This window comes from Seriola aureovittata, chromosome 20 (assembly GCF_021018895.1).
Source record: "Seriola aureovittata isolate HTS-2021-v1 ecotype China chromosome 20, ASM2101889v1, whole genome shotgun sequence".
In the NCBI taxonomy this organism is placed as follows: Eukaryota; Metazoa; Chordata; class Actinopteri; order Carangiformes; family Carangidae; genus Seriola; species Seriola aureovittata.
Genome location: NC_079383.1, coordinates 12,398,965 through 12,465,082, shown reverse-complemented (window position 1 = coordinate 12,465,082; position 66,118 = coordinate 12,398,965). Strand labels below are relative to the sequence as shown.

At 41.2% G+C, this 66,118-nt stretch overlaps 2 protein-coding genes across 2 annotated transcripts; both read left to right on the top strand.

Moving 5' to 3' along the window:
- The first annotated feature begins 32,824 nt into the window (after positions 1-32,824).
- On the top strand, positions 32,825-38,904 carry pi15a (peptidase inhibitor 15a). Its single transcript, XM_056363729.1, has 6 exons — positions 32,825-33,375; positions 33,503-33,844; positions 34,825-34,943; positions 36,227-36,359; positions 36,445-36,560; positions 37,127-38,904. The coding sequence occupies exons 2-6, from the start codon at positions 33,569-33,571 to the stop codon at positions 37,260-37,262; spliced, it is 780 nt and encodes a 259-aa protein (XP_056219704.1). The 5' UTR covers positions 32,825-33,375; positions 33,503-33,568; the 3' UTR covers positions 37,263-38,904.
- A 10,714-nt stretch (positions 38,905-49,618) lies between these two features.
- crispld1a (cysteine-rich secretory protein LCCL domain containing 1a) lies at positions 49,619-65,741 on the top strand. Its single transcript, XM_056363730.1, has 15 exons — positions 49,619-49,928; positions 50,498-50,852; positions 57,213-57,331; positions 58,802-58,934; positions 59,061-59,176; positions 59,372-59,472; positions 59,566-59,757; positions 60,467-60,527; positions 60,617-60,683; positions 60,843-60,973; positions 61,113-61,156; positions 61,277-61,349; positions 61,455-61,530; positions 61,643-61,776; positions 64,620-65,741. The coding sequence occupies exons 2-15, from the start codon at positions 50,592-50,594 to the stop codon at positions 64,669-64,671; spliced, it is 1,560 nt and encodes a 519-aa protein (XP_056219705.1). The 5' UTR covers positions 49,619-49,928; positions 50,498-50,591; the 3' UTR covers positions 64,672-65,741.
- The last annotated feature ends 377 nt before the right edge of the window (positions 65,742-66,118 follow it).

The window sequence follows — 66,118 nt, the reverse complement described above, 5'->3', positions numbered from 1 at the left end:
TCAGTTGTTTAAAATACAACAGGTGGTTCAGAATAATTGGGCAAAGTTCTCTTCACTCATGCTGCAAAGCAATGGTGATTTCTTTTCTTTGAGGCATAGTCAATAATATTCGAATAAGCTGTCAGCATATGAATGTATCATTAAACAGTCCTCTATACCTTGGCCAGACACAAAAAAATATATGAGCCGCTGACAGGCTTGATGAATTAGCAGAGACATTAAAAGGACATGTTTCCAATATTTATGATAGATGCTCAACCGGATCACAGACCTCACCAAATTCTACCAAATCCATAACTATGAGACATTTTGGAGAAACCTTTCAGTTTCTTCGTTGAACCTGAACTATTGATCATCTTAATTCACCTGCCAAAAGAAGGTTTATGGATGTTTGAATTGCGGCATTTGCAAATTGCAATGTGCAGAATTTGAGATCAGTTTAGATCTGGGGCTCGGCACCTCTGTCAAGTATTTTTAGTGTGATATTACTAAAATGATGTAATCAAATGCAGCCCCTTCATTTCGCCTTGTGTGAAGCATGCTGTGCCTTTAATTGTCTGGTGGCCACCTTATGATTGGGGGCTGAATTAAGTGAAGGTTGAGCTCTGGTTGTGAGTTGGAGTTTGGCAGCTTCCAGATGGATGTATAGCAACTCCAACAGACCCCCAAAGGTTTTCTGCCTGTACCTACATGATGCTTACAAAGCCAGGTTTAAGCAGTGTCAAAGATTCTACAGTAAATGCTACTGTGTGAACAGTGAGACCATGGAGTAGCTGACTCCTTGATGATGTGGCATTGGATTTGAGTCACCTCTGTATCAAAGCTTCCGTTGTACTATAATACGTAGTCCATCTGGTGGATTATTTGTATTCCCATTTAGAGCGTCTTTAAACCCCCCCTGGTGTACGTTAGAGATGGTGACTGGCTTCAGGTCAGACCACTAACAGAGCCTTACGCAGTCTCTTTGCTGCCATTCAAATAAACAGATTAAACTCAAGGCATCAACGACTCACACTATTTCTTTCTCTCTCTCTTTAACTACCTTTCCTGTGAACACAGTTCCTCTCTTTTGCTTTTCCCAGTGGGGAGTGTCTACGTCAGAGGGGATGGGTGGGGTAGTGCAGGTGTCTGTTTTGGAATTGCATGGAAACCCCCAGCAGACATGCATGGCCTCAGACAGACAAACAGAAAGTGTAAGAGGAGATGGATGTTTGTGGGAGAGTGTGTATGGATGGCTGGGAGTGATGGATGGAAATATGCATGGTGATGCAACGGAGAGGGGAGGGGTCAAGAACAAAACTGACCTAAAAGAGACCGAGTTGAAAGGATTTGGATACAAGAGAGAGCTACTAGGTGAGATGATTGCTGCAATGCAAGTGAAACATCTCAGAGTGGGACTATTACAATCCTAAATGGTAAAATAAATCTTTGAGAAGGATAAGATTTAGCATTACAACCTCTACATGCTAACGATAGCTAATGGTCATTACTATTCAACGCAATTTCTTTCTGGTTAGAGTAATAATCATTTTACCAGAGCAGGGATTCCTTCTTCTGCACTGACACTCTCTGTTTGCAGTGAGCGAGGCAGGTGGACAGTGGCGTGATGATGTGTGAGCTGTGTTGGACGTCCACAGACAGACAGGCTGGGTAAACAGAAAACCCACGCAGCAGTAGCTGATATCTAAGCCCACCTGATGCGGCTCTTGCCTCTGTGACTGAGTGAGTGGGAGCACGGAAACTTCCACAGACACTTCTTGCAATCAGAGGGGGTTGTGGGCTGCATGGCTAGCAGCACATTTGAAGAAAGATGGGAGACTGTAGGGAGTGTCATGAGCAGAGGGGAAACTGCAATATAAATCAGAGGAACAATGAAGCAATCAGGAAAGAGGAACAATGTTTAAGTGGTGCATAAGCTAATATTCTCCATCACATCTGCAGAAGTAGGCATTTCTTCTCGCCCTCTGACCGGTCAAGACAAATGGAAAAGATGTTGGAGAGGATGATGATCTTCATTTGTTCCTTTTGACTACAGTGACATTACATAATGACACTGTAGACATAGGAATTCCATGGTGAGATGAACTACCTCAGTGAATGGAGAAGCAGCTGTTTCGCTCTTTGTACAGTTCTGTCATGATTGTCCAATGAGAACTGTTGTTGCATCAGACGTCAATCCTGCTCTCTCGTATCTCCCTCTGTTATTTTTCCCCTTATGGTTACTTTGGACACACTACTCAGAATCAAAAAGGGAAGATGTCCAAAGCCTGTTGGCACCATCAAAGGTGTTCTGAGAAAACCACTGGGCCTTTCCAGAAAGCAGCCGTCTCCGCCTTTCAGAGCGTCTGCAATATACTGTTTGCTGAGTCGACAGAGGCGGGATCTGATGATGTTGACACTACTGTTAAAATGACCCCCCGCCGACTCACCCTTCACAGCTTTATGATGAAATCCTGTGCCACCATTCATCCCCACATGTGCTCCTCAAATATTTAAACCCGGCCTACATAAACACTGCTGCGCAGGAGAGATGATACCCAATGCTCTTTGGAGCAGACCTGCTGCAATATAAATCTCTCTTCAATTGGCCAGATGTGGCCAAGTCAAACACACCGTCAGGTTTTTATTGTGTTAATGATTTTTCTGTGTATAATAGGTATGCCATTTCCATGCAAATGAACCATAGTGATCCCAGCAGGGGTCTGAGGCGATGGGAGGAATTGTTTTTCCAACTTTTTAAGATCTTCTGTTTCTGCATGGCAAGTGTACAGATTTGAGAGGTGGCATTAAATTCCGGTCGATTAAGGAGATACTGAACAGTTTCAGGATGACAGAGCCACTTGTGACCTGAGTAACTGCAGAGAAGAGAAAGAAGAATGTAGACAAAAAAAAGGAGACCACAAGCACGGAATAGAGTGTGTGTCTGAGCATGTGTATCATTGTATCCATGCGTCAGTTTGACAGATTAATGTCACTGTTGCTATAACGTATGGTCTGTCTTGTTCCAGAGGTCAGTGAAGGTCGCTCCACCTGCTGTGTGTGTCACAGTGAAGAAACCATGTGAGGGCCTATAGACGGATATCCTAATGTAAATACTGAGTCCACCTCTCCCGTCGTGAACACTTCCTCTCCCATGACCACCCCAGGCAATAAGGCCTGACCTTCTATGCGGGGAATCAAAAATGTTGTGTAATACCTGTCATCTGCTAAAACAAGGCAAAGCTATGAAAAATATCACTGACAGGAAGTAAACAAAGAAAAGGGAATTGATCAAGAATGTGAGCTGTGCTTGAACAGGCAGATAATTGGCTCACATAATACCAGACTGTGTGTATCTTTGGGACCACTGAGGTACATTAAGTATTTTTTGATGATTTAAAGCACATATTTGTACTTATCAGTGTTGGGCAAGTTATGTAATCTGCGTGATGAATTACTGATTACATATTATGCATTAAAAATGTACAAGAAAATTACATTAAAATTCAAATTACACTTTCATCACTTAGCCCAACTCTGTGAAAGGTGCCTTTAAGCAGCTTCTGTGTTTGATAAGTGTAAACGAGATGTTATGGTGCAACATGCAGCCAGTCTGTAGTTTAAAGATATTTACTGACCATCAACAGCTAGCTTAGCTCAGCTGGCTAAACGCAGTAGCACTTCAGAAATCCAACAAGACAAAGGGTTCACATGCTCAAATTAGGTGATTACAAATGCGGGTTTACAAGTGGCTAACGTTAGCAAGCCAGCTAAGTAAACACATTACATACAGTAAATAAGACAATGCATGTGTCTTTAGGAAGAGTTGGATTCCTCTTGTTTTGGTAAAAGTGCCTCACTACACCTCCAGCTCTTGCACTAAGCTAACACTTCTGGACCAGTCTCAATCAAATTCAGCAAACAAGATGAATTAATGGGGCGTTTTAAAAAAGTGAAGTTCAAATAAATTCAAACTAACACTTAATTTGAACAGAACTCATAGAGTTCACATCCGAGCGGCTGATGCCATCTGTTTTATATTTTCCTGTGCTGTGTCATACAACTGCCGGTGCCTCCGCTGCCTCTTGTGTGGCAAGCTTGTTTCATTGTTGAGTAAGAATCACAGCTTTGCTCTCAAGTGTCCTCCTCCATTGTTATGTATTTTCATAGGTGACTGACACATCATAAGGGAATCTGATATCTAAGATCACTAGTTCAAATGGTCTGTTGTGGTTATAGACTGTATATTTTGAATTCAAACAGGTCATTACAGTTAGAATATGGCAGACATAGTGAATAGGGTCACTGATTGGGGACGATTAGGGGAAAACACATTTGCACCACTACAGAGACCTGGGTTTAATCAATCACCTGCTGCGTGTGGTTGGTGAGGGAGGACGTTCTTGCCTTGTCACTACTGTTTGATTGAGGCCCCAGTGTGGAAGGGTAGCACTGAACCTCCATTCACATTATGCTGTCCTTGTAAAGCACCTTGCTGGCAAGTGGAAAGAGACAACTTGTTTCTCTAATTAATTGGAGGATACAAGGTCAACAGGCAGAAGGGAGAGTTAGCAGCAACTATCTAGCTTGTCCCTGTGTTTTGGCACAGGCTTGGTAGTAGCGCAGGGACATAAAGCAAAGCAGAAATGATTACCCCAGGTGTTTTTTTTTTTTTTTTTTTTTTTTTATTGTTGGCAGACAGAGGAAACATAAGCAATATGTTCCAACTTCCTATGAGATATCCAGTACACTGAACTCTCAGTGAATAGTCTCTCTAAAGGAGTATTGCTTTAGAATTTGACTTTGTCACTAAGAACATGCAGTGACATATAAAAAACACCATTATATAATTAGATAGAGATGATCTAAATGCTTGTTTCTTACACATTACTATTAATATAAATTTCAACATGCCCTCTTATAAGCATATAATAAGATTTTCATGCACACAGCTCAAGTACCAAAATAGCACTCATTATGGTTTGAAAAATGTCAGACATCTGCAGTAATCGGTGTCAGTGAAGTCACTGCTGACAATACATTTCTGGTGAAACCATGCAGAGTTTTGGTTTTTATTTCTTAGAAAGAGGCTGTATTGCCAATTAGTGGAGGAAAAACATGAAATCTGGGCTCGTGTAATTACAAGTGGTGAAGTTAAGTGGTTTAAATGCAACAAGGTCAATCTGATACACCACTGCTGAATGTGCAATATGGACACAAACATAGTTAAAAAAAAAAAATGATTGGTTGATTTGTTTCGGAGTTTTTGCTCTGCACAAGAAGAAAATCTCCTCAGTCACAAAATCATGAGGTAAAGCAATCATGACATCTGCTGCTTGAACTCTCTCTGGAGTGTTCCCTTTCGTTATAATGCTACTCATAGATGTTATTTTCGAATGTCATTGTTCCCTTCTTTAATTATCAAAAGTAAACGCATTAAAACTTTGTGCAAATTTGAAAATTCAACATCAAGACAGCAAAGAAAACTAAGCTCAGGCACTGAATTGATTAAAATCAGCTGAATCATCCACTACACAGCTTGTCCGCCCTGACCTTTTAAAAGCAATGACTCAACACAACAATACAATCTGACTATTGTTAGTTGCAAAAATGTTTTCCTGAGGGGGAATTTTCTGTGACAATGTGAAGATTCAAAAACAAATCCTCTTTGAGGAGGGTAGTAAATTATGTGTGTTTGTGTGTGAGTGTTTGCGTGTGTGACGATCCGATTCTCAATCGGGATTGATGGCTATGCAGCCTGTGCGAGTCATTTTTTTTTTTGAGTGTGTAACCTCTGAACTGGTGGTATAGTTCTTTAAATGTCCACTTATCTTCAAAGAGACATTCCACTTACAGAGATGGGTCAAAGCTGGAATACTCGCATCAGTGTGTCACAAATTCCACGTCTCTGTTACAAACCAACATGTTATTTTCAAGATGGCTGCCAGACAAAAAAAAAAAAGGCTTCACAGGGAGCAGAGCATTCAACATTAAAGCTGAATAAATTTCAAACCGGAATTCAAGCTCACAATGAATGCACACCCTGCTGCTCCAGTTATTACTGTTGTGCAGAGCAAATGGAGCTTTTCTGGCTTTATAAACTCATAAAATGTGATTATTAGATTAATTTAGATGCTTCATTATTGTTAATTCCTTATTTTTCAGCATTTTAGCATTCTACTTGATGATTTATGCACGCCTCCACTTGCTCCAAAGTGCAACGTAAGGTCAGATGGTTTCTGCAGTACTACCAACAAATCACTGAGGTCACCGAAGACAAACCAGAAGGCTCAGAGGATTATGCTCTGAATCTGAACATTAAAAAAACAACAGCAAAAAGAACGCTTTGGAATCAGCATTGAAATTAAATTAACTATACATGCACAAAGTGCTTTGTTTCGCAGGATATCAGCCATAACATACTTCTAAAAGCTTAACAAAGACATGGAAACACGCTGACTGTGTGGATTATCTCTGAGAATTGAGCAGGATAACAGGTGAAACTATATATGGTATTCTAAGCAGGCACTGGAAAGCAGATTTTGCATTGGCAGGATTTTCATGGTCTCCTTGCCAAGCACAATACTCGACATAATGAGAAACACTTGTTTCGAAATGAACAATCCACCAAGCCACACAGCATTCAAAAGCAACCAAGGGAGCTACTATTTTACTGTATATCATTAACATTGATTTTGTTTGGTGGCTTTGGCTTCGAGCCATTGAAATATTCCCATTCAACACCTCCCATAAAGATTTAAGGCCTGTTTACTTTACAGATGCCTGAGAGGTGTAGATCATATGAGAACAGGAGGTGTGCAGTGCAGTATCCTGAGGAGAAAACAAAGCATTGCAAATGAAATGAGAGACTGCAATACAAGTCACATTCATAACTGCTTCTCAGGAAACCTGCCTTTCTCTTCACTGCTGTCTTATTGTGTGCACTCCGTTTTCTGGGCCCCTCTGTAGTCCAGCAGACATTCCCAAAATGTCATACTGTTGTGGAAAGAACAAACGAATAAACAATAAGTTTCTGTATGACCGAATATCGTCCAAGAACAAATAAAACATAAATCAGCAGAAATAGCAAAATCACAACTGCATCTCCCTGAACCTAATGTCCTCTGCATGTTCAGTATGGAGGCGAAACGATAAATGGAAGAAATGGCGTAGGCACAATCGCTCTATCAATGGGTTTGTGTGACGCCAAGGGTCAATTCTATGCTTACCATCTCTAAAGCAGGGCTTTCAAAGTTAATGCATCTGTGGGAAAGAGACAAGGAAAATTGCATGGTAATATCCCTTCGACCAGAAACAAAGAGATCCATACACAGCCCTTCTGTGTTTGTTTATTTGATGCCCATTTCAATTCTGTTGACTTGTTAAAAAAAAAGAAAAAAAAAAAAAAGCTAGAAATGCTGCCTCAACTTAAAATAAAATGGGCTTTTAAAGTTTCTCGTTTGGCTGTGTATCTCAGCAGTATTTCACTGTTACAAAGAGAGGTATTAAATGGCAGAGGGTTTTATTGACACGGCTGTATCCATGGAGGATTAGAGAGGTCTGTTTTCTCTGAGTAGCCTGAACCCATTAACACCAGCCAAGTGGAGAGAGACATTTTTTTCCACTGCTTGGAGTTCTCGATCTTGAGACCACAGCCAAGGAAATGAAGTGCTAACTGTGACTGTGCGAGGGCAAGGGAAGTGATAGTAACGATTTTGCAGTGAAATTCTTCCTGTAAAGTGTTTTCAGGTGCATTGTTGCATTTTATAGCCACTCAGTCGCCTTTAGTTTATCTACAACACATGCAAGATATGAGTCTCCTTATTTATTGAACTTGAGAGAAAACACAAGTGTTAGCATGAGCTCACACAATATTGCCAGGTTGTAGTTAGTGGTAGTAACCGTTGTAGTTATTGGCCAAACTCTAGGTTGAGAGTGCAGGAGCCAACTTACATGGTGGTTGGGTCTGGATTGCAGCCTGCTGATTCTGATTCCAGCCACAGAAACTGACGTGCATTTAAACACGTTTGCTTGGTCGACCACCGCCGAGTCCTCGAGAGAGCATGCTACTTTGGGCTGTCAAGCTGACATCATCACGTTCTCATTTATAATGGAGGAGTGACGTGCTGACAAACATCGCACTTGCCTCTCATTTTGCACATCCCCTGGCTCCAAAAGGCAGGCGAGAATTTTGAACTTTAGTAAAATCAGTGAACGCCACACCGCAAGCTCATTTTCTGCAACCAAGCTACTGCTTAATACCAAAGGATTTTACCAGCTTGATAAAGTGACATAATATTGAGGCCGCGTCTTCCTGCAGGGAGCAACTGCTGCTGTGTAGGAATAGATCCAGATCAAATAATATGTGGTGGAAAACTGCAACTATACTGCCCTCCATTGGCTGAAACTTGTAAGCATGTTGCACTTTGGTCACACCCCAGCTGGTGAATGTCACAGGCTAACAGCAGGTGTTTTCCATCAGTCATCATCGTCAAAAAATGGGGTGATGGCAATGTTTAAACTGAATGTGAAAAAAATAATATCAACTCACTTTCAACTGCATGTCGCAGTCCGGGTTGTAACCCGTTTTGTGTCAAAGATGGATCTTTGGTGTTGGATGTGATACCTTGAGTTTTCTATAGGCGTTCTCCTGACTCCTGGCCTGACCTGGACCCCTTCAGTCCTGTTGTGACTTGTTTGGTCCGGTCTTCAGAGACAGTTTGTATGGGCTGAACAAAAGCACAACTCGGCAGTCAGTAGGTAAAGTAACAGTCTTTACTTAGAAATATATTTGTAACCAAATATGTAGAGGAAAGGCTGGAACTCAACACAAATGGACAAGAAGAACTGGCACAGAGTGAAGGGAACTCTGAGACTAAATATACTGGGGCACAGGGAGACAATGACAAACAGGTGTAAGACATTAGGGCAGGGTCAAGTAATCACACGAGTGGGAAGCACAGGAGGGCAGGAAGTGCAGGGACCTGGAATGAGATAAGAGGTGAGTATCAAAATAAAACAGGAAGGAGCTGACAGTCCTATTTTTACTTTGCTGCACTGATGCACAAATCTACTTGAGGGTGTGTCAGTACACTGTGACATCACTGTTGGGTGTGAGCACATATCACTATTGCTGTTTGTACTCAGAGAGGAAACTTCCATACAGGAGGAGCAAAAATCTTTTTTTGCATTATTTTATGAAAAAGGAATAGTTGGAAGCAAGAAAAGAAAATGATGTGTGATATATGTCCCTAGGGGGTCATGGTCACATGGGACTCACCTTATCCATCAGAGACAGCAGCACAGTAGCCGCACAAAGTACTTTTAATAGTCCCATTCATCATATACGGTATTAGACGTTGTGAATAATGACACTCTCACATTAAACTCCTTATAGATCTTCCACTCTATATTACTCTCCTTTGTACTCCTCCAGAGAAAAGGAGCTGAGCTGAGCTGAGCTGTGTCTCCTCTCCACTCTTATCTGACAGAAGGAAGCATGGGATACCAGACGCTGTACATGGAGGCGTAGAGCAGATGGAAAGGATGAGTGGGTGATGGGAAGCCTGTGCAAGGAGCGCGGACAGGTGTGTGTCACATGGCTTTTAAACTGATAGAACATAAATGATCAGACATGAACTGTGGGTTCAACTGCAGCCCTGGAAAGAAAGAGCTGCAGTGTTTCCAGCCTCCCGTTGAACCAGACTGTTGAGCTCAGGCCTTGGAATGAACAGAGAGCAGATTAAAAAGTTAAAATGACAGTTTAATGTCTCACACAAATCAGTGGGATATGGGATGCCCTGTTGAGAATTAGCTATGTTTTCCTCTGTTTTTATTGCCATGGCATTCAAGGTGAGCAATACAAGGCTGCATAACGGACTCTATGCTTTTGGAGGGTTGGTGTGAGGGCTCCATTTCTGGATGGCAGCACTGTACTAACAAACATTTGCACTGATATGGAATTGCACTCAAACTAACAAAATGTAAATAGTGCGTTTCAGTCCTCTGAGTCAGACCTCTTTGAAAATGATACACTGCTGCCATCGTTGTCATTCCTACACACTGTTGTATTATTCCCTGTGCATTTGGCGAGATCAACTGGACCTAAACAATGGTGGAAATTGAAACTCGCTCTGAGATGTTATTTAGAAAATGTAATGCACTGGGATTCCTGTGGTTAATCAACCAGAACACAGCTGTTACGAGTAAATGGGAGAGAAGCAATTTGTGTTGTCCTTCAACAACACACGTTCAAGCCTACGTAATGCTGCAATGTGTGTGTTCAAGTAGGAATGTGCGAGTCCATGTTGCCTAGTCTTGAGAAGTAACAGGATTAAGGTCAGATGGGACTAAACACAAACACTCTGTCATTCTTCTCATCCATCATCCCTCTCTCTACACACTCACCTTTGTGGCAGAAGCCAAGAGGAAAGGCAAAGAAAATGAGAAGTAATTAAAGGAAAGGTGAAGAGGACGCAGGGAAATATCAGAAACCGACCATGGACAACAAGTCATCTAAGCAGTCCTCTCCTTCATCAATCCCAGAATCCATCTCATTTGATTGTGCATGATAAAAAATGGAGTAGGCGATACTTTGGGATACGACTACTCTTTTTTATAAATACCTGCTCCACTATTGTACACTATTGTTTGAGACGGATGCTTTTCAACACAACATATAAGTATCAAAGTTATGTGATGTGGTCTCCAGATGGGCTATAAACAGAGACTGTCCTGTAAAAAACATTTGCCCATATGTCAGTTGTGCAACAGGTTATTATGACCCATAGTTACGTTTTGTTGTAAGGCGACATCTAGTGGCCGGAGTATTTATGACAGGAGCAAAGCGAGAAGCAAAGTGATGTAGTATATAAAGCGACAAAGTCCACGTTTGAGGGAGCTTGGGTGGGTATGTTGTTTCTATTATCCATGACCGTTCGACAAAGTTAACCAATGGTATTATTGTAACCATGACAACAAAGATCGTCTAATGTTGAGGAGGTACTTATTTTAACCCAAATCACAATCTTTTCCTAAACCTAACCAAGTAGTTTTTGTAACCAAGACACAACCGTTATTATAGTAACCACGGCGACGAAGGTAGGTACGCAGATCTTGATACAGTCGGTGTGTTAATTATTATAATTATACGACCTATATGGTTGTTCAGGTTTGAGGACTTGTTGGATAAACAAGCTGCTTCACTTGCCTAAACCTCACTCTAACCTTAACCTTATTATTAACTGTAACTAATAAGCTGAACTTTGATAAAAGAGATTTTTCAGTGAATCAAAGCAGACATACAAGAAATAGGGATTGTCCACCATAATGCCATTCTCACCCACACCTCACACTCTAACTTTTAAGATCAGACACGCAGACAGATTCAGTGTTTGACCACTGCTTGTCCCAGCCCTGCCCTGCCCTGCCCTGCTCTGTCCATCCCCGGCCAACCCAACATCGGTTGTGACCGCTGTGCCAGACACCGCAGGTCCCATGTCCTGCAGCTCACCTATAGTCAGCAGTGACAGGCTAACCAGCAGAACAAGTTTTGGTCATAGCAGTGGCTCAGGGCACAAGCCAAACAAGCAAAATAAATATCATCATGAACCGAATGAGGTGAAACTCAAATGCTCATATAAACAAAAGGAAACACCTACACAGTTGGACAGTATTTCTGTCTAAGAGGGGGAGTCCGCATCTTATTGAGGAAAGAAAAACTGAACATCCGAGGGGTAAAATGAGGTAAAGGAGGGATTGTATATCAGGCAATTAAATTTGTGTTTGTCTTTATTTGGCCTAAAATGTGGGTAACCAATATTTGGATTTTGGGTTGGATGGTGTATTGTGCTGGATAATTTTATTTCCATTCCACTCGAACATACTGGCTTAGTGAATGGATTATTACAATACAAATATAACCATGTCCTCAGCATCAACCTGCGTCCTGGGTTTCATTTTCTTTCAAGGAACAGATCATACTACCATTGCAAAGGTCATCAGGGTCACACTTTATAAAAAGGCTTCTAAATTACTTCAAATTATTATGGGTTCCACTGAAAACTTTTTGACACATGAATAAAAGCAGAAGAATTGACCAAATCCACCCCCCACCCCCCCCATATTGAACTGTAAACAGGATCATGCGGTCTCTTGAAATAATTTTGGTTAACACACTAAAGAGACTTTTGAAACAAGAAATTATTCTGCCAATTGAAGTACTCCAAATAATGAGTCATATGACAAAGTGTAGGCAAAAAATGAGTCGGAAATAATCACACTCGCTTGTAAAAGTGTTAATGTTGTGTGTCTGAATGATTTAAGATACATATCAGTAGCAAGCAACTCTTTATTTATAGGGCACAAGTTACAACATGTTTTACAGGAAGAAAAAAAAAAGGGAATGATGGAGACAGTTAAAACAAAACCATTAATCCACTGATTCATGACATAGAATTAGTTAAACATGCACAGTAGTCTGTACATTTGCACACACGCATACACCTATCCATCTGACTTGTAATTCACTTTCTGACTCCTTCTGCTTGAGGGAGTTCTGCCAACTATCCCCACAGGCCTCTTTAACAAACTCTCTCTGCCACTGTACATAATGTACCCTGGTGTGTGTGTGTGTGTGTATGTGAACTCCTCTGTGAATTGCATGTATTTTACTACACCAGCCTTTGTGCCAGGCTGCGTCATCTCTCTAATGGCTCTTTGCAATAACACTGGCAGAATTACGTCAGTTACATCTACGGGGAATCACAGAGATTCAGGAAAAGAACCACTCATGGACACACAGTTGGGTTCAACAAAAGCCCACTCACTCGACATTGTGCAACAGTTGTTATAGTCAACATTCATGCAAAAAAAACACATATCAGCTTTCAAAATATTTTTCTCACGGCAAATGACAAAAAACGAAATGATAGTCATGATTATGTGTGTTATTTTGTCCTGTTGACCAGTGAAACTATGTGATGCTGTTTACTGGAAAGAAACGTGACAGCGAGCTGAGGTGAGCACAGTTTAACCCCCCGTGACGTCCATCCTGTTTAGTTCCTCTGAGCCGTTTCCCTGAAGCAGATGCAGAGACATGAGAGCCGCCAACACAACTAACACAGAACAAACTCAACAGAAAAGATACAGATCTTGAGCACTAATATTCTTCACATGGCAACTAACCCAAACATGCTTAAATCTCCTTTTATTGCCATTTAAAAAGTACTTGCAAATATTTTATGCTTAAACTGCCAACTCAAGTGTCCAACCTGAGAGGCTGGGAGGAGAGGGGAAGCAGAGAAGAAGGGAATATTGTTTTAGGGGTCTTAATAGTATGGTCTTTGAGCGTGTTTTACGTCACTACCACCCACTGCTTTTCCTCCACATATGGTTGAGTTCCAGGAATGTGTTTCCTTAGCCTGGTCTTGATGACATGGGTCACGTCACTGACACTGCACATGCCGGCGAGAGATGGGCCGACAACTCATGGCTTAGAGGACGTAAAGGATGGATATTGGGTTCAGTGTTGTTGGGTGATAACCTTGAATTTCAATTTTTTTTCTTTTCTTTTCTTTTCTTTTTTTTTTTTTTCTAAAAGCGAAATGAGAAAATTGATACAAATTTTCTGTTGTCTGTTAAATAGGCAGCAGAAGGCTAGCTTAGCTTAGCGTAAAGTCTGGAAACAAGGGTAAACAGCCAGCCAGGCTTTGTCTAAAATGAGTCCAATGCTCACTAATTAACACATTATACAAAAACATAATTATGGGTCGGAGTCTTGCTTTCATCTCAGGGCAGGGACGCGACAGTAGCAGACTAGTAGTTCCTGTGTTGAAACAAGATTTACAATTGAAGCTTTTTTTCATGACAGTTCAATAAAAGCGAGTGATGGACAAAGACCAAGGATTACTAACTTTACTTTTTTTGGCTAGATGTCTAATTTTTCTTCTCTTCATATGATGAATATGCTACACTGACTGAAAATCACTAAAGATCCCAGAATGAGCAACACTAACACAATAAAACACAAATTTCAGAAGGTTGGAAATCCCCAATTTAGTGTACTTTAAACCAAATCCAAACACTTCATTAGACAAAAATCTGACTCTTTCCCATACCATAGCATTATCCCTGAGCCTGACAAGATCTGGCTAGAGAGCATATGCAAAGTAAAGAAATCTTTATTAAATAATCCATTTCACACCCGGTGAGGCTTGGTGTAAAAACTGCCTCTGTGTCCAGCTGGAGGGGATTTGAGACAAATCTGGAGCTCAAAGTCTTCCAGTTAAAACAAAATGCGGCAGCCTGTGGATTCCCACTTAGATGCCACTTGGATGCAGCTGAATGCTAAATTGAGATATTTATGTACAGTTGGTCTGTGTTTACATTCTGTGGTGTCTACGCGTTCCAGATTTTATACCACATTTGTAGGATCAACTAATATGAGGAGTGAGAGTTCAAAAAATAACTTTTTACTGGTAGCAAGCAGACAATTTGGAAAATGCCTTTACACTGATATAAAACTGTATCGCCGAACTGCTGAGGGAACAGTGCGAACCATGAAGTCATCATACAGTGATTTAGGGTGGGTTTAAAGAATTTCATTCAAAAAATAAGATCAGTATATAAAAGTTTTCCAAACAGAGGATCGGTGTTTCTCAGTTCATTAGTTTCCATTTTTACCCACGCCAGCAGTAAAGCTGTAAAATGATAATGTTGCTCAGTCTGTCTGGATGGTCTGTCTGGTTGGGTTGGTCGTTCCACCACTTGGCTCAAAACTGAAATATCTCAACAAACTCTGTATGGATTACTGTGAATTTTTGTACAGACATTTACGGTCCCCAGAGGATGACTCCTGATCACTTTGGTGATCGCTTGACCTTTCTTCTGGTGCTACAATGAAAACTATTGCTTTTTTTTGAGATATGTCTCAACTAAATTGACGTTAGAATTGCTACAGATATCTATACTGCTCAGTGGATGAATCCTAAGTGACTTAAGTGACTTTCATCCAGTGCCACCAGCAAGTCAAACCTTTCATTTATCTTGTGCAATATCATGGTGGCTAGTTGGATTGGCACGAAATATACGAAATACCATCACGTTGACATTAGTCAGATCGTGCTGTCACCTGGTCATAGTTTCCATTTGTCCTCTGAAATTGCAGATTGATATAATCAGGAGGAAATTCATGTTGGCCGAAAAATGAGAAAAGGGGGATAACCAAGAAAAAAAAGTAACAAAATTTGTCTAGCAACCCCTCTAAAGGTCACCAATTAACATGTTGTGTCTCATTTTTCTAATCCATACATGAAGCCAAGTGTAAAAAAATTACATGCTGTGGTTTTGCAGGCCAAGCTAAGCTAACTGGCTGCTGGCTATAGCTTCTTATGTGCCATACAGACATGAGCGTTCCATCGATTTGTTCACCAAACACTTGGCAAGAAAGCAAATAAGCATATATAATGATTCCTAGAGGGGCCTGCAACCTTTTCAACTTTTACCTCAAATATATACCCAATCCCCCTGACTCAGCCCGCCCAGAAGCGAAAACTAATCCAGCTGGTGGCTTATTCATGGAAATGTTGGTGACTCAGAGTCTTACCGTGCATTAAGAAAAGCCATTGAAAAAGAGAGGGATATTTTGCCAGCTGATCTCATAGTAGAATTCTAAGGGTTAGGTAGTATTACATAATTTGGTGAGCATATGCGACCTCACAGCAGATGGCACCTCCTGGTTCCTGCATCCAAGAAAAGATCACCTTTTCCCAGTGATTTCTCCAGCCAAACATGCACACACGCATAATGAGAAAGAGAAGAAGAAGAAGAAGTGACTGCTCCAGACTGACTGATCACCGTTGAGACTGTTATTTGTTTTTTACGGTGACTAATGCCTTTATGGAAATGTTTCTTCCTCCAAACGGTCACAAGGCTTGGGACCACCTCTGTCTCATAGCGTCCACAGTCATGGCAGCTGAAATGTATCCTGACATGTGAACGGAGTGCATTTGAGAGCGCACCTGTTTTTCTTATTGATGGGCTTGTTTATGCCATTAGCGTATTCACACGTGTTGCACTGGATTTTGAGGAAAGTTCACAGACTGCGTTATTGGCGCAGGGGAAATGTTACTGGGTGAGAAGTCATTTGATAGTGCGGACTCACTACCCTTCTGTCCTCAACACACACTGCATTGCACATCGACTGGAATGACTTTCACAGAAGCTATAAAGCTTTGAGAGAGGAGAAGAAAATCCAGCTCTTTTACATATAACACCTGGTTCTGTTTTAGGCAATGGGTTTGATTGCCTGTAAGTTTGCATGCTGTTAAAAGCACGTTTGGCCATAACGCTGAAATAATATTCGTCACTTCTACGGTCACTGGTTTGACTGGGATTGGTCAATCTTGGAATGTGTTTGAAACCCGAAATTGTGGCGATGACGCTCAAACAGCGACGCGTTTCCTACCACAGACTCCCTCCATCTGGAATCACTCTGCTACTGTGTGTCTGGGGACTGAGCTCTGTGGGTCAGAGGGCAGAGAAAGGTTTGTCATTACAACAGTGCTGAGAAATACCTCTGAAGGACACTGCTTCTCCGCTGAACCGTGGTCTGTCCAATAATAACAATAGACATAGAGGATGAGGTGTAATGGTAGCTGATGGGAATGGCAGTCACTTGTGAACAATGTGCTCAAATAAAAACATGGCAGCAGATTAAAAAAAATGAGAGAATTTTTTCCCACCATGTGAAAAAGACAAAAACAAGAGATAGATGAATAGCATATTCGCTTTCAACTCCAGTTTATATTGAGATTTATACTGTGAGTTAGTTAGCACTGTTGAACTTAATTCAACAAGTCTTCATAATTATGAAAAAATACATTGTTTGTTCATAACCTCTAGAACAATCATGTGCATCTTTCACGTTAAAATCTGATGTCATGCTGATTCATCCATCCCGACTTCCTCCTTTGCTCCTTTCATAATTGCCCCGCCCGGTGGAGGGTTTTGTTACCCAAACATAAACAGAAGTAGCTTTGGGGCAGTTGCTGAAACAGCTGATGGCATCGTTCCTCTTGGGACGACAGTCTATAATTACAACATTTAACAAAGTTAGTTGCCTAAATTTGATTGATGCCATGCTATTGGAATTATAGAGGACATTTCACCTGAATTTCAAGAGATTATTAATAGCCCAGCATCAGATACATATTTCTGTGGGCTCAACTAGAGCTGAAATATAAGCTGTACATTTGGTGGGAAAATGCAATTTACAAAAATAAAATAAAATAAATAAAATATACAACAGTTATATTTCAAGGAACAAATAGATAAATTAGTAATGTTGTAAACCCAGCTCCAAAAATGGTTGACCCTTCACATTTGACCAAGTCTAAAGTGCCAGGTGTTATAGGGGTTAGAGGAAAGGGTCAGTGCACTGGGAAGCTTGCAGGATGTGCTGTGTGAGGTTTCGGACAGAACGCCTGGAGTCAGGGGCAGGGAAACTTGAATTATAGAGGAGGGCTCTTCCAGGCACAGAGAAAGGAGCGGAGCAGAGTCTGACAAAGGAGGTGCCAGGGGTCAAGCACCAGAACTCACTATCCTCACATGTATACTTTATGACAGGTGGTATCCTGAGGTGATTATCTGTCGTATCCGGGATTATAGGATCCATATAAAGAATGGCCTTAGTCAAGTACCATATAATCTTATGGGGACCTATGGGGATACTATGACATATTCACTAAATTTAAGTATTGCTTACAAGCATCTGACTAGGCCTGAACAACAACCTAACTAAGCCTGACCTAAGCCTAAACTTCATTCATGCATTATCAAGGCTGTGTTTATAGGATAGCGCTATTGCCTCAGGATTTTCTGGGGCTAATGAGAATAAGATGCTGAGAAGTGCTATATGCAAGTTCTTTTTTCCTCCGTCAGCAAGATGTTACAAAGCCCAGTGAAAGCAGCTACTTAACACACAACAAGAAAGCACAACTGAATAAAGTTACCCTGTGTATAGAAGCACCATTTGCCCACGCTAGCATTGCTGTGATATGCTCCACAGCAACGCTGAGCTACCGATAGACATTTGCCGAACAAATTTGTAGTATCGGTAACAGCGGTTGGCAAATATTATCATGCCATCTGTAGCTGGTCTCTACTGAAAACAGAAACATTTTGACATTATGTAGCTATCAAGTTATTTACACATCGAGAAAAGCCAGCTCCAATTCTCCATTTCGGTAAAGCAGGACCAGTATTGGCTCCACAGCTGGACTGAGAAAGAAATTCAGCCTTGGACTTATCCACTGGGACCACACGAATGACACTGATGGAGCCGCTAAAAACTTAAAAAACCTTAATGCATCTGTTACGCCTCACCTTTAAGTGACCCTAAGGGACGCTCAAGACTCCACCAGTGACCCAACAACAACTCATAAGACTCCTCTTAATAAAATATATATAATAAAATAATAAAGGGTTTATTTAACATAAAAGTGCAAAAGGATCAGGACACTAAATTAAGACACCAAAAGACACAAGAGAACATGACAAAAATCTCAGACTGAGAAGCAGGAAAACCAGCCGTCCCAATGCCGAAAGCCTCTGCACCTCTCTTGCTGGGACCAGAGTTTTTTAAGCCTTCTTTCCCAGGTCGGGTGCATCTCAAGAAGTAATCAGGGTGGGCCTGGGCGGAGCTATAGGGGGAGACAGTACAGGAAAAGGACAAAAAACACTGGGAAGGCATGCTGCCGTAACAGAATGTTTTGATGGTCTCCCGGCTGACCGGGATTTGAGCCGGTAGGCCCCATGGCCAGTCCACCTGTTCTCTGGTCTTACCTCTGTCTTTGTCGGAGGCCTTTTTTAAACGAAAAGCATGGTATTTTCAGTGGAGGAAATTCTGGAAATTCACTTTCACCTGAGTGCTGTGTATTGCACTGTGCCATCCCAATGCCTGGGCCGTGCCTGTGTGTTTATAAATGTGGGGATGACCAATAATTTAACAGGGAGGGGGTCACGTGCACTAATATGCAAGTGCACTAACAGGCATTAACATGCACGTGCTTTCAGACTGGAAACCAAAACAAAGAACAAGGAAGACTCAGATTACACATACACAGGGGGTGTGACTTCGTTCTCTGCTCAGGACGCCATTACTCCACTATATCTTTTCACGGGAAATAGTTGTTTGCTGCTATATTATTTAAAATCTCATTTACAGAACCTTTAAAGCATGAAAATGACCATCAGTAGTTCTTAGGTTTGTTATATATGGCAGAGTAAGATCATGTAATATTGTGCATTGATTGTGTTACATTAGGGTGGGGCAGGGGGAGTCACAGTAACAGACTCCCTGATGATCTGGGAGGACAGTTGTGGATATTTTGGCCTGAAATCACTGCTTCACATCTGTCAACGAAATCACCATAAGTTTTTTTCTCCTTTTTTTGCCATTTTTGGACATATCAGCTTATAAAATGACAGACACGGTTTGATTTAGTGCAGTGAAAAACGAGCATGGCTTTGAATTCACTGCCTTTTCATATTTCATTGAATCCTACCACTGTGAATTTGCTCTCATTGAACTGACAGCTGTAGGTTTTTCAATACATTCACGCTGCTGTTCCAAGTATAACAAATTCCTTGGTTTTCTTTGCCAGCAATCCCAGAAAGTCAAGTATCTGCAGTTTAGGTTAGCTATATTTTCATTCCTCTTGTGGCCTCAGTTTCAGCCTGATATTCTGAGATGATGCTCATCTGTTTAAAGGCAATAAAAACAGACAATAAGACGAAAAAAGACCTTGCACTAATTGTAACCATGTGCAGCCGTTGCAAACACTGACCACTTGTGTAGCAGCAGTGTCTCTTGATGAGTCTCTATAGCACTTTGACATTCAACAGGAAACAGGGACAGGAAATGTGCATTGGCTTAGGGATGCTGGGATACATTGTACACACTCACCGCTGAATAAACCAGAGCAGAAATCCAGCAGCTGGGTGGATTTGTTTTGGCCCAGGGCTGACCAGTCCTGGGCCTAGCAAGCCCCAGACAAATTTCCTGGTTGATAACAAGCAATTTCTGCCACAACAAGCAGTGCAGCTTTGGGAAGATAGACTCTGAGTGCTATTTAAACCTTTCACAATGGTGCATAAAAGAAGCCCTCATGCCACAATGTTGCAAACAGCTATAGAGGAGAAATGGATGTGACTATTTCCAGCAGTTTTTGGCATTAGCTATGTCACGCAACATGCCATATGTAACATTTCAAAAAACAACTGACTTTAAATCTGTTCTGCAAGTGGATCAAATATGCAATGTGAAAGGAGTCGCTCACACTTATACATCCAGAATAAATTCTTACCCAACTCTACATTTCCCAGCTCCACACATCCACCAGACAGTCAGTGACTCACTGGAGAATATAACTAATCCACTACAGGAGCTTTTAGCAGCTAAAAACACAAATATTTCCCACGGGAGTTGGAGGAAAGCAAAACAGGACTGAAAGGAGAGTGAATTTGGACTTGCATTTGTGTAAAGTTCAGTGTGAAACTGAACTTTGCTCCAGAATAGACAGACCACATTGTCTTCATCTTCCATCAATCATCATTTTTTCCCCCTGTTTATAGTGGAGTCGTTGCACTCAGTAATGCAGCCTTTTCTATCTTTTTGTCAATATTGTTGAGGATGAGGTTGTCTTGTTTGAATAAACTTGACTGGAGTTTCTACTGAACAAAACTGACAGGAGGCTCTGTGCTTATGTTTGATGTGAGCACCCAGATCCGAACGGTGTGAGTGTAAAAGACACAGGTTCTGGCTGCATAGAAAAGGCTGATGAAAATGTGTATAAGTTAACACAATGTAGAAGATTAGTAAAAAATCATGGATAATGTTTTTGATTACCAAGCAAGGAAGATAATTTATAACTACTGTTAAATAATTTCCTTTTGAATAAACACACAATCATATTTCAATAAAGGGTCATTAAAGGTTTGACGGTTTTGCATCAGTATGTTCTCAAATGTTTTCTGATGGAGACTGAAAAATGAAATCTCCAGACCACATTATTTATTCCAAACATGCACAGTACAATCTACATCTGCAGCTGAAATGAATAAAATCAAACGTCTTGGCGAATTCTGGGAAAAGTAGGTAGCCAGTAACTGCAGAGGACAAGACAGATTAAAGAGAAGCAGGTAGAGCATAAATGTTAAATTACACCACTTGTTCACAAAATAACACCTGGAATACATTGAGCATCATGTACCGAGGACATATAATAGTGTAAGACGAACCGAGCCTGGGACTTTCCTCTAGCAGTGATAAAACGTTAAAAGGTTAAAACTTCTGCCAAGCACATCAAAGGCAAAAACGGATACATTAAGCACAACTGAACACACGGCTCGGGTCAGGTACAGGGCTAAATTATAGGAGCGGTTTTCAATTATACTACAATGACGTGAAAAATAAGGATGACCTTTGGATGGTTCTCATAGTAACCTGGCTTAGTTTTCTTCTCATCTGACATGAACTTTGGAAGTTCAGTCCTACTGCAGATAAACATGAATATCTACTGCCTGTTAAATATGTGGGTCAAAAACTGGGATTGGATTATAGGCAGAGAGAAACCGTACGTGAGTGGACGGGGTCATTCATCTGATAATCTATACATGTGGCTACATAGGATGATTTGAATTTGGCCCAGTGTTTTTCCGTGAATTCAATTTCACTCTGTAGTGTGTGAAACTATTTGGCAGATGAGATTATCATGAAACCCAGTGCCAGTAGACAGAAACAAATGGGAGCGCTACCAAACTACAGAGAAGAGTCAAAGCACTTGCTGATGCAAAGCAGGTTAAAACCCACACCGCAACAATCCACAACAGCCAGATACACACCCGCGTATTTACGCCACATGGGTCAAAGGCTTATGGAAACAAAGAGAAAGTTTACTATGTGGAAAGATTCAACAGGATAGAATTACAAAACATTCCTTGTATGATGTAAGGTTTTGAATGAAAGTTTGACAGAGCTCATTAATAGTAGAAATTTTAACCCGAGTTCAAGAAGATGTTGATTATATTCTGCTCTAGTTCATATTCATGTAAACAGCAGAAACGGGAAGAGGGAAAGAACCTATCTACACAAACATGACAAATGAAAGGGATGATTGAATTTTTATGAGGAAGGGGAAATACAATACTCAATGAACTCTCATCACTCTCCTGTAGAATTGCAAGATTTCAACATTCTCAGCTCTCTCGTTAAAGGACAAGCTTATTTCTCTGTTCCATAGACCTCCGCTGTTGTCCCAAAACCATCAGGAACACATAGTTGAACCACATTGTTGCAGTGGATGACATGTTGCTTCATTAGGATGAACATGGTCACTGTTTAGTTTGAGTCAACCCCACATACATCACCCTGGAGTGTTAATACTCACTATAATACAAAACGTGTATTCATCCTCAGCTGAAAACAGCCTTACCTTTTTGAAAATTAAAATACAAAAATAAATTTGTGACCTGCTTTATGATTTATTAAGGATTTATGTCTTCAGAAGGAACTGTTATAGGGCCACAAACAAGAAAGTTGGAAAGTATTGAGGAACTACTGTACTGTTGGTTTAGTCCTACCCTAAAATAACAATGGCAGCAGTATTTGGATAAAACATTTTAATGCTGATCGCTTGCCCTCCAAAAGCCTGAATGAAACAGCATGCAGGAATAGAATGTCCAAAAAATAGAATAATAAAAGTAAAATCTATTTATCAAAGTCAAGGCAGAATGTTTTACTGCACTTTTTGGTTGGACCACAACAGCGGGGCCAGCCCTATAATCACAAATGTCTGTGACTGACTGACTGAGTGATTATAATTCCACCATTGCTCAGTCGAATACCACATGACTGAGTTGGAGTTTCCCCATTGGATGTTGCTTTTTCAAAAAGAGCGCAGAAAAGCGCAGTAGCAGTTTGTTACCTATTTGTGTTTGTGTGAGAGACAAAAGAAGGACGATATTCTGTCGCATGTAACTTTCTCTTGGAGTGATCATTTTACAAGTAAATACAGCCGAAATCACAGCACAGACTTTATCTTTAATTTATGTGTTTAGTGATTTTGTCAGACAACATTGTGGTTACAAAATCAGAATTTTAGCAGTGCAGAATGGTAGCTTAGAAATGGCTTGGAAGTTAACACAGTTCAGTATTTCAAACATGTTCCATTGTCTGACAACAGAAACAGAAAAACATGTAAATGAGAACAGCATTACTGGAAATTTAGCTGTATTAAAATACTGTATACGTGAGCGCAGAGAGTGGGAGAGAAGCATACATAAACTGCTGAAACTGGCTGAAACTAGGCACAATGTGACTGCTAGATGTCCCCTGTGTTTGTTTTCCCTGTGTGTCTTTACCTGTGCTTTGACCTCATTGTGTGAGTGTATGCATGTGCTTCTCAACAGGGGCGTGGCGCAGTGCTGACTACCTGGCACACCTGTTACTCATCACTCATCAAGCTATGTATAAGAACCTCAGCTCTTCACTCACTCGTTGCCAGATTGTTCTGTTCTCAATGTGGTAACTCTCCAGGCCACCTGTGCTCGAGTGAAAGGAATCTTGTTTGATTGCTTGTCATTGTTTTTTGGGAAAATACTCACCAGTGTCTCTCCTCACTTCTGTTACTGCCAGAATCAGCGCAGTGCCTGCTCCTGCTGAAGATCCACCACCATTACCTGCCACTATATACTACTACACTGCTGTCTCCACGCCCAATACTCACCCTCACTCGCCGGCTTTCCACCTCCACCTGGATCCTTTCCCCCCCTGCACTCCCCACTAAGACTCTCCCTTGCATTTTCTGAGTTTGGCTTATGCCAATAAAGAACTTTTAGTACATCCATCCTGTCGTGTCTGTATCTGAATCTGCCCTGGGGTCCAAACAGAATTTAATTCCAAATCGTAACACAATGCATATAGGAAGCAATGTTGTCAGTAAATACATCAATAGATAAAAACAGAATACAATAAGCTCAACATACCTAGTAAAATATAAATACAACTATGTCCTAAATTGTGCACATTGACCATACACAGCCCCGCAATATACTAGGTTTTGACTTAGTCTCGTTTTTTTTGGTATGAGGATGGATTAAGAGTCAGCGACCATGTAAGTGGTGCTGTGAGGCTGAACTGCAGTGAATGCTAACATTAGCATCCTACCATACTCAACATTTTGTACTTAGGACCAAACACAAAGTACAGCCGAATGTCATTCATTTTGTAGGTATTTGGTCATTAACCAGAGTATTGGACAGATTGAAATTTTGACCTAATGATGGCGCAAGATGGAAAGTTAAGGAATCACCAAGGGCATCACAATTCATTTTGAGGGGTGTATGGAAATCCATCTAATAGTCGTCTAGACATATCACTTAAAACCACAAATTCCAACCTGGTGCTAGAGGTAAAGTTAGGGGATCAGTAAGGGTTAAAGGGTCAACCATACAAAAAAGGTATTAACTTAATGAATGCAATATCCAAAAGCCCAATAATTTAACTGAGTTCAAATGCACCAGGGTCAAATATGTGAGTAGACATGATTGTTTCAGAGAGTTAAAATATGGGAAACCTGTAGTTTTGAATTTCTGAAAACATCTCGCAGGTACCACAGGATAAATGAAGCCATTTTCCCTGTCATGGTACAATCAAACTACAGGGACCATGACCTCTCAGTATTTGCTCCATAAAACTTGGTTTGTTTGCACTGAACCTGAAGAACCAAGCCGTAAATTCTCACAAGGGATGCCACCTGCTGCACCGGGTTCAAGCCTCACAAAAAAAAAAAGGGGGGTGCGACGCAAAACATCTGAGGTCACCTTGTTTGGACCGAAACAGGAAGACCAAGAGTGAGTATCCAGCCTCAAGTCACCACTTAGCTTTTATTTTGAATCACTTTGACTGATCAAATAAATACAAAAATATAGGTTGTGATTAATCCAGCCATGACCCAAAACAACAAGTGGTTTCTGGCCCAGTTTTGGGGAAATCTTCAATAAAGTGTGAGACACTGTGACCAGTCCCATCAACTGCACTTGGGAGAACCTGGGAAAACCTAGAAACTGCGCAACAGGGATGACGAAGACAAGAGGCCAAAAGAGGGGACTCCCAGCAACCCATAGAGACTTTGCTTCATGTTAACTCAAAATCCATCACTTTCATGGAACACAGATCACAAGAGAGCTCAGGCTTTTCTGATAAGACGGATCCAACACAAACACTGATGTCATCATAAATATGGCCTGAGCAAGAGCCTGCTAATGACTGATTGCTGATTATTCATTCGACGTCATGGACCGAAACTCAAACGAGATAAATACGCAAGCTTGTTTGACACGCAACACTTTAACCTTCTTTTATATCATATTATTCACAAATCAAATGGGAGAAGATGAGAGACTGTCTGAATTCCAGCATTGAAGCTCTTTTAGTACACAGCCATCTGAAATCTCCCTGGACTGTGTGGCTTGATTTCCAGATTTCTGTCATCCTCAAGGCCAAAATCAAGAGAGCAAACAACAACTGTGGGAGAATGGTAGAAACAGAGAGAATCAAAATAAAACTTTTAGCTTTTACTCAGTTTCAGGTCTAATTGTTTGTGGGCCTCATCTTCTTCTGAGCTAATACAAAAGATTAGCACAAAGCGCCACACCCAGCAATACTGTATACTGGAAGAAACGTATTTATGTCCATTGCTCAACCTTTTCAAACATGTTGGAGCTGGAAAATGTCCCAGCTAGCTTTGGCACGTGCAATCAACTTACAACATACTCAACAAAATAAAATTTAAGCTTTAGGAACATCTTGCTGAATCTATTCTGCCAAATCCATAGCGCAGAACTCCACTTTTAAATCTAACCACTGTAACATGAAAGTTTCTGTAACAATGGTGTCTACTTAGATCATGAAAGGAACAACCGAGAGTGTAACAATGGTATTGCCTGTGTTATTGTACTTTGTTGCATGGTTTTCTGGCAGGTAGCTGCTTGAACGGGCCCTAATAGGATCAAGGAAGAAAAGCTGACATAAAAAATAATCCAACATAACAATTTGCATATTCTTTAACGATGAATGGTACAGTTCACCAGATGTCACCGCTGCACTCTGGACACGAATTCTGTAAGTTGCAGCGCTCGGCTGTGCTTCCACAGCCACACAAAAGCTCTTACCAGGTGCCAAGTAAGCAAGGATCAAGCCTTTAGCCACCCACATAGGGAGCAGGACTTAAGCTTTTTCTCCGCTTTGTGATAATGAACACTTCTTCATGGGTAGTGGTGAAAAATTCAGTCAAATCATAAATCCTGAGTAACATTATGATTATAGGAAAAACAGATTTTTGCAGCTCATGACTTCAGGATGAAAGGTATAGGCATGAAAGTGGACTTCAGCTAGCTAGACAATAGTTAGTTTATGATGTTTTCATTTTTCTCCACATCAATTTAAATCATGAAATTGTAATCACGAATGCTGGCTTGTATTGACCCCAGGACAGTCCAGTGCATGTATTATTTCTGTCCGGCAAATGAGTCCCAGAGGTCTTGCCCTGCCCAAAAGAGTCCCAGCCACAGGGCCTGTGTGCCAGGGCCCAGCTCATAGCTCATCTGCTGTCTAGACCGCCTCCAGGCCTATCTAGCCACAGTCTGAACCAGCCAGCCGGACGGCATGCATCTAACATCTTTTTTGCTCCCAACTGGCCACAGCACGTCACAAGAAATCTGCTTTCATCAGAAGAATCTACTTCCAATTACTTCCAGAAAACAGATTTTACTAGTTTCCATGAATGCTAAACGTGTTCCTGCACTTTACAAGAGCTGACTGCAGGACAAATTAAAGGGATATCTTTATATTTTGGATAATGCACTTTCTTGCTTTCTCGCAAAAGAGTTACACATTATTCTTGTGCGTGTGTGTGTGTGTGTGTGTGTGTGTGTGACCCCGTCCATGCCCCACAGTAACTACATCCTTGCTCCCCTGGCTAGCTTTATATTACACTAATATACAGATATCAGTGGTATCAACTCTCTCTGAACTCCATCTTCAATAGTCGGATAGTGTTGGAAACCCCCCCCCCACACACACACCTTTCTGTCGTCGCACAGGGGGTGTCTGCTTCGACCATTTTCTGTAACTTTCCAAAAGTGACGAGCCGACGTTCACACCCACTTCGAGTCGTGAGCGGCCAACTGTTTGATTGAACTTGTCTCTCTCTGTTTTTTCAATTGTTACACCACTATTTGTGGCACTTTTTAATGCGAACAAACGGGCACAACACTATGAATGCCTTCTGGGAGAGACTGTCTGAAGATATGCACCGTTAACCCCTGTTCTTAAACAATACTGAGCCTCCCACCTCTCTATTATGACCCGCTTTTCACTCCGCTATCCAGTGTGGCCTTTCGGAAAGACTATAAACACATTTGATTTGCTATGTGGTCGGACAGCACGTCTTAAGAACTGGTTCTGAGAGACCATAAATGGGCCCTCTCGGCAAGAAATCAAATTAGCATATTTCCAAAAAATGCAAACTATTCTGTTCAGCATTCACGCGTAATGTCAAACTGTAAAATATATTATTAAAAAAAACATAAAAGCTAGAACATCTTCATCATGGTAGGAGAGGTCGTGTGACTCAGGTCCATAGTAATACTAATCTATAATGTTGTCACCTGATTGTCATTACTGTAAATCTACTTTATTGGTCTATTCTGTACACATCATATCTATTGCATGTCTGTCCATCCTGGAAGAGGGATCCCTCCTCTGTTGCCTTTCATGTGATTTTCCATTTTTTCCCATTAAATGTTTTTGTTTAGGTAGTTTTTCCTTGTCCTATTTCAGGGTCTAAGGACAGAGGGTGTCATAATGTACAGAATGTTAAGCCCCTTCAGGTGAATTTATGATTTATGATATTGGGCCACATTAATAAAAAATTTGCTTGATTCCGAACAGGGCAAAAATTGGGCCGCTTGGTTTAAAAATGCTGCATTTGATATCTGCACTAAAAAAAAAAGAGACATTATTTCCTGGCATAAAACAGCATAGCTTTTCACAAATCTTTGTATAGGTTGTTTTGGTTTTGGCAGCTCACTCCTGAGTCCCAGGTGATAGTTTTTGTTACCTGCTGTCATGAAGATACATCATAAAACGTCTCAGCTCTAAGTTTAGGTCCTGCTGGATTTTTCATGTTTGCATGTCTCTCTCAGCTGACATCTGAACCTCTTGAGAAATGTCTGTGTGTGATCACAGCCCGTCTCTGTCCAGTCTTACAAGGCCTGAGCATCAAAGATGGTTGTAAATGTCTTATAGATGGGTGAGAATATCTGGGGGCAAAGGAATGTAACATGTCAAAAATAGATACACAAGCTGAGTGACTTATTCCTGAAGAAAAAGTCCCCCCTCTAGTAATCTCTCAGGTTTTTCCCACACTCTAAACAGTGTTACGGGAAAAGGGGGGTTTAATTGTGTATGTTCTACCAACATAATGTTTGTTAAGATTGTTTGAAGCACTTTACAGGCCCTTGCATAAAGCTAATGGTGCAGCAACTGGCTAGTTTTTCTATTGTCAATATCTCTAACCTTTTGTCATCTACTTCTAGGAATTATCCACAACGTCTGCAACAAAAGTGTTCTTCGAATTCTGCTGCGTATGAACCTCAATGGCTCTCACTGTCATTTAGTGTTTACTCTTTATATTGCCTTAATGATTTTTACGGTCTTTTTACTTCCTGTGACCGAGGTTGGGGACAAAGTCACCTTAGACTCCTCTGAGCTGCCAAACAACGGCCAGACTTGTATCTAGACAACAACAGCGGAAAACATCCAGTCTGGAGTAGATTCTCTACAGTCATGTTTGTAGAGGTCGCTATTCAGTAAATACAAGGCTATGTGGCTTTGGGTTATATTGGGTGATCTTTCGGCAATAAGTACTGTAGTTACAGTACCAGCTGGCATTGTAGCCAGCCTCAGCTGGATCCTATGAAAAAAAGGTAACTTTATCAGTGATGTTATATTAGCACCTTGGTATATGTACAGTTTAAACACAGCAGGAATTTAATTTTGAATTAAATTGAAGCTCAGCGAGAGCACTCTTTGATCAGAAGACTGATATTTATTGACTTAATTACTGTGCTTGTTGCTCTTTGCAGAAAGGAGGCGTCTCAATCCACTCCTGAACTTCTGACGGGGACACAGGGCTGAAGCTTTCTCACCCACAGGTTTTTTTCAGTGTCAACAAGTCTTCACCCTGTTGTACGCTAGCAGAGTGTGTGAAACATACAGTATTTGCTATGTAACTGTATATTCCACCGATACAATGTTGCTGCTGCGTGCGGAAGAAAGCAGCTTGGACAGCTTGTAGTTAGAGACTGGGCTTCTTACCAATGTAAACCACTCTTGAAATGTCACTATTTCTTTTTGCCCCCTGGCCAACATAAACCAACTCATGACATCACAACTTCACAGCCCCAAATCTGCCCCAATAAAACTGCCTTTCAGGAAAAAAAACAAAAAACAATATATATTGTAGTATAAAACATATTTTTGTAGGAATAAGTATTCTCTTTTATCAAACTCCTAACTTGCACATTATTTACACTTGCCATGGCAGATTTAAGGAATAGTTTGACAGTTTGTGAAATTAGATTTGCATTCTTGCCAACAGTGAAAAGGTAGATATCATTCTCAGATCCGTACAGTAAATATGAAACTATCACCAGCAGTCGGTCAGTTTAGTTTAGCATGATGAATGGAAATGTCGAAACAGCCAGCAAAACACTGTCCAAATGTATGAAAATCTGCCCAGCAGCTCACTAATCAACATTTTATATGTCATTTGTTTTTTCTGTACAAAAACTCAAGCGTGAAAATGAACATTTTGTGGTTTTCCGGGGGTTAGTGCTAGTTTTTCCCAGAGCTGTATCGTCACTGTGACTCCAGGAAATGACTGTACCTGGCCAAGAAATAGTATGGCACATAACCAAACCAGAAAATCTGGCTACATAGTTTCCCCATGTTTACGGTAAGCTAAGGTAAGCTTAGCTAAGCTTAGCTAAGCTAACCAGCTACTGGCAGTCTAGATTCATATTTACTATACCAAACTCTCATATTTGTACACAAAATATGAAGCTACAGCCAGGAGTTATTTAGCTTAGCTTATCATTAAGACTGGGAGACTGGAGGAAACAGCAAGCTTTGCTCAAAAAGCTTGTAGGCAGATTTTATTTTATTTATTTTATTTTTTTATTTTATTTTTTTCTGGCTAGCTGTTTCCTCCTCTGCTAAGCTAATTGTCTCCTACAGTAGCTCTAGCTTCTTATCATACAGACATGATAGTGGCATCAATCTTCTCATCTAACTCTTAGCAAGAAATTGAAGTTGTAGTAGGCTGTATTTTGCAAAATCTTGAGCTGTTCCTTTAAATCGAATTTATAGAATTACAGAATAAACACTTATCCAAATACGACTCATCACAGAGGCTCTGTGAGCAACTTGATCCATAGCTTACTATCTCATTTTTCATACCGCTCCTAAAAGTTATGCTTTTTGTAGTCACATTAGACTTCTTTTTCATCCATCCATTCACATGCTGCCGATCTCTTAGTGACTTTCCCATGCACAGTGAAGTCTGCCAGCGCAGTAACAATAGCCTTGGGTGGAGTGCACAGCTGAGTTGGAGTCTACAGCATGTGCTTTGATTGCTGGAATAGCAGACAGAGTGAGGAGCCATCCTTAGGAGCTTTTGTTACTTATTGAATTGTCCAAGTCAGTGCTCCAGACCTGGGTCAAAAACTGTCCAATAACATATTTTTTTTAGCTGAAACTTGCATGAAAAACAGAAAAGTGGTTGTTTTGAACATTTATTGCATAACTGTACATGATACTCCATACCTGTCAAAACCATGTAAATTGTATTTACTCAAAATCCTTCTGCTTTGAGTTTTCAATTTGTCTGGCATCTAGAAACATAACCAATGCAACACTTGTTGAGTCTTTCTATGGTCTGTAGGCTATTGCTCTTTCTTACTTTCCCTTTTACTCACTACTGCACCTCATTCTCTCTGCTGCACTGGCATCAACACTGGGCTTTGAGAGGCCTCCGGAGAGGGGGGAAGCATGGGGGAAACTTGGAACAATATATTGTAGGTAAATAAATGCTCTGTCTGAAAAAGAATGCCTTTCCAAAACAGACCCAAGGCCCCTCAGAGCAGCATGTGCCCCAAATAATGCCCTAATTACTCCACTGATAATATGATAATAATGCTTCGACCTCTTTCGAAGTCACTGGGTTCACTGCGCAAACAAGGACCAGCACTCTGAGAATGAGGGAATATCATCTGGGGCCTTGAGGAGACTGCACGTGAAGAAACTGTGTGTGTGTGTTTGTGTGTGTGGGAGAGAGAGGGGGAGGGGGAGAGAGACATGCTGTAGAAGTACAGTATTCTATTCAATTCCAGCTTTTCCACAATGAAACTCAACTTTTGATTACTCTGTTTGGTTTTGGATCAGGAGCCTGCTGTCAAATAAACACGAAGACGGTGTGAAATGCTGTAAAGCAGGTGTATGTTAATATAATCTGATGATATGGATTATAATATGGGTATAAACCTGGGGAAAGGATCCCAGCACCGTGTCGATCAGAATCTTTGGCTGGCGGACTGAGCTGGCTTTAGAGTAGCCTGACTATTGATACCAGATGAGAGGATGAGTTAAAATATTGAGCAGATGTGATGGTGTATAGTCATAACAGGAAAAAAGGAAACAAATCACATCATATATTTATATTTATTTAACCCATTCAAATATATTGAAAGGGTTAAATGAATATTTCAGTTGCTGGGTATAATTCTGAGGATATGACTTATAAATATTTGCATAAAAAGGCAAATTTTGGTAAAATGCATGTCACAATCTCCCTCTGTTTAACTCTTTCACTGTTCTTGAGCTTACATGTTGTCCTAGTATGCTATTTCTGCAAATATCAAATACTGCAAAGCCAACACATGTCCAGCCTCCTGTGGAAGTTTTTCCTGTTAAATTCAAGAATCTACAGGAAAAAGACATTACTGCTTAAAGTCCTGGCCTTAGCAAAGTATTGGATCAGGTCTAGGAAGTAGAAATATTCAACTAATCTGTCATGATTTATCCGCTAACTGACAACTTTCCATCCCAGTGAAAACCTTCAGTATACTAAGGCAGGACAGCAGTGGAGAGTGTAGGAGCTGAAAATGCATGGACGGAGTGAACCAGAGGAGAAAATCTTTGCTGTGCACCACTCTTGAGTGATATATCCCTTCCACCAATTCCAGCACCTGAAAAGTCCATCACTTCCAAGAAGATTTTTGGGAAAGCACCAGTTGTCGGCAACAGGAGAGGAGGAGAGAAAAGAGAGCGAAAGAGAAGAAAAAGGGGGAGGAAAATTGTTCCTGCGTCACGTTGCTTTAATTTGTTCACCAGCTGCCAATGAAAATTATGACCTGTAGAAGGGTTTTTTTTTTTCTCTCTCTCTCTCTCTCTCTCTCCTTTGGCTCTGCATCTGCCCCGGCAAACCACACAGCTGGAGCCACACACTGAACAAGTGTAATATTTACAGTATAATGAATACGACAAAGAAGACTGATAGGACACATGGACCCAGCTCTCACATTGATTGTGACTCATAACAGGCTGGCTGGCTTTATGTGGATGTCCTGACCAGTGACCAGAGGAGAATGTGGGAGGTGTACATTTAATCACCTGTACATGCAGCTGATCAGACAGATTGATTGTTGAGTGTTTAATAGAGCCTGACAATTTCATTCAATCAATCATTTTAGGATAGTTTCAAATGAGAAAATGTCAAATATTATCATAAATCACATCCATATTAGAATCAATCTACATCACAGCAACAACATAGCCTCCATGATAAAGAGCTGTATCATTATTATCTTTTGCTTTTGAGATCCCATAATAGTCATTTAATACGCTCCATCCTCCTTACTAATCAAATGTTGTCCTCTCACCTCAGCTGTCCTACAGCTGCACAAACCTAAAAGCACATGTCTTGGTGAGAGAGAAACCAAACACAAACGTTTCCCAATGATGCTGTGTTTCAGGTGGCAAGGAGGGGCTGCGCGTCTACCTCCGAGGCAGGCGCACTTCCTGCGTCGTCCGCTGCAATATATAAACCCGCAAAGACCGGACTTCTCCTGAAGCCCTCACAAAGTTCGCAAAGCGCAAAAACTCCTCACTCGCAGCCAGGCAGCCCTCCCTCTCCCTCCAGTCCACTACCGAAGCTTTAGCGGTGATACAGCCTTGGCCAACGCAGGCACAAGGTACCGCTGCGCAAGAAAAAGGTAGGAGCAGATTGTGTGAGGGAATGTCACTGGTATTTCTGTTCCTGTGTTGTGAAGCACGAGATGTTTGAAGATTGGTTTCACTATGTCTGAACTTACTTCAAGTCCGTCTTGGTTTCTTTTTCAGGGTAATCCAGGACCCGGGGAATTCTGTCTGCAGTCTCCTGAAGCCAAAAAAAAAAAAAAAAAAAAAATGAAACTGCAGTTATTTGTCATAGATCTAATATTTCTGTGCATATCTTGCGGAGCAAGTGCATTGGCAACGAGTATTCCTTCTGTGTCCACGTCCCTGCCAGCCGCCAATTTCACCGGTCTTGGTGCAGCGCACAGCTATGGAACAGACACCACGACTATTTCTAAAAGCAGGAGGAAGCGTTACATTAGTCAGAATGACATGCTTGCCATTCTTGATTACCATAACAAAGTGAGAGGGAAAGTGTTTCCCCCAGCATCCAACATGGAATACATGGTAAGTGAAAGCTTTCATTCATTTTTATTGAAGTATGTTTTTCCAATCACTGCATGGTTTTACTGCAGCCATATATTGTATGTCCTCTGTTTGCATTGTCATGAACAACCACCATCAAGTAAAAGATAGATCAATGATTTTTCATGGAAACCGATTGAGAATACTCATCTGATTTGTAGTTCTATAAAAAACGAATCTATAAGAAAAGAAAGTGACAAATCTCTTTAAATGTTACTTGGCACCTTCAGCTGTTATGTAGATTGCACTGTGGTAGACCACCAAAGTAGCCTGGTCACTTCCAGAGGCAGAGGGGTCATGTATGGTACTAGTAGCCTGCTGGCATTGTAGTATGGAGAGAACAGTAATGATCAGTTGTAGACCCGATAGACATGATGGGAAATATTTTTATATAGAGTTGCAAATCCCAAAGCTGCTAAATCAGACTTTTAATTTCACATACAACATGTATTTTATCATTATTTTACATATGTAGCAGTATAATTCTCTTAAGCACTTAGCAATTTCAGCTGACAACATAATAACAACATTTATGTTTAAAATTGGCATCATTTCCACTCTCTGTTGATGTATTAACAGTAAAATACATTAGGGGGAGTCGCATCCCCTGATGAATGAACATCTGTAGAGTGAAGTCATCAGAGGACTGCATCGGGCTCCAGGCACAACCGTGTTTCTGTGCAGCTATTCAAGCCGCTTTCATCACAGAAAAGATATATTCGGTGAAAGAATTACAGTACATGGGACACTAGGCAGCTAACTTTCTTCCTCTTATATAACCGATCTGATGGATGACTTGTGCACGCTGCCATGGTAACACCTGTAACAGTGCTATGAACTCATAAAGCGCCGACTCTTATCTCGCATCTCGCTGCTGAAAAAGATCTAGTGTTGATCTTTTCTGTCAGTTATGTAATGTATGGCTGTCCGTGTTCATAGCATGTCTCTCTGTGTGTGTTTAGGTGTGGGATGACACTCTGGCTAAGACAGCCGAGGACTGGGCTCATGCCTGCCTGTGGGAGCATGGGCCACCTCACCTCCTCAGGTTCCTGGGTCAAAACCTCTCCGTCAGGACAGGACGGTGAGTGACCTTTGACTCCCCTCCCCCTCCCCGACATCTGCTGCTTCTCTCAGGGATGACTCTCTCTCAGCAGTCATGGTCGCTGCCTTGCAGCCCCCTTCTTCTTTCTCCTTAAAGTTTTTGCACTGTGACCCGGTGACTGCTTGAGGAATGCTCCTGTGACCCTTCAAATAAACAAAAGCTGTGTTTTCAGCCATGACCCATGAGGACAAAGACGCATCCTATCAGTAGGTCTCGACTTTTCCATTTGGAAACACAGAGCACCTTCATGTGTTCCTACACTTTTAGATCTTATTGAGGAACAACATGAGACTCAAGGGAGTACAGCTTATTCTGACTGGTCGTTGTGTCTCGCTGAGAGTTCTACAGTAAAGTTATTTCCTTAAAAAACCCCACTAGACCTACGTAGTGAAACCAAAAGGTTTTATTAAATCTAGGAGGGGCCGGAGCCAGCGCTGTCAGACAAACGTCAATCTCAACAAGAAAAATGGATAAAAATCTGCAAGTCAGCATTCTGCAGTACAGAGCATGCTGGGATAGCTTACAAAAAATAACTAAACATAGTGCTGGAGAATTTTCAAGTGTTAAAATTGCTGTCTGGCAACAAACTCTGACTCTCTGGAGCATCTTCAGAATTACCCTGTTGACATTTGAAAATGCAGCCATGTTTCTATCAGTCTCATGTGCTTGTGACGCTGCACACAGTTTACATTCTAATGCTGAACTACAGGCTGTTTTTTGTTACTGTGGTGAAACCCATCCATTCCAGCGCAGTCTACACTGTGACAAGATTTTGGAAAAGTTTTAGCATCCTCTCTTCACCTGATCTGCACGTCCAACAAACGACCTCGAAGAAATAAGAAAGGAAACTTCAATAATTCGATTGAGATCCATAAATAATATGAAAAAAATGATGGGAAGGAAACTGAAGTACCTAGAGGGAATGCACGCACATCTGGAAAAAAAAAAAAAAAAACTTCACGACCATTGGAAAAAACAGAGGAACAGAGGCCAGATACAAATTCAGGAGTTTCTATTTAATCACTGTTTTCATTTTGCTGTTGCCAAAATTGCTGATGTGAGTCAGTGTCTTCAAGGTTTTGTTCCATCAATCCTGAATACACCTGCACACAACCTAAACTGTCATCTCAGTACACAGAACAGTAGTATTTTGACCATGAGTCTAGTGGACAAGGTCAGTCTGAATTGGTGAGAATTATGTCGCTCACTATCAGTGATATATACAGCATCAGTTATTGATTATGTCTGTCTTTTGTTCACAGTTATCGATCAATTCTTCAGCTGGTGAAGCCATGGTACGATGAGGTCAAAGACTATTCTTTTCCATATCCCCGTGACTGCAACCCTCGATGCCCTCTCAGATGCTATGGGCCCATGTGTACCCATTATACACAGGTACGCAGACAGCAATCAGTATTAAATGTGATACTGTTAGCTGTTAGCTAATACTGTTGACTGACTGCTGATGTGTGTTTTGCAGATGGTGTGGGCAACGTCCAATAAAGTTGGCTGTGCGGTTCACACGTGCCACAATATGAATGTATGGGGTTCAGTGTGGAAGCGGGCAACATATTTAGTTTGCAACTATTCGCCTAAGTAAGTATACTTCAGTCGATCTGATATAATGTTGGTTACATGCGGTAAGGAGGCCCGTTAATTCTGGTGAACCTGTTCACCTGATGACGATAGGCCGACGACAAGCTTAATACCAACACAGTCCACTCTGTTCTGTGCCGAGTTGTGAAATGCCACCCATGTTGCTGAGAGATTCAGATAACCCCTGATACAAGCCTGTGAGCCGGTACTGCATTACCAAAGCTCTGGAGACCCACAAAGCAGAAGACAAATTCTCTCTCAAAAAAAAAAAAAATTCCAGGAATCAAAGCCCGTCTGTACTTGTGACTGACTTGTGACCTAGGCTCTTTAATCCCACTGGTTTAAGACATATGTAAGAGTAGCAGGCTCAGGACACTGATGACCTATTTTAGCTTGCTAATGGGAAATGTGGCCTCCCTTCTTTGAGAAACACAGTTGTGGGTTTGGACACAATAACATTTGTGACCTGCAGAGGTCACCGTTGTCATCATCTGCAGGTTTTTATACTCTTGACAAATCAATTCTTACTGCCAGGTCCATTGACTCTACGTGTATCTGTCTTTCAGGGGTAACTGGATCGGAGAAGCTCCCTACAAAGTAGGCGTGCCCTGCTCCGCCTGCCCCCCCAGCTACGGGGGCTCCTGCAGCAACAACATGTGCTTCCCTGCTCTCAAGACAAACTACCTGCACTGGTTCAAATAAATACAGGTCTCCTCCTGACATAAGCTGACAACCTACAGTACCACAGAGACATTATTTTAATCCCGTAAGGATTTGCACAACAGTCGTGGACCACACTATTTTGTATATATGGGCTTATTTAAAGACACAAACATACATTTGAAGGCAGCAGACAATTTAGTGTTGATGACTTGTAAATAAACTGTAAATTAATTTGTTACTATTTTAATTGATGAAATATAATTTATATGGAAAATGGGTCCTTAAACACAGTATATACCTTATGTGGTGCTGCATACAGTTTTGTTTCTACTATATTTGTTTACCATTGACAATGTGGTAATTAAGGACACAACACCATCATAGCTGCTCATACCTGCTCACTTTGGTGCTACGGGCATCACACCTTCATGTTGTGTGCTCTGCCTTCACAGGAATGTTGCGATGTAAAGATCAAAGCTTTTGACCTGAGAGGGAAAACCTACGCTGGCGGTTTCGGCTCAGTAGCCGCTGTCGACCCTGCAGTAGGTTACAAACTTCACACTCGTGTCTATTCGCGATTTCCATTTCTATCTTGCAACAAATTGGCAAAAGGTTTGTTGGAAAAAAAAAGTGCACTTACTGTAACCCAAAAGCATATCACGGCTGTATACAAAAAGGAATATACAACAATGACACAGGGAAGTCTTTTTTTTTTCTTTTTTTTTTACCTCCCTCTGTTGTCAAAAGTTTGTTTCTTCATTTAAACGGTGCATTTTAATCTGCACTGATTAGGTTGTGTTTCATTAAAGGCATCATCTTCATCTTTTGGGGCATTTCACAGGTTTCATTTATATTTCACATACCGTAAGTCTGACCCACATATCTGTTTTATAATCATATTTGGTATAGAGTATATTGGTATACTGTATACCAATGTATATAAATGTCTTGGAATATTGGACAAATGCAGTGTTTGTATGTTGTAATGATCTTTTCACTGATGTTGTAGCTATGGTTTTGGAGTTAGGCACTCAAGTGCACCTTAATTGTTTGTATATTTTCCAAAGTACCAGGAAATTATTATTTTTTGTACATGTAGATAATCATTACACCTTGACTATCCTTAAACTTCAAGTATTCTATAAGTTATTCATTTTTATATGGGAAAATATTTAATTGTTATCGACTTTTTTTTTATTGTTTTGTAAAAGGATTGTACATATATCTATACAATTTAAAGGTACTGAATATGGTTCATTTGCATGTCAACTTTTATAATGGTGAAGAAAATTTACCCTAATGTAAATCAAGTTGGTAGATTTATACGAACTAAGCACTAGCGCAATATTGGCAAGTAAACGCTTCAACCCTTCAACTTTGGCGAATGGCTCGGAATTCCCCAAATCGGGGACAGTTTCTCAGTACGATCCAACACTGAGAGGGACTTAAGCACATATCTGCAGTGTAATGAAAACATAGTCAAGAAGACATGAAAATGTTGATTTTGATTTAAAAAAAAGAAAAACTTTAGTGGGATATAATGCATTGCAAAACAGGAAATGAACATTTTCCGCACTGACTGTATTTAAATCAATGTCAACAACAAGCTATTTATGCAGTGAACTGTGTTTTTCTTGTTGTGCTTTGTATTTGTAATAAAACAAGAACACATACAAACAGACTTGTATATGTTTTTATTTATTTAAAAACTTGTCTAACAATAGTGTGGTGCTCATTCAGTGCCAGAGTTCACTGTTTGGAGTACAGGGGGCAGCAGAGATCAGGAATTAAAAACAACACTGACATATGACAGCACTAAGTTGACACGTGAGCATGAGAGCAAATGAAGAAAGGGGCAAATGTCTTTTGCTTTTAATTTAACAATGTTCCAGCTTTCCATTCAATTAAATTACAATGACTTTTTTTAGACGTGCAAAGGCTGAACCGTGCGTCCAAACAGGACTTGAGGCTGCAGGTAGGCGATACCTACCTGTGGGCCCTGTGTGGCGATGGGCTGCTCGGTGAGTGAGTCTTTCAAATCAAATCCGCAATGAAACGTAGTTAAATATGAAGATGATGCCGTTTGAGCCACTGCATCCATACATCAATTCACTTGATTCATGATATTCAGCGTTCGATACCACGACGACTGAATACTACCAGTGCGGTGCCCGTTCAAAATGTTGCCTGTCAGAAGCTTCTTTGTTTGGTACAACTCAACCCATGTTTGCCTCGGGCCAAAACAGTATCATTGTCCATTGTCTGTGCTGTGTTGTCTGAGATGTCCGAGCTCTTCCTTGTGTCTCATATTGATTTGAGGTTTTCATTTTCAATTAAACAATGCCATTGCAAAGTCCCGCATCCTGCATGTTTAAAAGCTGAGAGGGAGAAGAGAAAACATGTCAGGGCTACAACTGAATCCTAATAAGTGAAGGTTGACTTTGGCCCGTCCATCCATGTCTACACAAATGAACAGACAACTGATAGGGTTTCAGAGGACCCTCTTGTTTGACTTTGGCCAATGAAACCATTGACCTCACTGAGAGGGAGAGACAGGGAGCAGAGTGGAATGCTGGAAGCAGAAAGAAGGGAGAATGTGTCACTTCGAAAGCCCTGGATAAAGACGGACATTTTCCTGCAATACAGCTCTAACATTAAGTATAGATGACGATGGAGAAAGTACCAGAGGGTTAATAAGAAGTAGAGACAGACAGCGAGGTGGAACTTGGGGATGCAAAGCCATAAATGCTGGACCGATTCTGCAGTGTTGCAGCACATAGGTCTGGGCCAGACATCAACAGATTATGAAGCAAACAAATTAACAAACCAAGAAGATTATAACATGTTTTATTTGTTAGATAAACATCTGTGTTCAAGTGCAAACTGGGCTACAGAAAATATCTTTCCCCACTGAAATGCACTTTGGCAGGCTGGAGTTCAATGGCTCACATTTCATGCTAAACTTTGCATAGCGTGAGGGTTTCAAACCACTTCCTGCTCTTTATTAAGTAGCTTCATATATGCAGCCAGAACCTAACATGCCAGAGCAGTCCCTGGAACCAACAAGCAGAGAGTTTTCGAGGAACACATTAGTATGCATGGGAAAAATCCTTTTGTCTGAGCAATTGCCGGAATCAGAGCCAAACAGGTGATTGGTGGATGTTTAAAAGGCACATCAGCGGGATGAGAAGCAGGATGCAATGATGAGTTAGACAACCTGCTGTCGACATTTACCTGGCTTATCCATCAGTGGTAGAGGCAAAGCAAAGGTTAAAGATATGCATTTGGGTTAGGATGAAAGCAGCCTCTGATGGTTCGAGGATAAGGACAGAACACACCTGCAATTTGAGTGTAATTGCAAAGGAGTAACATTACACATTACACCATTAGCGATGCACACTCAATATTCTTGTGTTCAGCCGCCTTTGGACTGGTGTCATTTTTCAGCGTTTTTTTTCCATTGTAATGAATGAACATAATGTTCAATGTTTAAACATTCTGTCCATCTTTGGGACTTTTCAACTTATCTTAAACCTCTTATATACTTTGACCCAGAGAAGTGAAACCAGTCATCACTCTTTGGACATTAGTTTACATATTTTCATACCTGTCATAGTTGTTCTGTTATTGTAGGTTAGGTTTTATGCTCTTTTCAGAGCTTCTAAGACGTTAAAATTAGTGTGTGTTGTGCATAATGTTCAACTCTGGAGTGGATGACATTGTCACAGTCACTGTGGGATTTAGCTCTTCAGCTTCACAGAAGACTCAACTTTCTCAACAACTTAAACTTTAAACAGACAGTTTTCATCTTTCAAACTTTCAATTACCGTCACCCGTTAGCCTGTCTGCCATTTGACACCTGAACTTATCTTTATTACAATATGCAAGTTCTGTAACTCAAGCGAGCACTAGCATGAACTTTGCAAGCAAATCACTCAATGTGGAGCAGCTCTCCACATAAAGATATGTTTTGGGGCGGTGTGTCTACACTGACTTTCAGTTGTCCTCTGTGTCTGACAGAAAATGCTCTTATTATAATCAACCCAGCTGACTTGACAGGCAGTGTAATAGTTAAAGTTTTACTCATGTTACACACCTGTAAACATGTGATGAAGCTTATAATCCACTTTGTCCCAGGTTCTGTTTTGGGTTCAAAATCAACTGACACTTCAACTGCTTTCTCTTCCTTTTCAATCGACAGTTGTGTCATGTCCCGCCCTGATTTAGGTGATGTTTTCTGTTTCTTGTCATTTAAGGTTTTTTATTTTGATGTGTGTCTTAACCTCTCGTTCCAGATTTCCACTTCCTGCCATGATGTGTTTCCCTGCTCCTGTGATTGTCGACCCCGCCCCTAATGTGTCGCACCTGTGTCTCATTGTCTTCCCCTCCCAGCGTATTTAATCTGCGTGCTCCCTGTGTCCTGTGCAAGTTCGTCTTCATTTTTGGTATCAAACGTTGCAGCATCCTCTCCGTGTTCAACCTAGTGTGTTTTTGGCCAGTTTAGTTTTTGTGTGAGTCTGAGTGTGAGTTCAGATGTAGCCCATTGGATTTCTCTGCCTGTTCTAATTGATCACCCCTGTACCGAACTCGCCTGAATTAAAGTTCTGTCAAGTTTGACTGCTTTTAACTGCTTTCACCACTTACATGTCAACAGACATTTTGACAGACATTTATCTTTGAACACCAGAAAACTTGTTCAATTCATCTAACTCAAACAACTTCCACTGTTCATACACAGTTTACTACTCCTTTCACTGCGTATACTTCAACCTTCCACAACACTTCCACCTCAACTGACTTGAGTTCAACAACTACTGTGACGCGTGTGTGAACTGGTAATTAACTTCCTCTATCTTTTACTGTTGAAATAACATTTCAACTGTTTCAGTCTCTACAAGCAGTCAGCTGACATTTTGACGGCATTCACCTCTGTCCTCAACTGACTTTCACACAGACAGCCGCTTCAACCCTTTTCAGGTTTCAACAACCACAAACTTCAGGTCCTCTATTTCATACAACTTCCACTCATATTTATTTATTGAGGGGATCATCGCTTGACAAGAGCTCAGTTTACAAGACAAGAGGTTATACTGTAGGACCTCTGACTAGTGCTACTTCTTCAGGGCAGATTGGAGGCCACTTTAAGTGCTGTTTCAGCTTTTTATAATATTTGTATTTTGACTGCAACTTCAGCTTTCAAAGATTTCAAATGTTTTAACTGCAACATTTCTAGTTTACATGTTACATTTTCCCATTTTTCATAATTTTACTTGGTCTGACAGTAGTTTATGGTTTTATTTGAAGTCCTTACCCAATCCAGAGTACTTAAGAAGAATAAAAGCTCACTTGAAGACCAAGAGGAGCGGGAGAAACACGATCAGAAATATGGAGAGAAGAAACAGACAGATTTTCAGTTTCCAGTTGCTGCAGCAATAAATCCATTTTAACTGGTTCTTGCTATCAGCCTGCGCCAACACCTACTGAGGCCACGATGACGCATCTGTAAGCTCATCTGAAGGTGCACTGCTTTTCCTAATAACACATGTGAAATACTGGCCTGTCAGATAAACTGTTATTGCTAAAACAGTTTCGTCTCCATGAACTGTGAAGGCGGTGAAACATTCATTTGGAAAGGAGATGGAGGCTTTATAGGGACCACAGCAGGGTGATAGATTATTAACAGGGAGTGGTTGAGATTGGGGGAGTCTGTTTCAAAATGGGCAAGCAGCCTTCCAACTTCAATAATGGTGAGAAGTATGACAGAGAGTTTGAGTTTGAGTTAGTACAATACTGAAAGAAGGGGATAAATCTTTTGTGGAGGGAACTTGGTAATGGTTTAAAGGTTAGAGGTTTGTTGCTGTATGTTGTACAGCTACAGCTTTCCTCTCCTGTCCTTCCTTTATCATCTCTGTACTCTACAACCCCTCTGCCCTCTCTGACTTCAAGCACCAAGTGGTTGAAAACTTGGCTCCTCTGTGACTCGAGGAGGCTTCTTTCTAAATTCATTGTATTTTTTCTTTTTCTTCTGACTCTCTCGGAAACACAACAACCTTGTTTATTTTGCTCCCCTCTGAGCTCTACCATCGGAAATGCAGCCTGTGCCCGATCCAAACCTCACGGTGTCCTCAAATCTTTTCCAAAATCCACCACTGACACAGCAACATGAGGACATCAGAATGGAGCTGGAGTTAAAGCTCAACTGAGAAAAAAAACTATTTGGACACCATCTTTATTGACCTTATTGTTCAAGCATTAAGAGATTGGCTGAAAATAAATATTGAAGGACACATGCGGAGGAAGAAATGTAGATGAATGTCCATTACTGTACGCAACTCGAGGTCACCTCTGTTACTTGTTCTGGAGCAAACTGAGGCCACAGTCAGACTTCCCATTAGTCTCACAACTTTGAGGACTTCATATCCATGTTGGTGTCAAAGTTAAGATTGAGACTTAATTTTTGACATCTGAAACAGCAGTTGACAAAACAACTTCAACTCAAGGTCCTTTTTGGACTGTATCACGTGGTACCACATGGATGCGAACTTGCTCAATTGCCGATGAAGGTGATACAGTTGAAGGCCATGGCGCAGTTGAGTTGAGATCTTTTGTCAGCTGATGTTTCCAAGGTCAAGACCGAACTGTCAAGCTCGACGAATATAAGATTTGTCTGAAAGGGGACACATGTACATCCCATATTCATATGTGTATTAGCAGGACATTAAATTGAAGACACTTGTAGGGAATCGACAGGCATATGTGTTACCTGCACTATAATCACCCTCTGAAACATTTTCAAGGCCGCCACAGGTATTTGGAATATAACTAAATCTGGGGGAAACTGATTGTATTCGTATTTGACTTGTCGTGTATAGGTCAGGTGGGAGTCTCTTGACATATGTGTTTCCCAGAGACTGATGTCAGCTACTTGAAGCATGTTTTGGGATCTCCTAAAATGTTGACATGTACATGTTACAACCCCTTTGCTACCATAAATCTCTCAGGGTAGCAGAGTTAACTGCAGGGCACGTTTTGCAGTCTTTCTTCTTTTGAGTTGGAGTTGCCCTTACTTCAAACAAGGAGTAAAAAATAAAGCGTTTCAGGTAAACAAATCATTTGTGGTGTCTCAGGTGCCTATTTTGGTCCTTCATGCTGTTTATTTAGGGCCGTGTCGCCATAACATGTGGGGGAAGGTTTCATTCTTCCCAAGTTTTCATGGTTGACTTGTACATGTACTCCCTATGCTAGCAACACTCAGGCAAGTGCTGATATTTCAAGCAATCAGCCAGAATGAAACAAGACACCGTTTCACTTGAAGCTCAGTGGCTTATGTTATGGTCACTTTTCTCGTCTAGTGACTTTTCCCTGGCAAAGTAAGCTCCTCACATGGTCTAGTCAAATATAAATAAAGCATATCTGGCATACCTCAGTGCAGATATTCCATTTTATGTCAAAGGACAGAAGCTGGTGTTATGTCATGTAACTGTATAGTCTATATTCACCTCATATGTGACATTAAAAGTAATCACATGTTCTCAACCCAATATGTCAGACCCTGGCACTGTTAAACTCCACCCCTGTGGCTATAAGAATAGCTCTGCAGTATGTCCAACCCTGAGCCAGACTAGACTTGAGCCTTCTGGTTCAGTCTAAGAACACAAACTGGTGCAAAGGTGGCCCGTGTTCTGTGTTTGCCCTCCATATCCTACTGCAGTCTTTGTCTTGGACGGCGCCACATTAGCCTCCTCACGGGGCCTAGCAGGGACTTCAGACGAGCGACATCCTGCAGCAGCAAGACGTGGGCCAAAATCAATGTCCTCTCAGAAGCACAGTGCTGGGAAAAATGCTGCATAATCAGATGGGCTTCCCTCCTTTGCTCTCAGCTCTCTTTTATACCTGTTGTCAACAAGCTCACTGAGGCTTTGATGCTGATACTGGCTTAAAGTGCACTGACCTCTTTGCTCTCATGATGTATCGTAGCATTATATAATTCCTCCAAATAGGACATTCTGTTCAAACACAAGAAATTCACAAAAAAAAAAAAACCCAAAAAACAAGCGTTCTTTTATTACCTCAGCTCATAAAAACAACTGTAGGTCAAAGAGACAGTGTTTTGACATCCAAATGTGGCGAACCAGCCTACATTTCAAATCCAACAAAATGCATGATTATTGCATTCTATCTAGAAGATGATATTAGTTGACATAAGACCAGACTGTAATTTGGCGTGATTGTGAAATTTCTTGGTTTCTGCTGGTTTGCACCACAAGCAGCAGTCCATAGAAAACTTCAACACAAAGGAGAAAACACACAATTTGCCATAAAACAAGGGGAGGTTGGGGTACCCACAATTCCCCCAGCTCCCAGTGCCTCCACATGGTCAGTTTACCAAAACTTAGGCCCTTTTGTTTGCTCAAGATCGGACTGAAATATACTGAGGGAATCAATAAAGTGCCTCAGACTTGCAAAATTTTTTGCCCACATTTCCCTTTGCGGTTGAAAAGTGGGGGAGCTGAAACATTTTAGTTCGTCATCACGAGCTAATTTTTGCTTTTTAAAAAAAAAAAATTTCAACTTAATTCCACATAGAGATGCACCTATGTCTGAAAGCCATATCATGCTGTTTGTATGCTGAAGGACACTGACACCTGGTGGTTATGTGAAGAGCTTGCTGTTTCCCTGCATTTTCTTATACCATGTCCACGCATTTCCTGACAAAATTCCTTGAAAGCCTTATGTTACAATAATATCTATCAAAGGTAAAGTCACCATTGCTCAGGAGTAAAAACACAAGAGGAATTCAACTGACTGCTGTGTGTCACATGAGGACATTGTTGTACTCAATGTGATCATGTTATTAAAACATCAAATGTATACCTTGTTTAAGACGTTTCCACTGCTGCAATGGGAAATCACTGCTATTTCGTACATAGCAGTCCTATGTTTCACTTGGAACCAGCCATTGAAAAACTCATTACAACTCTAAATGCCTGCAGCAGCACCTGTGAATCAAATTACAGTGCAAGATTGTGTTCTCTGCTCACACGTGCATTGACATCTATGTACCACCAGGGGGTAGAGGCAGACAAACTAAGCCCAGACTGACCTGAAGTGAATATCTGAAGCCGCCTCCTGCTGAACACTGCTGATAATGTCACAAAAAGCAATGATGTAGAACGTCTGCCAAATGACCTTGATGCTCTTTACTCCCGTTCTCACCCCGACACCGTTCCAACGCTCTGACCTCAATTCAGCTCAACCAGAACCATTAGGGAGCAATGTGCCAGATAACGTGGGCCAACAAAAAGTGTTCTTCGAGAGTGTTTGTGCGGTTTGCTGTGACGTCCAGAGGCTGCTGTTGTGTGGATGCGGGGGTCTGGCACAGCTCATGCATTCTGCTAGGTTCATGGGGTTTCTCGCAAGACTATGCGCTGAATGGAGGTAAAGCATAGAACATGTGGATGAGCAGTGAATGTGTGGGTGAGATAGTAAGATGAGAAGGGGGCAACAGAGAGAGAGGGAGAGAGAGAGAGAGAGAGAGAGAGGAAGACAAGCAGAGGAATGGAAAGTTAATGTTTGTGTGACAGAGACACAAATAGGGAAAGTGTGTGTGTGTGTGTGTGTGTGTGTGTGTGTGTGTGTGTAGACAGAAACATACAGAGAGTGGGTCAAGTAACAGAAAAGAAAAATATGAATTACGACGACGGACAGAAAACAACAGATGCAATAAAAAAAGAAGGGATGATAGAGAGAAATCTCATGAAAGGCTGCTAATACCAGAAGCCCAAGCATGAAATCATTTATATTGCTCTTCTGCAGGCACAAATAGTGTATATTTACTGGCAGGCATTGTAATAAACATTAATCAGAGAAGGTCTGGTCTGTTACAGATGGCCTGACCTAAATTACCACACTGTAAATCATAGAAATCCCTGAGCAGTTGGTAAATATTTCTTTTATCCACACAATTTCATTTTCCTATTCACGGTCAGAGACATGCTTTTACAGTCAGTCTTTGTGTATTTCAGCTGTAACCTTAATATAATATAAGTCATTTCATATCCAAAGGCCATAAAACTTATTTTGAGTGTTTAAAATAATTACATGTTTTATGTATTGACTCATTTATTTATGTTATGAAGGCATGTGTACCAACACACACACACACACTCAGTGCTCACTCCTGTCAAACACACAGACATGCACCCTGTCGCTCCTTTGCTGCCTCAACTCTCACTCTCTTACTGTCACACACACACACACACACACACACACACACACACACACACACACACACATCTAAATGTAGAGCAGCATTAATTCTGTAGCAGATGAATGAGTGTTTTCGGCGGCGCTTCCCTCCTGGGAGCTGGGAGCAAAGCGAGAGCGTTGCTATTTCAGCTGCGGTGGAAGAGAAGGGGGGAAGCCTGCCGGGTCTGACCGCAGGGAGAGGGCCGCTGCTGGGGCTGTGGCCGAGGCCCCTGCTACTGACCCAGGGAGCAGACAGTAAACCCTGGGTTTATGGAAGTTCAGAATGCGGTGGGTCCCTCATGTGAGAGCCCTTGTATCACATTTGCAGAAGTAGGTTAGACAGCAGAGGTGCCAAAAAAAAGAGAGGATTTTATACATGTCTGTAATGTCCAGCACATACTGCACTAGTGCATCTTCAAGGGGCAGTGGTGGAATGTAACTAAGTACATTTACTCAGGTATTGTACTTTTGAGGTACTCATATTTCCATTTAATGCTACTTTATAACATTTCTGGCAGATTTGAAGAACTTCTGTTCTTTCCCTTCTTTAATTTCTCAAATTGTATAATTTAAATAACTATTTAAGGCCCAAAGAGATAAACTCATCCATTATTTTGCAAAAAAAGCAAAGATTAGACAGAAGCCTGCAGTGTGAATACAAATTTGTGGCATAAAATTTATCTTTTTACTTCTGTCTGTTCCACTTTAATCATCTCACATCCTCTTCTGATTTATCTTGCCACCGTTTGGAGGGGGCCCGACCCTACACTTGAAAACCACTGGCTTAAACTAACTTTATTTAAAGTAGTTAAACCAACTCCACCTCAACCAGCTACAATGGTGACATGCTACCGATGCGTCAGTGTTAATAATCCAATGACGTTATATACAATAATACATTTAGGGAGAAGATAGAGAGGATACATATTCTTGTATGACTGTGTTGTAGACTGTGTTGTTTAGTATTACCTGTATTAGTGTGTTCTATCCTCTCATCCCCACTAACCAATACATATTGTGTTGATTGATGAATCTTACAAATCTTACTGATAGTCAAACATGTCCACATACAGAGAGAGAGAGAGAGAGAGAGAGAGACAGAGACAGAGACAGAGAAAGAGAGAGCTGTCTATTTAATACAAGACTCACCTGATGCAAAAGGGCCGAGGGCCAAAATAGAAAAAAAAAACATCAGGGAGTCATGGAAACAAGGGGATTTACTGAAAAGACATAGAGCAAAATCAATGCCGGCTTGGCCAACGTTTGGTTTATTATGTTTGTCAGGTAAAATACAAGAAAATTGTGTCTCCCCCCAGTGGAAAGTAAGTCTGTACAGGGGGCTGAGACCTGGTGATTAGCTACTGTTTCCACATGTGCCACAGCTACCACTGAGAATGACCAGATGACAAAAGACAAAACTTGCCTGTTTCCATTATGGAATTTACACTGTGTTGCAGCCGGGGAGGGGAAACAGTGACGACAAGTTCAGGGCTTGAAATTAACAGAGAGTTGGTTTGTGTTTTAATCCCCCCAAGGAGTCACCTGTGAACAGTTAGGCTCGGGAGAATGGGGCCACTTTTGCTGCAAGGCCCCACAGAGGAGGCAGGTCTGGTTTAAGTTAATATACATATATTGTTGACCAACAGTCAGTTACCAGGTAAGAGGAACAGTGAGACAACAATTACTTTTCTAAGAAAGAGTCATTATGAAATGAATAATGGTAATCCTTGATAAGATAAATATCAAGTCTTAGCCAATAATACTTAAGATTATAAGCAATCAAAAGGGATTTTTTTTTAGGATTATGGAGGTATACTGAAAATCTAGTCTCATAAACGATAACTTAGTAATAAGGTCAATGTAAATTTACTATTGAGAACAGTAAACAACACAAGTATCTGCAGGAATATTATTAGATTGTCTGTTTTTCTGGGGAATAGAGACCTTACGTGCATTTGTGTGTGAGAAAGGCTCAGGTTTAACTTGCTGAGCACCATGCTGAAGAGAGAGAGAGAAAAAAATGGATTCTGCTTATATTATACTGCATAGACTACACGCACGAACCCGGACGCGCACTAAAGTCTTGGCATGAACGAAAAGTGGGCCGTTTCCCTCTTTGGAGAGGCGTGGTCAAGGGCGGCACTCTCGAAGCGCAGCCAAGTTGAGGATAAAATGTGGATAAGTGATGCTTTAGCAGCTTTGGTGCAAGAATCCCGAAAGAAGAAAGAGCAACTTTCTCTTTCAAACTGATGAAAAACGGAGTGAAGCGACCACATCACAGCTTTGATTTATATCATATGGCAGCCAGCGACAGTCATCACCGCTCCACCTGAGCTCTGCAACTTTGAAGGCGGATTTTTTTTTCTTCCTCTCTTCTTCTTCTTGCTGCAGAAGTTTTTCACAGCCAGATCTCTGTCAGGATCAGAAGAAAACGGGCTGTATTCCAATTCATTAAAGGTAAATTATTTCCAAAGTCTACATTAGATCACACCACTCCATTTCTATTTCAATATGCATTACTCTTTACATTTTTCCATTAGGTATTGGCTCGTTATATCAGCCTTCGTCAGCATTGCAGCATGCATACCGAAAGCATAAAGTATACATACATAAGCTACAATATTGTGGATACATTAGCTACATAATGAATCACTCTGTGCACTCAACTACATTTGTTACAGCTGTACTCCTTGCTGTGATTTGAAATGCAGCATTTCTTTTTTTTTAACAGCTCCCAAGCTTTCCCCTGCTGCTTCTTGATTTAGGAAAAAAGTTGTAAAATATTCAAGGAAGTTCAACACCAGTAGGGATTTCTTTCATCCACACTTGGACTAGTCATCCGCAGCCTGCCAGCTTACCCTCAGTGAACCCCATGAGCTTACCCGTGGCTCTCCACCAGACCAAGTGTCTGCAAGCCAATGCACTGTCCTCACCAAGTTCAATATTGACCCAAGTTATTCAGCAAATTTGATACAGAACACCAATTCCAGTCCATCCAATAATCCTGTTTTGCTCCCTCCTCTCAGCTCCTTTGCCAGCTGCTGGCACACAACTTTAACCAACCCGTCCCACTTGAATTTGAGAGGATCACCACCGTCGCTATCACCCGCATTTCCAAGGATGAGGCATGCAACACTATGCTGGCTGAAGGGCGTGTCCCTGCTCCTGCTTCTCCAGACAGCCACTTCCATGGTGATGCTTCCTAACTCCACGGGCTGGCAGCAGATTCTGGACAAGTATTTGGATGAAGATGGGGACTGGTGGGAGGCCAAGCAGAGGGGGAAGAGGGCTATCACCGACAGTGACGCACAGCTCATCCTGGACCTTCACAACAAGCTCAGAGGCCAGGTCTACCCTCCTGCTTCCAACATGGAGTATATGGTAGGTGTAGAAGTCATCTGTACATCTTAAAATCAATTCCCATGAAGTACTACATTTATACTTTATGGGGTTTATATGTGTTTAAATGCTTTGACCCCATTCTGAACTCCCCAAGAGTATTGCGCACTTGTGGGCCATATAGCTCAGTGAACTGACCCAGTCACCAGACCACTCTGGCACTTGTCCCACTTGGCTCACTCGCAAGCAGCATGCCAGCATCTAAGCACCTTCACACATGAACCCAAACACACACCCATGTGACTTTGGTTGTTTTGCCAGAAGAGAAGAATTCCACCAACTTGCCAATGATCACATTACTACTAGGTTTTTTTAACTCATACTCAACAGATTTGTTTGACTTTATCCTTTGGCCATCACGTGTGTGTACAGCGCCAGATCACTTTTCACAGTGCAATTAGAATCAGAGCACGGCACCAGGGCTTGTTTTACCAGCTGTCTCACCCCCCACTAAACACACACATACTCACACAAGCACACCACACCTTCTAAAAGTTAGTGCTCTACAGATCTGGAAGTTTTCCAAATACACTACATGTGTAGGCGCTGCTTGACCGCCACAGCGCATTGCCACCAACAGCACTTAGGAGGTTAAAAATCAATACAGTGTGCAGAGGATAATGAGGTTTTATCATCCTTTCATCTACACTTAAAGAGCTGCAGAACAAAAGGCAGTATTATTCTATGGTAAAGGCAAATAAACAGTTCGTGCTGGGGGCAATTGCTGGACTGTGTAATTGTATAATTGAGAGGTTGGACTTGGGGACGCTTTGTGTGTGTGTCTGTGTGTGTGTGTGTGTGTGTGTGTGTGTGTGTGTGTGTGTGTGTTGTGTGTGTGTGTGTGTGTGTGTGTGTGTGTGAAGCTCTGCCTGGCAGGCTTCTGGTTGAGGCACACTCTAGTGGAGAAATGCTGAGCCAGCAGTGTACAGCTCCTTTCTACTGTCTCCTGTTACAGTTGGCCGGTTTTTTTAGCTGCAGGGGCACCCAGGGGTGAAATATGGAGAGGCATGCAACAAGAGGACGTGAGGTGAGAGAAAGAGAGGGAAAGTTATCAAGGAATACAATAGGTAAATAAAGATAGAGTAGAGGTGTGAAGGAGATTTGCAAATAGAATGGAGAGGCAATGAAAAACAGATGGAGGGAGAGAGAAGAGCAAAACAGGTGTCAAAATAATTGAAAAGAAGATGAGGAGGTTTACTAAAAGTGAGGCAAGAGGAAATACGAAAAGAAAGATTCATTTTGAAGGGGTGCACAGTAAGAAGGAACAATGACTTGTAGGAATAAGTGCCGAAATCTTATTTGCAGGTCGATGTCAGTATCTTTCAGGTACCACACTGTTCAGGTCAAATTGTAAAGTGAATTTTCTGTGATTTTCTGTGCTTTATTTTGAAAGGGGCTCCATATTTCTCCGATTTTCCCTCTCTCTGTTGAACTGCTGTCACCTTTCAGAAACCTCACAGCTTCACTGTACTGGAAGACTTCATAGACATGCTCCTCTGCTCTCCCTACACACTCATGCATGCAGATGCACACACACACACACATACACCCACACACCCACACAAAACCTAGTTCAGATACATTGCCATTTGCCCATCAGCTCTGTTATTGTCTGCCATTGTATGAAACCATAACCCGAGTGACCCTCTGTGGCAATCATCACAGAGACTCAGAGATAACATCAATTCAAATCCCCCTCTTTCCTCCCCCTTCATCTGTTTCCTTTTCTTGCCCTCTCTCTCTGCCTCCCTCTCTCTTATCCCTGTGGCTCCGTTCCCATTCTGTCATTATCCAACACAGAGGCCCTAAAAATTCCCCGGATAAGTATTCACACTCTGTAGCGATCCACAAAGCTTCAATGCAGCTTCAGTTGGGGGGGGACAGCAGCTCTGCCTCTCACTCAAATGTTGACCCACAGGTATAAACACAGAAGTGTCAGTGTTTGAAGTACTGTAAGACAAACAGACGGCATCTTGGGAGAAACGGCCCCACCTGCCTTGATGTTTAACTTGGCCTTGCTGGGCTGCACTTGGTGGTGGTGGTGATATTTGTGGTCCAGGATAAAGCTGTATTGACATATTTCTGCTCAGGATGATTCAGAGTTGTGCTGCAAACATCTGTCTATCATTGTTGGATAATGTGGTTGTTGTGATTCACAACCTGTGAAGCCCAATGAGACAATAATTAAGGTCTAGACTAATACATTTGTCTTCAATTAACATTATCTAAGACATTTAATTATGGTCATGTGGACAAACATCTGAGACAGTATTTAGGCAGCTTCATTGCTGGAAAAAACTGGTTTAGATTATTTAAAGTGCCAAATACATAAATTTACAAAGTCATTATCAGACTCCAGTGGTAAAACTGAGCAGAGCAGTCCAAACATCTTTTGTTCCAGCAACTTTGTGCAGCTTCTCCTGCAGGATCCCTTGGTGCTCACAGGCCGGGTGGAAGATGGGTTCTCTCCGGTGTGTTTTGGGTCTACCCTAGGGTCTCCTCTCAGCTGGTCATATCCAGAGGACCTCCGAAGGGAGGCGCCCAGGGAGATCCGAAACAGGTGCTCAAAACACATCCACAGACTTCTCTCGATGTAAAGAGCAGCAGCTGAATACCATGGTATGTGCATCTTCTAAGACTGCTCTATTCCACACCCAAGCTCATGCTGCAGTAAAACCAAAAAGACATTATCCCGAATAGCAAAGAGGCCACTTTAATGTCACCAAACTGGACATCTGCGTTGTACCCACGAATATTACAGACAGGGGAACAAGGTGTATCCCAGTGGGAGTCCAAAGCTGACGCTGAACATGCTTAATGTAATGCCAAGAATGTAAACATAGCCCTTGTGCCAAATGCACTTAGAGTTAAAGTCTCTCAATAGCACCTTCCCTAAATACTTCAGGGAACATGGTCATAAAAGTTTGCAGGGGCACAAAACACATGTAGATCAAATTAGCAAATTCCAGTGATCCCTCAGATACTTGAGCTTAGAGGCTTCGTGCCCATGAAGACTAAACTTATATCCCTTAACTTAAGGCTTAAAACTTTTCCTAATGTCTTCTTTACTTGTCCTTGGCATATCTTCACTCCTGGAAAACACCTCCTGGTTCCCGTTTTTGAAAACGGGGACCAGTACCCCTTTGGCCAGAGATCAAATCAGAATCTCAGTTCTGCATCCTGTCCAGATGGCAATGTCTTTTGCATTTAGGAGCTCCTCAAAGTCTTGCCCTCCACTCCTGACTCAACAACTTTCTGTAAAACCTCTGTGGGAGCGCTGATTCTGGAGTTGCATGTGTCAGCAGGGTTGAGAAAGACCCTCTTCTTCTTCAGCTTCTCACTGCTAGTGTCCAGCACCGGGTTCTTGGATTGCAGCAACAAGCGCCAACCACCATTATTGATTAATGAAATGTGAAAAGGAAAAGTGGAAAACAGACTGCTTTTGTGCAGCTGCACTCTGGAGGTACTTATGTTTTTGTAGCTGATAGGCTTTTTTTATTGTTATTATTATTTTTATTTCCGAGATATCATAAAGCCAAATATCAGACCAAACCAAAATAGCAGGCTAAACCAACCATTTACTTGTCTGAATCACTTATGGTGCCGTTAAGTGAGACAGCTTCCTGTTCACGTTCAGCATACAATAACTGGCTATGCTGTTCTCTGATGTGAGTTGATGTGGGCTGGATTGCACTGCACAAAAAATGGCACAGCAAACACATGCAGAACCATACAGTATATACTCTATATCACTGGTGGAAATGATAGTCATAGTTTGGGCAGTCAAAGGACATACAAACTTTTTTTTTTAATGTCATGTATAGTATTTCTTACTATTACTTTTCCTACCTCTAAGCTTATTAAATCACCCCTTTACCTCCCTGTCTTCTCCCTCACACCATCATATCGCCTGTTCTCCTCTATTCTGTCAGACTTTTTTTCTCAGCTTCACTTTCTCCAATTCCTATATCTTTCCCCTTCTTTTCAGTACTTCTCTGCATGCACCATTGATTATGAACAGGAAACCTAAACTTGCAAAGGAACTACCCCTCTGCACCCTTTGGAATGCAACCAGATGACCAAGGAAGAGGAAAAAAGAGAAACGGCCACAAATGAGGTGTTAAGCGAAATAAACAATGCAGCGTGCACAGTGCTGAAAGACTTTAGCAAGGGAGGTGTTTTTCTTTACGGGGCCCCAGCAGAAGTGCGGTTGGGGTAAGTGGGTGGGGGGGGTGTCTTGGTTGCGAGGCCTCCCCTGCTGGGCTAACTGTACAAACAGCAGCTTGACAAGCCGGCTGCACTCTGTACCAGCTTCAACAGCCGAAACATGTGTAACGCGGTCGACACTCTCTAAGCCTGCTCTCTCTGCAAGTTGGAAGACGACGGAATGAATTCCTCAGCTGGAAAGGTGCTATTTGTATTTTCATAATTTAAGATATACTTCACGGACATCGCAAATCATGTCTTTGTGATAGAACGCATAATCAGTAACATTCCCAAACAACACGCTGTAGCCAGAATTTGGGTGATTTTTGACTGGAAACCTACTGTAGTTGTGGTCATAGATAAATGTTTTCAGACCCATAACCATTCGTTAATGGTCAAAAGCATTATTGTGTTGACCCTGCTCCTGTACAGAATGTCCTATGCGCTGTGGTTTACACATCATTTGGCAGATACCACAGCTCAATACATTGTGTTCCACTCTGCTTATCAGTGTAAACATTGATTATTTTATAGGGCAAGGAGGTCACTTGTTGAGAAAATCGAAAATGATATGGATAGAAATCAAGGTTCTCTCAGCTACTACTGATGATGACCAAGCTTAAAACTTTTCAGTGTTTGTGTTTCAGCATCATAAGCTTTTTGTAGTGGTTAAAAAAAGGGATGACTACAAAATAGATATGACGATGCTGACATACTGACACTGATTTTCAACTCACTGCCAACAGAGGTAATTTCTGAGCAGGGATACAGTTTCAGGTAAACAAATTCTCATTCCTCTTTTAGCCCTGGCCCTGTCAGTCATCATTTATCATTATTGTGCCAGACGGACCACAGGCAGCTACATATGAGGTGGCTATAACACTGATACACTCCCTCTTTGCAGGTGTAGCGATGAATGAAAAATATACTCCACACCTCCAGCTGTTTATTTGTTCTATGTGCCAGTTATGTAACAAGTCTGTAAGGCTTTGTCCTGAAATCTGACATACCTCACTGTGTATGACTCAACCAATATTGCCGGTGTTGTTGATTTAAACAAATACATCCACTCAACAAAGAGTAAAAGAAACTGCTCAGAGGTAAGAGTTAATTTGCAGCACTGCCAGACATCCTGTTGTTAGGTGTGTGTGTGTGTGTGTGTGTGTGTGTGTGTGTGTGTGTGTGTGTGTGTGTTTCAGGCGTAATGCAGAGAACAGCAGTTGTTTCTGGTGGGACTGTAAGTGGGTGATGGACGATGGAGGAGGAGGCGGAGGTGGTGGTGGTAGCGAGGGAGTTATTTTAGTGTCTGTTATTGGATGAGATTTCAGAGAGGGTAGGCTATGGCTTCCAGGCCCAATGTGTGAAATGTGAAAACTTCTGACACCTGCATCGGTATACCAGCGCATGTGCGCACACATTTATACACACACATGCAAACTAATTAACTTCCTCATAGAAAACCTGTTGCAATAGAAATCCCACTCCAAAGGTGAAAGTGAAGGTGTGCAATTAAAGGAACATAGAGTGTCCTTCAGAGGAATTACAGCTGGTGTTATTCTAACATTTTTTTTATGGTAGAATTTAGGTCAGCAGAGAGGAAGGACACTCTTTGCATTCCCAGAAAACCCCAGAATGGGAATATGATCCCTTAGTATCCAACCAGAGCCAAACTTGACTGAGAGGGCAATTCAGAGAGTGGTAAAGTGAAACAAAAGCTTGCACCCAGACATCTCACTAGAGACATATGGAAGGTATTACTTAAGGAAAAACAGCTTTTGCATTTTTTGAATAACACCCAATCTTACGGAAAAACCCATCCAGGGAAGTAAGAAAGTCGGAAAGCTCTTTATACAGACGCAGCAAGATGTTGACATATTGTAGTTCTGCATTTAGTCTAGAAAATCAGTGCAGTTACAAAGCCACAGCAGCTCCTAGGCTTAACTTAAATGGCAGTGAAGAAGTGAAGAACAGTGAAGCTCTCCAGTTAACCACTAGACTTTCCTGTATCTTATGGCCAATAAGTAGAAAATCTAAGTGGCATTGTATTGCACTGTTTATTTCAGTTTATTTCCTCCACTCTCCACATATAATCCAATAATTACCTCATTTTGTTGTGCTGTCTCATCGTCTGTGCAGGTGTGGGACACAGAGTTGGAGCGTACAGCAGAGGAGTGGGCCGAGACCTGTTTGTGGGAGCATGGTCCTGCTGGTTTACTGCCACAGATTGGACAGAACCTGGGAGCGCACTGGGGAAGGTAAACAATAGTTCAAAATATATAGATTATAGAAAAATATATAGACTTTCATTTAGTAAACTGTGTGTGTGACTTGATGACAGACAGTCATACATTTGGCTCAAACCCAGCACATACAGGCGTATCTCTCATGACCTGGCAATGTTACACAACAGGAAATGCACTAGCATGAAAATATTTACCTGACTAGGAGCACAAGAAATACACTGGTAAGTCATACAGTAAGCTATCTTCATTGGCTTATTTTAAATAGTTTAAATCTGTAACTTCTTTTAACTATTTTAGACTATATACATATATATATATATATATATATATATATATATATATATATATATATATATATATATATACAGTACACATACATATGACAAATAAAATAACATATGACCAATTAAGCACCAACAAATAAATTAAATTCACTTATGACACTGCCCATAAAACCAAAACTTGTCATTTTGCATTTCTATTTGTGTATTGATTAAAAAAAACAAGACAATGTAGCTATAACTAACATGCCAGTGAGTTTTAGTTTAGCACAACTGCTAGCTAGCTTGCGTGCAGCACTGGTTTACTTTTCATGACCAATCTGACCATTGACCACTGTAAAATGCATTAAATCCACTTCTTGCATTTTGTAGTAGAATTTCAATAACTAAAAACACCAACAAATGTATACAGAAGGCTTTTTTATAGAGCTAACCTACCTTGAGTATGTCTCTCATGACGACCTGGTTTTGTCGTCTTAGAATCACACACATTAGAGATACTGTTACATGTTTTCATTTGTTCATTTGTTCACTCAGCCCCCCCCCCAAAAAAAAAAACCACACACACCTCACCCCACCCCTACCCCCCACAGAGCGCCAACACACAGCACTGCTTCACACAAGAGACCCCTTGTTCCGCATCTAATCATATCACTCCACAGTTAAGATGTCCACTTGATCCTAATTAGATTAACTTGCAACACCTGGTGCCAAATCAGTGTCAGTCCTTGATGCAGTTTATTTAAAGAGCACAAATGCTTGACTTCCAGCTTAATAGTAGTCTCATCTGATGTGTTTACATTGCTTTGTTGTTACCTTTTATACACATTCTGCATCAAATAAACACGCCATATTTTGAAGCTAGCTAGACTTGCTGTGTTTCTCTTTAGCTACCGTCTATATCTCTATACACTTTTATAAACTTTGCAGTTTTGGAAGGGATACGTGTGAATGTTCATTTGCCATTTATATTTGCAAGGGTTGTTTTGTTTTGCACTGGCAGTTATTTAAACATAAGCCCACACATAAAGGTCAGATACTCTGTGGATATCATATATATGCATATAGGTTGTTGAAAGAGGACTTGCAGTAACCAGGAAACAGCTTTGATGCATAACACAAACTCCCACACCAACAGAGATGTAAGACGATAGAAATTTTTGCTCTGAACATTGTTATCATTTGTTACTCATTTCTCCAGGTATCGTCCACCCACGTTCCATGTGCAGGCCTGGTATGATGAAGTGAAAGACTACTCCTTCCCTTACCCTCAGGAGTGTAATCCCTATTGCCCCTTCAGATGCTCTGGCCCAGTTTGTACTCATTACACACAGGTACCCACCATAGGTCTGGATCATACCATACCATTTTGTATATTTTGAACAAATTCAAGAGATTCATGGTTGTACAATCAGTACTGTAATTTGTGTTTCACTGTCTATCTTGTCGTTCTTTTATAGCTGGTCTGGGCCACCAGCAGTCGCATTGGCTGTGCCATCAACTTGTGTTACAACATGAATGTGTGGGGACAGATTTGGGCCAAAGCTGTCTATCTTGTCTGCAACTACTCACCCAAGTAAGCACATTTGTTTTGATGTACTTTCACAGATACATGACTGAGATACAGGCTGCGAGAGAGCAAGTTGTCCTTGTGTCCTTTTGATGCAGCAGTATCATTTGGTTTGCAAAGCAGTATGGAATAACAAAGCAGTTTTGTTTAAGTTGTATGTATTCTGTTTAATAAGCCTTGCTTATTATGTGACCCGAACAGGGGAAACTGGTGGGGGCATGCGCCTTACAAACACGGCACCCCATGCTCTGCCTGCCCCCCCAGCTATGGAGGTGGCTGCAGGGACAACGTCTGCTACAAAGGTACGTATGAGGAAAAGTAGAGAAAGACAGAGTAAGAAAGCCTGTGGAATTTTTTTGTTTTGCTAATATACCTGTTTGTGACTTTACTTGAAGATGACAGTTCCTATCCTCCACAAGAGGAAACAGAAGAAAACAACTTCATCGAGCAGGAGGCCCCCCGTACTCCGCAGAAGCCCTGGTCCCGGCCTTCCAAATCAGAGCCTCCCAGTCTCCCCGCCCCAGCTCCCACCAAGCCCCCCACAGAGGACCTGCAGAAGAATGAAGTGGTCAACACACAGCAGATGTGTAAGCTGCCATTCAACTGTTTATTCTGGATCTAGTTACATCTCAAAATGGGGGGGTGTAGGATCTGGTTTTAGGGATGGGAGGTGCAGAGTGGTAAGAATTATAGGACAATATATAGTGTAAAAAAAACAAGGGAAAACTGGGTCAAAATCAAAGATTTTGTGAATAACTGCCAGCTCAGCTTTGAACGAGCAATAATGGATAACAAGTGCAAAAAAAATAGGTTTTGACCGGAAATATTTTTCTTGCAATTTATCTTAAATTGCCTTGATTTTCTGTACTCTTTATCTGTCATCTCCCTGATTAACCTTGACAGTTTCTGAAGTGTACTTAATATTGCAAGTCACTCTTTGGAGCAGGGAGGGGAGGTCTATTTTAGCTTGATCCCCTGAGTGTGTGTTTGCTTTTGGCTTGGCTGAGAGGGGTTGAGGGGTGAGAGGGGCTCGCTGTGGTTTTTAAATGGCTTCCTCTCCGCAGAGCAAGGGGCCTGCGCTTGAAAGCTGAGACACTTCCTCCACTATGGCTGACCACCCTGAACCTTGCGGCAGGAATTCTTCTCTTTGGTTCCAGAAGCATCACAACAATAGCCCTCGCTGAGTTTCACTCAACTCAGGCTTTTAGATGTTAGTCGTCTGTATCGGAGCAGCCAGTTCATGCGTGTTGTTTCCTGTACAAGCGCTGAAAAGGCCTTAATGTTTGTGTTTTTCAGCTCAGCTTGTGACCTGTGACACTAAACTTCGGGATCAGTGTAAAGGAACGCCATGCAATAGGTACAATTAAGATGAACTCTGATAAAAATCAACAGCACAAAGTGGCGTATACGGTACATTTCACCTTATTATTCTGTGTTAATGGACAGATATGAGTGTCCTGCTGGGTGCCTAGATGCGGCGGGAAAAGTAGTCGGGACGGTATACTATGAAATGGTGAGTACACAAGTTGGTGCAAGTTCAAAAGTTGGTGGTGTCTGATTGGGTGGGTTCAGTATTATGCCAATTAACAGCTGTCAGCTGTGTTGTGTCAACAGTGTCTTTGGATAAGACATCACATGTCAAATGTCATTAATGTTCTTTATTTTTTTGCAGCAATCCAGTGTGTGCAGAGCTGGTCTACATGCCGGTGTTATAGATAATGATGGAGGGTGGATGGATGTAACGCGACAAGGCAGAAAGGATTTTTTCATCAAATCCAACAAGAATGGGGTCCAGTCTTTAGGGTGAGACAATAATATCATCATGGACTATATAAATATAATTCAAACTGATGATATTTGACAGCAAGATTGGTAAAATATACCGACATTAAGTGAAAATAATGTTGTTTTCGTGTCAACGTTGTGTGTTTTCTCTTGACAGAAAATATCAAAGTGCTAATTCCTTCACAGTTTCCAGAGTCGCAGGTTAGTCTGACAATGATGTGACACTGTAATTACAGATATGTTACATTTCATATTAAATTGCTCATTAAAAGCTGTGCTGCAGCTGTGTTTGTTGGCACTGACCAAATTTCTTTCCTACAGTCAAAGCCATCACATGTGAGACCACAGTTGCACAGCTGTGTCCATACCAAAAGCCCGCAAAACACTGTCCAAGGTATGAAACTGACTGTGTGTCTGCCTGCATGTCACTCTCTTTCATAAGGTTCCCACATTTATGTAAATTCTAGTCATTACCCATGTGCAATTGTTCTCATTGTAGGGTATACTGCCCGAGAAGCTGTTTAGAAGAGAATCCACACATATCCAGAGTAATTGGCACCGGAATATACTCTGATGTAAGTCCCTCTTTTTGAAGCTGAAATGGTAAAAAAACCTCTTCATGTTTTTTTTTTATGAATTTACAGACATAAATGAAGCGACAATTCCCATGTTACCTTTCCTTTGTAGAAGTCCAGTATATGCCGGGCAGCAGTCCACGCCGGAGTCGTCAGGAACGATGTGGGTGGATACATTGATGTGATGCCAGTGGACAAACGAAAACACTACATTGCTTCATACCAAAATGGCATTGTCTCAGAGAGGTATGCGATGACTCACTGCTAATCCGCAATTATTGTTTGGTCTGTGTCGGGCTGGAATGTAGCACATGCTGAGTTCCAGTGCCATTTACAGCTTTGGGTTAACCAGAAGTATTTTTTTAAAATCTCAATTTCCATATATAATTCACATTTAAAACCCACCATGCCACTTTATAACAGCACTGAAGATACTGAGTAATACTTTATATTAGGTAACCATTATAAATTCAATATGGTGTAAAAAAAAACATTTAACATCAGAGGGTGTGTGGTATACCACTATAGGATTAATTGTTTAAAGAGATTACTAGTCCTATGTCAGCATTCTTTCTCAGATCTCGGGAGAAGAGTGAAGGGGTTAATTCGCTGGGGCCCAGAGAGGAGGAATGAGAAATCAATGGCTCTCAGGTAGAAAGAAATTTATCCACTCTGCCCTCCCTTGTGGACCTAATCTTTTCAAGATGCAGGCAGTTCATTACATCTCTTATGCAGTGCACATGGGAGGGTGATTAGCATGCTTCTCGTTTGAGATAATTAATTGCTTGGCAATTAGAGTGGAGAAGATGAGTGCATCTCCGTGTTGTTCTGAGAGGTGTTTGGTTTTTGGTAAAAAGCCAAAAAGGGCAAGGACTGGACAAAGGTCTAAAGCTTAATATAGTGGCTCAGATAAAGACAAAAACAAAGAAGCCAAAACATATGCACTGAGAATACAGGATCTCATAAGGGATCAATATCATAATACATTTTAGACAGCGTTTGCTTAGTCCCAATGATATGGCGGATGAATTTAAACCAGATAAGGTTATGAAAAAGGAATGGATTTTGTGTCACAGAAAACACATATTTCAAATCGGTCTCCAAATGCAGTCACACCAGACAGAAGAACATGGCAGTGAAAATCCAAAATCATGCTGAATAGAAACTTATTTTGCATAGACATTAGTCTATTCTAGCGTCTAGAATTTTGTCTGGTTTTACTTAAAAGGACTTTGAGTGAATTGTGTGAATGTTATACTACAAATGTTTTATTCTCCAAGACAAAAACTTTTTTTGATATATCTCAAAGATCATTTTAGAAATGTGTGATCACTGGAAGCAGGAATACTTTTACAGGCTATTGAGATTGGGATTATCTGATAATTAAGTCCGGAAACAGCCACTTGAAAACTAAATCAAAGTATCAAACACATACCACAAGTAACTTTTAGATGGTAACATATTGGACTTTTTGTCTCACCAAACTCTTGAACTTTGTTAAACTGTATTATCAAATGAAAATATGGAAAATAGGGAAGGATTTGACACAGGATGACTGCAGACTTTTCCATAGTTGTGTGATGTCTTGTTATTTCATTATTTCCTTACCCATGCACACATGCAGGGGCCGGATCACCATCAGCCATAGTGAAGATGTAGGGCGTGTGTTATCTACATGCGGCTCAGGAGGTAGAGCTGGTCGTCTGCTAATTAGAAGGTCAATGGTTCGATCCCCGGCTCCTCCAGGCCGCATGTCGAAGTATACTTGGGCAAGATGCTAAACCCCACATTGCCCCTGATGGCTGTTCCATCAGTGTATGAGTGTGATGTATGAATGTGAGTGACTGATTGTAAATTGCTTCTGTAGATTGTTTGATTGTAGATTGCGTTGAGTGGTCAGTAAGACTAGAAAAGCACTATATTAGTGCAAGTCCATTTACCATTTACATAGTGTGTGAAAAACCTCCATGAAGCACTGAAACATATTCATAGGATCACGCACCTCACTAGAAAATAACAGGTTTGCAAATAGAGCGCTGCATTGTCGGCATAGAGGTATGTTTTTGCTTATATCACCCCACCATTTTTTTCAAATCAACTCCGGAGAGGAGGGGTGAGAGTAGACAACCTTATTTGGTGCCATGTGCTAACACAGACTAGGAAACAAGAGACGTAATTGGTTTGTAAAGTGGCTATTGGAATGTTAAGAGGCTTAACCCAGGCAATAAAGTACTCGCCCAATTCAAATCAATGCAGAGTGTAACTGGTAGTCGTATAGCTCTTTTGCATAAAGAAGAGTGTGTAGCTCTGACTTCTTGAATCAGGAGATGAATTAATAAAGAGGAAGGTACTATAATTCATTAAACGTTTGTCCAGTTAGGATTTCGTGAAAAGACTCTGCTGATGCTAATGAAGCGAGAGCATGTGTTGAACCCCTGCTGTACCAGTTTACAGCATTAAGGTTACAGGTCCGTACCAGCCTCTGTTCAAAGCATAAAGTGACCCACATAATATATAGTGTGTTCCATTTTTTTTTTTTTTTCACAGATGTTAAATTGCACCAACTTTGGATTGTTCTGTGGTCTGCAGAATGGCTATTCTTAACATGACCTGCATAGAGGACAGACACACACACAAACACACAGTTTTGCTTATTCTATGGTCTTCCCCCTCTCTCTTTCCTCTCCCTCTTTTTCCCTTGTCTCTCTCCACCACATTTATCTTTGTCACTCTGGTGAGTTGCCTAGCGTCTGTTATTATCTGCCCATCATTTATCTGTCTGCTTTAACTCCACTACATGTCTGTCTTTGTTGGATTAACACGTGAAGCCCCCCGTGTTTGTGTAAAAATGGTTGCTTTATCTGTTTTCTCAGGGAGCTTCAGCCTCTATCTGTTTGTGTCCAATCTGTCATCAGAGTGTCAGACAACACACTGACGCAGGACGTTTTCTCCGTAAAAACCTGAAGTCTATCTGTTTGTGTGTGTCTGTCATCTACGTCTCTCTGCAAAAAGGCTGGGAGGTGTTCTGTATCTGACACATGCCGCACCCAGGCTGACTCTCCCCTCTTGTTTTTCTCTCTTCCCTGCAGCCTTCAAAACCCTCCTGGAGGGAAGGCGTTCCGGGTGTTCGCTGTGATTTGAGTGGCCCCAGAGGGCGGCTTCGCCAAACAGAAAAGTGCACTTGTGCTGTTGAATAGGCGGTAATCAAGCCCTGTTGTCAAACTCAATGAGTGAAATGTTTCTGGCTTTGCTACACACCAGGGGTTAGGGGTCGTCTCCATGACAGTGTAAACCCAGCAACAAAAACTTGACACATACACAATGAGAACCTGTTTCTCCTCCCTTGCATGGAGTTTTAATTTCGTCATCCTTGGCGGTGAAATTTTTATAAACTGTAAATATCTCCGAATGGATTGCTACAGTAATATTATGTTGTACATATTTGTTAATAATATCACACATGTTTTGTCTTTGTGCCATTGCCTTTTTAACAAATAGCTCTGTATGAATACTGACTATAGAAATCCTAGATATAACATTATAATGGCACTTAAGGATGAATATCATTTTTATTGTCTGGCACATTTTTACTGGTGCTCTGGAGAGGTGTCCTGTCATGTTTTGTACTTTTTTAATGATTGGAGAACAGATTGTTATACATATATTTTTATATGATTATGCTTTACATCGATATGATTTATAAAGGATGCTGCTATATGTTGTTTTTTTTTTTTGTATTGTTATTGTAATTACCAGTGTGATGGGGGTTTGTTTGTTTTTAGTTTTTTTGCAGATTATGTGGTTTAGTTAAAACTCCCTGCAGGTCGGGAAGTACGCTCATCCTTCAGAGTTGTCATTCTCTAAACAAAACCTATGTGCCTGACTTCACCGTGCATTGCGTTTTACCGGACGCCGCTACACCAAAGTTGTTTTCAGGTCATATCTATTCATCTCCCTTTGACATTGATAAACAGAAACAATACTACACAACAGTTTTATTTCATGCGGTATGTTGGGGAATGGTGATTGTAAATCAACAAATATACCTGCTCATATTTTTACCAGCTCTCAGCTTTCTTTCAAGCTGCAATCTTTATAATGGGCAATTCATTGTATTGTTGTCTCTGTTTCTTTGTGCATTATATATAAATATATTTTCCTACCTCAGGTTGTTAGGAAAAGTTCCTTTTGCAATAAAATACTACAATCTCCATCTCTCACACGTTTGCTTGTGGCAGTGTGATATCCTCAGGTTAAAATGTTTGTGCATTGTACATTTAGTATATATAAGTGATTATATTAGGTTTTTATCATCATAATCAATATCCGATGGGTTTCAAACATGAATCATCCAGGTACAACGAATAGCATCTGCTTCAAGTATCTGACAAATGTATCTTTCAGACTAATGTTAGTATTGGATTTTCTGCTGTAATTCTGTGATGGCTGTGGAGGTGGTGCTGCATATTTATTCCTATTCTTGAAGAGTTCTTTTAACTAACATGAACATAACTCAAAAGCATGTTTACTTGTACTGATTTATCCCAGCCTCGTGCACCACACCACTCAGATTATTTTTCTAAGCGAA

Bases quoted from the DNA above. Each gene is read 5' to 3' on its own strand.
- pi15a (XM_056363729.1), top strand. From the start codon at position 33,569: ATGAAACTGCAGTTATTTGTCATAGATCTAATATTTCTGTGCATATCT. The intron at 34,944-36,226 runs GTGAGTGACCTT...TTTTGTTCACAG, and splicing joins CTCTCCGTCAGGACAGGACG to TTATCGATCAATTCTTCAGC. The intron at 36,561-37,126 runs GTAAGTATACTT...TCTGTCTTTCAG, and splicing joins GTTTGCAACTATTCGCCTAA to GGGTAACTGGATCGGAGAAG.
- crispld1a (XM_056363730.1), top strand. From the start codon at position 50,592: ATGAGGCATGCAACACTATGCTGGCTGAAGGGCGTGTCCCTGCTCCTG. The intron at 57,332-58,801 runs GTAAACAATAGT...TCATTTCTCCAG, and splicing joins CTGGGAGCGCACTGGGGAAG to GTATCGTCCACCCACGTTCC. The intron at 60,528-60,616 runs GTACAATTAAGA...GTTAATGGACAG, and splicing joins AAAGGAACGCCATGCAATAG to ATATGAGTGTCCTGCTGGGT.